The sequence below is a fragment of the Bubalus bubalis genome, chromosome 5 (genome assembly GCF_019923935.1).
Source record: "Bubalus bubalis isolate 160015118507 breed Murrah chromosome 5, NDDB_SH_1, whole genome shotgun sequence".
In the NCBI taxonomy this organism is placed as follows: Eukaryota; Metazoa; Chordata; class Mammalia; order Artiodactyla; family Bovidae; genus Bubalus; species Bubalus bubalis.
The window spans coordinates 32287955-32360043 of record NC_059161.1 but is presented as its reverse complement, the minus strand read 5'-3'; positions in this window follow the sequence as shown (position 1 = coordinate 32360043).

Below are 72089 nucleotides of genomic sequence, written 5' to 3'. Positions count from 1 at the left end.
ACGGAGACCCTTGGATTGCCAGGTTAATTGGGAGGGGGTTCCACAAACACATCTGACTCCCCTTTGCTTGCCCCTGGTCACAAACAAAAACATGCTGACCTTGATTCTCTGGGTTTCTCAGCATTAAGGGTAACATCCACCCGTGACGTGTTTCCATCAGCGGCCAGTGCTCCTGACAGCAGCTGGAGGAGGGGAACAGACGAGGAATCTTGGGGATCAGGTGCATCAGAAATTGGAGGATATGATTTCCTCTGTTTGTTTCAGGATGAAAAAGGAGAGACGAAGAGGGATGAACAGTCTTCTGGAATAAGACAACAGAGCCAAGCGCTGGGTCTGGTTTGTTTCACTCACTGGCTGGGATGGGGGGAGCAGTGGGATGGAGATGGAGGACGTTGCATCTGGGACCCCATACCCCACCCACACACCTGCCTCCACCTTGTTCTTCACCCCCTCCCCTTTTCATCTTTCAGGAGTGACTTGGGTTAGACAGTCACATTTGAACCATGAAAAGGCAAGGGGGTAAAGAACAAGGTGGAGGCAGGTATGTGAATGAGGGGGGCGGTTTCTAGGTCATATGTTAATGCATATACATTGAATCTAAACCACCAGCACATACCAGGAAAAATGGTGCAGATGAACACATATGCAGGGCAGGAATAGAGACACAGACAGGGAGAACAGGCATGTGGACACGGGAGGAAGGGGATGGTGGGATGGATTGGGAGAGTTGGATTGGAATATATATACTACCATATGTAAGACAGACAGCTAGTGGGAACCTGCTGCACAGGGAGCTCAGCCCGGTGCCCTGTGGTGACCTGGAGGGATGAGATTGGGGATGGGTGAGATGGGGATGAGGTGGGAGGGAGGCCCAAGAGGGAAGGGCTATATGTATGCAGATAGCTGATTCAGGCTTCCTGGTGGCTCAAAAGATAAGAGTCTGCCTGCAATACAGGAGACCCAGGTTTGATCCCTCAATGGGGAAGATCCCCTGGAGTAGGAAATGGCAACTCACTCCAGTATTCTTGCCTGGAGAATTCCATGGACAGAGGACTCTGGCGGGCCAGCGTCCATGGGATGGCAAAGAATTGGGCATGACTGAGTGACTAACACACTTTACATAGCTGATTCATTTCATTGTACAACAGAAACTAACACAACTTTGTAAAGCAATTTTATTCCAATAATAATAATAAGTGACTTGGGAACCTGGCAGTTGTGTGCTGCTGCACAGAAAATATGGATTGGGCAACACAATAGCCAAAGAGGAGTGTTTTTTATTCTTTGCCCTCCTGCAAGGTGTTCTGATCAACAGAGGAGCTGGCAGTGATGATGAAACAGGGGTCCCGGGAGGAGCTGTCCCACTTCACACCATGCCTTGAGTTTGCCCTGAGACAGGCCAGGGAAGATCACAGTCCCTGTCTCTGAGGGGCCACAGACTCCCTGCCCAGGACAGTGGGTGTCCAGGTGCACAGGCTGGAACCTCAGGCTGGAAACCTCCTGGAGCCCAGCTGGAAGGGGTGGAGGGGTAGACAGCAGGCATGTGGCCTGGGGAGGGGGGCAGAGGAGCAGAGAGCAGGTGGCCAGGGCTCTTGGGGAAGAGGGCTTGGAGGGGCAGAGTTGTTGGTCCATCCTCTTGGGTAGAGCCTGCGGTATTGGCACAAGGGGTTTGGAGGCCATGGAATCAGAAGGACCTGGATTTGATGTGCTTGCTGTGTTTTCCTCGGTGCAAGACTTAACCTCTCTGGGCCTTAGTTAATGTGTATGCAGGACCTGTGAGTCTGGCACCAAGCCCATTCTCAATAAACACCCTGTGTGCTTTCCAGGCTGAGGCTGGGGCTCTGGGTCAGTGTTTCCAAGCAGAACCTTAGGCTGAAAGATCCCAGGATGGGCCACAGTGCTTCAGGCTAGGTCAAGCCCACAGGGGCCGAGGAGATGTTTTCTTTTCTCTCTGGGCATATCTGTGAGTGATATCCACCTCACCATAGACATTCTTTCCGTTGACTTCCTTCACTCACCAGCACAGAAGTAGTGGTGCCTGTTCTGAGCCAGGCTTTGTGTGGGTTCTGGGTGGAACTGGATTGTTCCAGACTCTGGTGTAGGGGGATCATCATTGACCAAGTGCCCCAGGCCTGGCCACAGCTCCTCCCGGGACCCCTGTTTCATCATCACTATGCCTGGGGGCCTGTCTCAGCCACTGGAGACACTTCCAGGATCTGGCTCTGGAAATGGGAGCTGGAGGAGGGGGCAGGGCCCAGATCCTGTCCCCCAGCTCCCAGGTCTGAGTGGGGGGTTGCCTCCCGCCTTCTCCAGGCTGCTCCTAAAGCCCGCTGTGGGCAGACCCACCGGCTTTCAGTGACAGTGCCGGTCACCTTCATCTTTCCTCTTGTGCTCAGTTGCTCTGACTCTTTGCTGCCCACAAAGTCCATATGAACTGTAGCTCACCAGTCTCCTCTGTCCATGGGATCCTCCAGGCAGGCACACTGGAGTGGGTAGTTATTTCCTTCTCCAGGGGATCTTGACAACCCAGGGATTGAACCTGAGAATCCTGTGTCTCCTGCATTGGCAGATGGGTTCTTTACCACTAGCACCACCTGGGAAGCCCTCATCAGCAAGCTCCAAGAAAACTGCAGATGCTCAGAAAGAGGCATCTTTAGTTCACTGACAGAATTAATCACTCAAACCCAGAGGCTGGTCTTGGGAGTCTCAGGCCAATCCTGGATGCAGAAGCCCAGACTCACTGAACAGATCCAAACGGATCCACCTGAAGTCCTGACCAAGTGTCTCAACCCGCTCCTGCCCACCCTCAGAACAGCTCTACTCTCAGCTGGGATGAGCGTGAGTGGGTTCTGGGTCTAAATTCACACATCACTCTGTACACCCAACTCTGGCAGCTGGGCCAAGGGAAATGTCACACCTGCTGGCAACCTTCCAAGGGCACCTTGAGAATCTAGTGAGATGCTGGTGAGCTCTGTACATGAAGAGTATCAGGTGTGAGTGACCGCAGACGCAGCTCTCTACCCCGATGCCCCCACCCCATCCGAGCTCTTTTCAGACCATCAAGAAAGCATCTTAATAATAGGGGATGGAGCATTGGCTGCAAGTTTGCTCTGTCCCTTTATGGTTCTCATTTTACAGATGGAGAAACTGAGGCTCAGAGAAGTCAAGCCATTAGTCCAGGGCACACAGCAGGCTATAAATGATGCTCAGGGTGGAATCCCTGTCTATCCAGCTGCAGAGCCTCCCTGCTGTCTTCTCCCAGCTACACTTGAGCCAAACTCATCCTGCTCCACCAGAGCTCGGACCGCGGATGGGGTGATTCTCCCATCTCATCCTTTCTGAAGCTGCTTCCAGTGGAGGACCAAGCGTCTTCCTTGGTTCCAAGGCCCTGCTTGTAGCACACAGCTCTGACTCCCTCTCCACACTTCCTCCTTCACTGCAGCCTGACCATTCCCCTCTCCACCAGGACCTTCCCATCCTCCTTTGGTCTCCTCCCATCTAGCAATACCTGACCACATCTCCAGTCCCAAAGCTGTCCTTGACAGACCCTGGTCCAGCTCAGTAACCTCCTCTCCTCTGTGATCAGCATAGCAAGATACAGATAACAGGAAAAACAGCAACAAAACAAAACAAGGCACAGTTGACTTGGCTCTACAGTGATCACTGAAATTTTGTTAGGATTTGGATTTAAGGTATGCGGCTCAGACAGTAAAGAGACTGTCTGCAATGCAGGAGACCCGGGTTCAATCCTTGGGTTGGGAAGATGCCCTGGAGAAGGAAATGGCATCCCACTCCAGTATTCTTGCCTGGAAAATCCCATGGACCCGGAGCCTGGTAGGCTACTGTCCATGGAGTCGCAAAGAGTAGGACACAACTGAGCGACTTCACTTTATGCACAGTGAGGTGGGTGTGGGACAGTGAGTTACTTAGCTAAGAAGTGAGTCTAGCAGAACACCAAGCACCCACCTGGGTCCTGCTCTTCATAGACTACCTAGCAATGTGGCACATGCTAGGTGATGCTCGGTTTACTATGGAACAGGTAAGTAAACACCTGGTTCAGTTCAGTCAGTTCAGTAGCTCAGTCGTGTCCGACTCTTTGCGACCCCATGAATCAAAGCACGCCAGGCCTCCCTGTCCACAACCAACTCCAGGAGTTCACTCAAACTCATGTCCATCGAGTCAGTGATGCCATCCAGCCATCTCATCCTCTGTCGTCCCCTTCTCCTCCTGCCCCCAATCCCTCCCAGCATCAGAGTCTTTTCCAATAAGTCAACTCTTCGCATGAGGTGGCCAAAGTACTGGAGTTTCAGCTTCAGCATCAGTCCTTCCAATGAACACCCAGGACTGATCTCCTTCAGAATGGACTGGCTGGATCTCCTTGCAGTCCAAGGGACTCTCCAAAGTCTTCTCTAACAACACAGTTCAAAAGCCTCAATTCTTCGGTGCTCAGCTTTCTTCACAGTCCAACTCTCACATCCATACATGACCACTGGAAAAACCATAGCCTTGACTAGATGGACCTTTGTTGGCAAAGTAATGTCTCTGCTTTTGAATATGCTATCTAGGTTGGTCATAACTTTTCTTCCAAGGAGTAAGCGTCTTTTAATTTCATGGCTGCAGTCACCATTTGCAGTGATTTTGAAGCCCCAAAAAATAAAGTCTGACACCATTTCCACTGTTTCCCCATCTATTTCCCATGAAGTGATGGGACCAGATGCCATGATCTTAGTTTTCTGAATGTTGAGCTTTAAGCCAACTTTTTCATTGTCCACTTTCACTTTCATCAAGAGGCTTTTTAGTTCCTCTTCACTTTCTGCCATAAGGGTGAAGTCATCTGCATATAAGCAAAGGAGAAGAGGAAAGATATAAGCATCTGAATGCAGAGTTCCAAAGAATAGCAAGAAGAGATAAGAAAGCCGTCCTCAGCAATCAATGCAAAGAAATAGAGGAAAACAACAGAATGGGAAAGACTAGAGATCTTTCAAGAAAATTAGAGATACAAAGGGAACATTTCATGCAAAGATGGGCTCGATAAAGGACAGAAATGGTATGAACCTAACAGAAGCGGAAGATATTAAGAAGAGGTGGCAAGAATACACAGAAGAACTGTACAAAAAATATCTTTACGACCAAGATAATCACGATGGTATGATCACTCACCTAGAGCCAGACATCCTGGAATGTGAAGTCAAGTGGGCCTTAGAAAGCATCACTACAAACAAAGCTAGTGGAGGTAATGGAATTCCAGTTGAGCTATTTCAAATCCTGAAAGATGATGCTGTGAAAGTGCTGCACTCAATATGCCAGCAAATGTGGAAAACTCAGCAGTGGCCACAGGACTGGAAAAGGTCAGTTTTCATTCCAATCCCAAAGAAAGGCAATGCCAAAGAATGTTCAAACTACCACACAATTGCACTCATCTCACACGCTAGTAAATAATGCTCAAAATTCTCCAAGCCAAGCTTCAGCAATATGTGAACCATGACATTCCAGATGTTCAAGCTGGTTTTAGAAAAGGCAGAGGAACCAGAGATCAAATTGCCAGCATCCGCTGGATCATGGAAAAAGCAAGAGAGTTCCAGAGAAACATCTATTTCTGCTTTATTGACTGTGCCAAAGCCTTTGACTGTGTGGATCACAACAAACACCCGGAGGCACCATGTAAACACTAGGTGTTTACATAACAGGTATTTAAATACGAGGTGTTTGGGTCTTCTCTGGTGGTTCAGTGGTAAAAAATCCACCTGCCATTGTAGGAGAAGGGGTTCATGGGTTTGATCTCTGGGTAGGAAAGATCCCCTGGAGAAGGAAATGGCAACCCACTCCAGTATCCTTGCCTGGAGAATCCCATGGACGGAAGAGCCTGGTGGGCTACAGTCCTTGGGGTCACACAGAGTCGGACACAACTGAAGCAACTTAGCACGTGTAAGTGCGTACATATACATAATACTTTTTCAGATTCTTTCCCTTATAGGTTATCATGAAATATTGACTACAGTTTCCTGTTGTGTAGAGTAGGCCCTTGTTGTTTATCTGTTTTATGTAGTGTATATTTTAATCCCAAACTCCTAATTTATCTCTTCTTCCCTTTTCCCTTCAGTAACCATATGTTTGTTTTCTATGTCTGTGGATCTTAAATAGCAGATATTTAAATACTTAGTACTTAATAAGAAAGTAAATACTCAGTAATTTACTAGGTGTTGCCTAGAAAACCTGATGACATGATCAAATGTTATTTCTTGGTGAAAAGTGACTCTGGAATGAGAGCCAGCTGCTGGTGTCAGGATGCTAGGTGGGTGGGGAACCTATGCCGTCTGACATCAGTTCCTCGGGTGGCTGTGTGCAGACATGAGCCCTCTGTCCCAAGGGTCCATGGACTCTGTGAAGGTGGGGTGGGGGTTGACCTCTGTGGGCTGTGGCCTGGCCCAAGGCTGGAGACTTTTATATCATGATTGAATCGGTAAAAAATTCCTGCAAAGTTCCTTTAAATAATATGACTCCTGGGACAACCAAAATGTGGTTTTATTTATAAACACTGTGGTTGAACTGAGCAGTCCTGGGCTTCATTAGCTGAAGCGAGGGTCTCCAGAGACACGGGTTGGATTGCTCAGGAGCATGGCCAGTTCTGACATGGGACACTCAATGTCCACCCAGCCATGTAGAAGGAACAGGTTTGTGGGGCCTGGATACCTCCTGTGTTCATGTGAGCCCACTGTAGGACCTGCCTTCACACGCAGTCACATGGCTCTCAGCACCCAGCTGGGCTTTCCTCTGGGACCACCGATGGGGAGGCATATATGAACCTTGGGGAAGAGGCCTGGTAACATGAATGTGCTGTGGTTCTGCCCCCAGGAGCCTGCAGAGACCCATCGGTCCTCCAATGCTTGGGACCAGCTCTGGGCCCATCTGGCTTGTTTGAGGCAGGGTCTGACACCCCCAAGAGAAGAGGGGAGCCCAAGGGATGCCCACTGATTCCCTGTCCTGGGACTCGGCATCATGCGCTGGGTGATGAAAGGCCAGGATCAGTTGAGGGGCTGCAGAGGGACTGCAGTGTCTTGCAAGGGGCAGGCTTCTGTGGCTATGAGTGCAAGTGCTGGGCTCAGTTGCTTCAGTCATGTCTGATTCTTTGCAATCTATGGACTGTAGCTCACCAGGCTCCTCTATCCATGGGATTCTCCAGGCAAGAATACTGGAGTGGGTTGCCATGCCCTCCTCCAGGGGATCTTCCCAATGCAGGAATTGAACCCATACCCACAGTGTCTCCTGCATTGCAGGCAGGTTCTTTACCCACTGAGTCACCTGGGAAGCCCAGGGTGCAAAGACCACCACAATAACGCTCTTAATGCCTCTGCGTGTGACCTTTTTAACACAAATCTGAGTGATTCAAGGTTTGCCTGTGACCATGTCTGTTGGACTCTAAGCCTGGGACTCTGACCAAGACACACGCTCCACAGCCGACCTGGCTTGGCTCTGTCTGGGACGGCCCTTGAGATCACAGTCATAGGAATGATTGGCTGGCTACGCATCACTTATCACAGGTGGGAGGAAGCCCCAGACCCCTGCTGTAGGTGGTGGGGCCTCAGAAATGGATGAAGCATTGAGGGGGATCCAGGAGGGTCCTCAAGACCAGTAAGGATGACCCTGGGCCCTGATTATAACACAGCCTCCAACACTCCTGGGACTTGGGGTTCTAGTCAACCACACGGAGGAAGGGAGGAAGCACCTCTGTGCTCCTGATGGAACCACTTCTGCTGGCGAGGGGCATCCTTGCCAGCTCCTCCGGGCAGTGGGTGAGATTCTGGAGGGCAGAGCCCTGCCTTGCTATCTCTGTGTGGCCAGTGCTGTGGATGCTTCAAAAATGTTTGCTGAGAACAAGTGTGGTCAGTAGCCACCAGGGCTCCCCTTGGGCCATAAACTAAGATTCCAGTCATCTCATCCTCTGTCATCTCCTTCTCCTTCTGCCCTCAATCTTTCCCAGATTCAGAGTGTTTTCCAATGAGTTGGCTCTTCACAACAGGTGGCCAAAGTATTGGAGCTTCAGCTTCCATCCTTCCAGTGAATTTTCAGAGTTGATTGCCTTTAAAATTGACTGATTTGATCTTCTTGCTGTCCAAAGGACTCTCAAGAGTCTTCTCCAGCACCACAATTTGAAAGCATCGATTCTTTGGTGCCATCACTTCATGGAAAATATCTCCTAGGAGATAGTGAAGGACAGAGGAACCTGGCATGCTGTAGTCCATGCGGTCCAACTCTCTTTATGGTTCAACTCTCACATCCATACAAGACTACTGCAGGAAACCATAGCTTTGACTATATGGACTCTTGTCAGCAAAGAGATGTTTCTGCTTTTTAATATGCTGTCTAAGTTTGTCATAGTTTTTCTTCCAAGGAGCAAGTGTCTTTTAATTTCATGGCTGCAGTCACCATCTGCAGTGATTTTGGAGCCCAAGAAAATAAAATCTGCCACTGCCTCCACAGCTTGGAGGAGGATGGGACTTCTCTGATGGGGTGCTGCCCTGCAGAGCTTCAGAGTTTAGAGGACCCTGTGTCTGTCCTTGCCTTCAAAGCACCTCTTGGGGCCACAGCTCCATCTGACCCCCTAGTACAGGTTTGGGGTTCTGTGAGTGCTGCTCTGGGCAGGGGCCACACTGAGGCCCTGGCACATGGTAGCTTCAACAAAGTGACTCAGAATTCACTCTGAAACTGCACTATTATGCTCAGTCCAACCAGGTGGCCCAGTGGAGCCTTCCTGTTGTATTTGCAGGATGTTGGAGAATAGGGAGAGTCAGGGAGAGGACAGAGTTACTGTCACTGGACAGTGATGACCTCTTTCTAAACTATAGGATCAAAGGCCAGGCCCCTTGGATAATATTACCTGGTGGGTGTGGTCAGAGCCCTTGGGGTGGGTGGGGAGATTGGTGTCTCAGATGGCTGGTCGCACACCAGGGACTACATGGGCACTTCTTACTGGAGTGTGGGCATCCCAAGCTGCCCTGAATAAGAAGAGTCACTAATAAAGATCATCCTGGAACATCTACAATAGCCCTAAAGCCCAGAATCTGTAGCTTTGCACCTGCCCACCAAGTAGCTATCAGGGGCTTCCGTGATAGTTCAGTTGGTAAAGAATCTGCCTTCAATGAAGGAGACCCTGGTTCGATTCCTGGGTCAGGAAGATCCCCTGGAGAAGGGATAGGCTACCTACTCCAGTATTCTTTGGCTTCCCTGGTGGCTCAGCTGGTAAAGAATCTGTCTGCAATGCTTGAGATCTGGGTTCAATCCCTGGGTTGGGAAGATCCCCTGGAGAAGGGAAAGGCTACCCACTCCAGTATTCTGGCCTGGAGAATTCCAAGGGCTGTATAGTATAGTCCATGGGGTCACAGTGAGTCAGACATGACCAAACGACTTCCACTTTCACCAAGTGGATGGCATGCACTTGAGGACCATGATGTGTTTTGGTTAGTTGCTCAGTCATGTCCAACTCTTTTTGCTTCCCCATGACTGTGTAGCCTGCCAGGCTCCTCTATCCATGAGATTCTCCAGGCAAGAATACTAGAGTGGATTGCCATTTCTTCCTCCAGGGGATCTTCTCGACCCAGGGATTGAACCTAAGTCTCCTGAGTCTTGGGTGAAGAAGGTGGGTTCTTCACCACTGAGCCACCTGGGAAGCCAAATAGAAACCTTAGAACAAGTGAGTCTCACTAACTGGGTGAGATAGGAGATGCTGGTGTAGGGGGCATGGCTGGAGAAGGCAGCAGGTCCAAGCTCCCAGGCCCTGGAACCCATACTCTTTGGTGGGGGTGTGGACAGGGTCCACTTTACCACTAAAAGTACATTCCTCCATCAGGCAGGCACCCTCTCTCTCTTTCTCCCACTCTCTCTGAGCACATTTATTTGGAGTCCTTGAAGGTAAAGAAACATAGATCATACCAACAATGAATCAATGAATGGGTGAAGGAAAGAGTGAAGTCGTGTACTCCCTCTGAGGCTCCTCCATCTGTGGCAGGTGGCTCCTGGCTTGAAGCATCTTCATCCATCACCTTTTGCTGGGAAGACAGGGATTTGCTTATGTGTCAATGGGCCCTGTACCCAGGACAGGTCACTTACTGGGCACAAATTCAGCCCAGTATTTGGAGCTGCCCAAACCATTGCCCAAAGGTGGACATCCACCTTTGCTACAGTGTCTTAGCGGACCACTTGAGGGTTTCACTTCCACCTCTCAATTACTTTACCCCTTCATCTCCCACGGATCCCTTTGAAGCTCCTTAATCAGCATCAGTCAGCGCACAACCTTCCCGCCTCCTCCGTGAAGCTTTACCAGCCAGCCCTCAACCCCGCCCCCAGATCCCTGTTTTTCCCCACCATTCTTTTGGCATCCAGTCCTAACTTCACTTTGCTATAAAGCCTTCCTTGAAGCCCTCTTGCAAATGTGCCCTCGCCCCGTGCTTCACACACAATATATTTTTCCTTTTCTGTTTTACAAATGACAACACAACATGCATCTAGTTTCTTCGCAAGGCCTTGCTCTCCTTGAAAAGAGGGACATTATTATCCTCACACGGGCTTCCCTTGTGGCTCAGACAGTAAAGAATCCCCCTGCAATGCGGGAGACCTGGGTTCGACCCCTGGGTTAGGAAGACCTCCTGGAGGAGGGCGTGCAACCCACTCCAGTATTCTTGCCTGGAGAATTTCATGGACAGAGAAGCCTGGTGGGCTACAGTCCACGGGGTCTCAAAGAGTAGGACACGACTGAGCCGCTAAGCACAAGCACAAGGCTGGTACCTACATCATGTCGGATTCACAGTAGGTATTTGAGTCTCTTGCTGGTTTAATTGGATGGTTAGGCTTCCTGGATAACAACACCCCCAAAGACTGTGTGAAGTGGAAGGCATCCCTTCTCTGGACCCCAGAAAGGGGAGGGAGGGAGGTGTGGGTGGGAATGTGTGAGGAGCAGCTGACTTTTTCTCAGAGAACCACTTTGCCATAAATTACTTGTTCCCAAAGGGCAGCAATCCACAATACTCTCATCCATATATTTAATTTTTTCATTAAAACAATCTGATCGTATGTTTCTGTGATAATAGGAAAATCAGTCTCAGGTTTTTTTTCCCCTAGAAAAAGAATCTTAGTAATCTTACAATATCTGTAAGTAACTCACACAGCCAATCCTCGCCTTGTCCCAGTGCCCCCACCCAGGCAAACACTCATCCAGCCAGTCTCCGTAGCTGTCCCTGATCTAGCCAGAGCCTTTGTTGGAAAATTTCCCAGAGGAATCCCAGATGACAGAGAAAGAAGGAGATGAAGCTCTGACTTCTGTGATGAAGAAGCTGGGCCACGCAGGACAGGAGGCAGAGGCATTCCTGATTCATACCACCTTTGACCATCACCAAAGGCAGAAGGCCAGGGACATCACCAAGACACAAATTTAAAACATAGAGTAGCTATTTGTGTGCGAATCTTCAGATTCTGTTCTCTTCATGCATTCACACTTTGGGTCCTCACACGGAGTGACCACAGCTTGTCCGCCCATCTCCCTGCCTTCAGCTCTTTCTCCTTCCCTCCTGGACAGCTCCAAACACCCATTACCAACCAGGGTTCTAAGACTCCTTAAACAAGAGAAATTGATAAGAAGCCAGACAAGGAAACCAGGCAAGTCTTTACTGGGGGCCGTGGTGCAGCAGGGAGAGCGAAAACAGGTAACGGATGCCCTTGCTGGCTCCCTGGGGCTGGGGGGACACAGTAAGCTGGTTCCTTATATATGGGCTGAGGGGAGGGGTGGGTCCAGGGGTTGGGCTAGAGGGACGGCTTAGGTGGTTTGCCCACCCCTTCAGTGGTGCTAAGTGCAGGGGGCACGTACAATGGCCTGAACCCCTGCTTTTGCTCCTGGCTCTTCAGAAGTAACAGTTGGTCATTTTGGTCTTTTTATATCTTGCCCATAATTTGCTCCAACTGTGCATACAAGTGCAGTTATTTTTGTCCCTTATAGTTTCTTTGTTGCCCAAGGAGAGGTGAGTCTAGGTACAAGCATTGCAGGTCCCAGATCCCAGCCTGTCTCATGTCCACTTGGGAAGAGGTCTATGTCTGTCCTCCAAAGCCTCCTGTAAGCATTTGAGAGAATGCCCTCCTCCTCCCTGAAATGAAGAGCTGCATCTTCACCTATTTCTTCAAAACTGGTAATTACATTTTAAACCCATTTTCATGATCTGATCATGGCTTTTCAAAGATATCTTGGGAGAGCGGAGAGGATGGGGGCAGGTTCAAGGGTGACATTTGTTTCAGTCCAGATTGGAGAATTGGTGAAAGCAAAATATTTACATTATTTGTAACCAGCGTGTTTTTCTTCTCTTCCTTCAAAACAAGAGGTCAGAGCACCCGTGAATGAACAGATTGTTGACTTCTATGTCTGAAAGCACCCAAAATAGCCCCTGTGAAGGCCCCCTGTTCCACTTCCATTGTTCTGCTTGGGCGGAAAACGCTGTCTGCGTTCCAGAAACAGAATTTCAAATTAGATTATTTGAATGAAATCAGCAGCTGTTGATTCAGAAGAACTGAAGGGCCGGTGTCATCAAATCCTTGATCAAGAAAAGGTCTCAAGAGAACATCTGGCCCTGTCTCCTGCACAAACCTGTGGGGCCCCGGCTGAGCACAGCAGGACAGATGATTTGCTTCCTCTCAGGAAGGTCCATGGGGACAGATGCCACACCTTCCCAGGCCACCTACTGCTGCCTGGGCAGTTAGTTTGTTTTAGTTGAGGTCCTGGACAGAGGAGCCTGGTGAGCTACAGTCCATGGGGTCACAAAGAGTTGGACACAACCAAACGACTAACACTTTCTTTTGTAGAGAATAAGAGCTTTCAGGGCATAGCATTTGGGTGGAGAGAGTTCCTGGAAGTGATCCATTGTTGTTGCTGTTCAGGCTCTCAGTCATATGCTCCTCTTTGTGACCCCATGGATTGCAGCATGCCTGGCTTCCCTATCCGTCAGAATCTCCTGGAGTCTGCTCAAACTCTTGGCCATTGAGTCAATGATGCCATGAGCCATGGCAAAGCCCTAACACAGGGTGAACCAAGGAGCCTGCAGGGCTTAGCTCTCAGAGGCATCTGCATTTAAGGTAAGGTTCACTTTATGTGTCAACATGCTTGGGCCATGGTGCCCAGGAACGTGGCCAAATATTATTGTGTGTGGGAATGTTTTGGGATGGGGTAACACTTATTTTTCTTTTCTATTAATGAGTGAGTGATAGTCCCTCAGTTGTGTCCAACTCTTTGAGGCGCAGTGGACTGTAGCCTGCCAGGCTCCTCTGTCCATGGAATTCTCCAGGCAAGAATACTGGAGTGTGTTGCCATTTCCTTCTCCAGGGGATCTTCCTGACCCAGGGATTGAACTCAGGTCTCCCACATTGCAGGCAGATTCCTTACCTGAGCCACCAGGGAATCCTACTAATTAGAGACTTTTCTAAATATAAAGACAGATCGGCTTACAAAGTATCAGCAGATACATGCTTGCCTTTATCTTAATATCTATAGACAATGCATCAGAATATATAAAGAATCCATCATTCTATTTATTTATTGGCTGCACTGGGTTTTCTATAGTCGCACAGAACTGGGTTTATTCTATAGTTGTGATGCTCAGGTTTCTCATTGTGGTGGCTTCTCTTGTCGCAGATCAGGGTCTCTAGAGCATAGGTCCAATAGTTGTGGTTCATGGGTTTAGTCACTCTGTGGCATATGGAATCTTCCCAGACCAGGGATTGAACCTGTGTCTCCTGCACTGGCAGGCAGATTCTTTACCACTGAGTTACAAAGGAAGCCCAGATAAGGATAACATTTAAATCGATGGACGAGTAAAGCAGATGATCCTCTGTAATCTGGGCCTCATGCAATTAGCTGAAGATCTTAACAGAATAAAAGGCTGACTTTCCTCTAAGCAAGAGGGAATTCTGCAGCAAACTTGTCATCAGACTTTGTCTGCGACTTTAACTCCTCCAGGTTCACCAGCAGACAGTGTTGGACTTGAACTCCAACTCCTTCCTGAGTCCCTAGTCGGTCAAGCTACCCAAGAGCCTCCACAATCAGGTACCCCAATTCCTTTCCATCTTTTTCTCTTTATATACACCTCCCCTGGAGATGGAAATGGCAACCCACTCCAGTATTCTTACCTGCGAAACTCCATGGACAGAGTCTGGCAGGCAACAGTCCATGAGGTGGCAAAAGGCTGAACATGACTGAGCAACTAAACAATGACAACAAATACACTTCCGATGGGTTCTGCTTCTCTGGAGAATCCTGACTAATATAAGTCCCAAGAAGTGGATCTGAAAAATGTGTGTTGGGGAGGATGGTTCCAGAAAACAAAACTGGAGTATCTTATGCTGTGATAAGTCACTCGGTCGTGTCCAACTCTTTGCGACTCCATGAACTGTAGCCCACCAGGCTCCTCTGTTCATAAGATTCTCCGGGCAAGAGTACTGGAATGGGCTTATGTGCCCTCCTCCAGGGGATCTCCCAGACCCAGGGACTGAATCTGCATCTCTTGCCGTGACAGGCGGATGCTTTACTGTCTGAGCCACTGGGGAAGTCCATATCTTCAGTACTAGAGAACAATCTAGTGGGTCTGGGACTATTTCTGGGTTAACTATACTGGGTTCAGCAGAATACATGCCTTGTAGGTAATGCTCAATAAATAAGTACTTAGGAGGATTAACCATATGAACCTTGAACTCTCTAAGGGCCTCATCACCATCATGATCAAATAAGTTAGGATCTTCCCAATACATTTTAATTTTTACTCTTTTTAAATTAAAATTTTTGGGAGCTTGCTGGTGCTCTGATGGTTAGGACTCAGTGTTTTCACTTCCAGAGACTGGGTTTGATCCCCAGTTGGGGAACTAAGATCTCCCAAGCTGCACAGTGCCACCAAAAATAAATAAATAGGTAAACAGATAAAAGGGCTTCCCTGATAGCTCAGTTGGTAAAGAATCCACCTGCAATGCAGGAGACCCTGGTTCAGTTCCTGAGTCATGAAGATCCCCTGGAAAAGGGATAGGCTACCCATTCCAGTATTCTTGGGCTTCCCTTGTGGCTCAGCTGGTAAAGAATCTGCCTGCAATTAGGGAGACCTGGGTTCAATCCCTGGGTTGGGAAGATCCTCTGGAGAAGGGAAAGGCTACCCACTCCAGTACAAATAAACAAATAATAAAAAATCTGAAAGCTGATTTTCACTAACAAGAGAAGGAAACAAACTCAAGTTTTCCAGGAAGTGGTTGGCATTTGTCATTTTTTGGCTACCTGGCCACTTAAACCCTTTCCCATGTGTGGAGAACCCTCCACCTTTCTGGGTCTTGAAGGGAAGACGAGTTAATTCCCATTAGAAAAGCTGAACATGCCAGGTATTCATGTCTCCTGGGCTCCATCATCAGATGCACTCACATGACCAAACCTGGGAGCCAGTGATGCCCAGAGAGGACGGTATGCAGGTGGTGTGGTGGGGTGACTGTAGGAAACCTGAGTCCCTGGAGCAGGTCTAGTAACGTTCATGGGACAAACAGCAGCGTGACTGTTTGGCAGCAGTGTCCTCCCTGGAGACAAGACCTGGAACAGAGACGTTTGGGAGAAGTCTGACGAACCCCGGGAGCCTGAGTCACTGCACCACACTGACTCTCCTTGCCAGCTGAAGCAGCTCTACTTCCCTCTCTGACAGAGTGGTCCCCACTTGCCTGAAGACGCCCTAACGACCCTGCCTGAGGACCACGGTGAGCAGAAGCCATGCCTACATGGACCTTTCTTTCCTCCAGACCTAGCAGGACCAATGATAAACTGAAACACCAAAGAGCTTTCAGGATTTGGTTTCTTTACATCAGGAAAAAAATATGTTGCAACTCTAACCTTGACTAATAAAACCAACGTTCACAAAAAAGACATAAAGCATAAGACTAAGTTTGTGTCAGGTTGAAGGCATGCAGATATTCAATATATTGTTTGGTGATCTTTAATATAGTGTTTGGTGATTTTCTTTTGTTTCTTAAATTTTTTTCTTTTTTTATGTTTGGTGATTTTAAAACATGGTAAATATCTAAAGAACAATAAGAAATTGATAGCCAGAAAATTAATGATAGGAATTATGTCTGGAAGGAAGGGAAGGGGACACTAAGATTTCATAGTGGTGGTCCTAGCAGGGAAGCACATAATACTGACCAGACTATTTTTTTCCTAATATGGGTGCATATGTCAGAAATTTGTATTGCAATATGGTAAGTCAAACCTCTGAAAATTGTTCTATTTCCTGAGTTGATTGAACAAAACCTGGATTCAGCATTTCACCAGAGGCTCCCACTAAATGAAATTGGGATGCCAGCCTTCTTTTGTTTACCATAGAGGAAGGATTCCATGAGGAAGAAGATTAAAATACTGGAGCAGATTCATTACCTGCTCTCCAGTTCCTTAATTATGGCCTACCAGAAGGCTCAGAGCACTCCCTTCACCAATGCATTAATAAATGCTTTGATGATGGAAGGACCTGAAACTTAAAAAGAACTGTAGAGGCAGTTGTCTTTAGGCAGGCAATGCAGAGATGCTGCAGTTGAATTGGGCTTCCTGATTTAAATAGGAATTCCAAGAGCCTGGCCAGGCAAAGGACATGGTGACACTTTACCATCCAGGCAAAGTGGATGTGGTTACATTCTAAGACCCAAAATAGTGTAATTAGAAGGATCTGCTGTTCATAAATTACTAGAAGAAGCTCATGCATGTTGAGTCCTGTAGAAATGAAACACAGCACTTAAGATCCTATTTGATTTCAATAAGCCAGATGAACAGAGCCTAAATAGAGCCATAATGATATAGAGTCTTGGCCCTTCACCTAAGGCCCTGACTGGAGTCAGTTCACAAGCCTAGGACCTCTTGAATGATGAGCTGGCTACACACACTTGAGGTGGGATCTGGGAATAATCTTACAAAAAAGAATTATGAATTTTTCTCCTAATCCTCTCCAAAAAAGACCAGCAGCTTTTTGACTATTTAGCTATTCACTAGAAAAAAGGACATGCTCAGACCTTCAGGGATTTGTCAGAAACGGGCCATGCTAAGTTGCTTCAGTCATATCCAGATCTTTGCAACCCCATGGATTGTAGCCTGCCAGGCTCCTCTGTCCATGGGATTCTCCAGGCAAGAATATTGAAGTGGGTAGTCATTCCCTTCTCCAGGAGATCTTCCTGATCCAGGGATTGAACCAGGTTTCCTGCATTACAGACAGATTCTTTACTATCTGAGCCACCAGGAAAGCCCAGAAATGGGCCAGTCTCATCCTAATTGTGGGTGAAGTATTAAGAGAATCAGGTGATACACAGAGAGTGACTCTAATCCCCATTCTGTATGTCCAGTTTCTGAGCATATACTTGCAAGAAATCCATCAGTAAGAGGAGAAATTCCCGAATTGCGTATTGACCCATGAAGGAAGAGCTATAGTTGTAGGACTGAGTGGTAGCAAATAACCGTTTATGAGGACTTTCTGTGATCTTAAAGCCAATAGGTAAGAAACAAACAAACAAGAAATGATATGATATTGGCTCAAAGATGAATCTTGACCAAATGAGGAAGGGGAAGTAGGTTGTTGATAAACATTGCAAGATGGAGGGGTAGGGAATTCTGGGTCCATGGGGGCCCAGTGTTGGCATCTAATGAAACATTAGAGCTACTGTTTGCAGGCAGCTCCACCAAGGGCTCAGATGCCTCAGGAATGAAGGATTTAAGTCAGGAAGATATACATATGTATAATGGAATATTACTCAGCCATAAAAAGACCAAAATTGGGTCTTTTGTAAAGACATGGACGGACCTAGAGACTGTCATATAGAGTGAAGTAAGTCAGAAAGAGAAAACAAATATCATATATTAACTCTTATATGTGGAATCTGGGAAAATGGTACAGATGAGCCTATTTGCAAAGCAGAAATAGAGACACAGATGTAGATAACAAACATATGGACTCCAATGGGGAAGGGGAGTGGGATGAATTGGCAAATCAGGATTGACATGTATAAACTATTGAGACTATTGTATAAAACAGATAACTAATGAGAATCTACTGCATGGCACAGGGAACTCTGCTTAATGCTCTGTGGGGATCTGAATGGGAAGGAGATCAAAAAAGGGGATATATGTATATGTCTAGCTGATCCAGTTTGTTATACAATAGAAAATAGTAGCATTGTAAAGCAAATATACTCCAAGAAAAATTAATTTAAAAAGAATGTGACCAGCCAAAATGTTGGCTGAAGGCAAATGGGATGAACAGTAGGGGAGAGGAGTCATAATTAGAAGTCATTGTCTCTTCATCAATTATAGACAGGAGAACTGTAGCTTATTTCTGTATTTTCTTGCTTCCTGAGTCCTGTATGTATTTTATATATATATATATATATATATATATATTTTTTTTTTTTTTACTAATTTTCTCCTTCTTTTCTTTCTGTTGATTCCACCATTATCTATAAGATATGTTACTGGTGGGCTTCCCTGGTGGCTCAGTGGTAACAATCTGCCTTCCAATGCAGGAGATGTGGGTTTGATCCCTGGGTCAGAAAGATCCCTTACAGAAGGAAATGGCAACCCACCCCAGTATTCTTGCCTAGAGAATTCCATGGACAGAGGAGCCTGGCAGCCTATAGTCCATGGGATCACAAAAGAATCATATATGACGTTAGTGACTAAACAACAGCAACAAACAATTGCCATGGTTGTTGGTTGTTTCTGTGGTTTGGACGATGGGTTACAGAATATCAAGATTAGATCACGATTGTATATGGAGGTAGACACAATGATGAATAGAACTTGAAGTCATGCTTTTGTTTTCAATTACAAGGAGTACATTTGTAGTGATGTCAGAGGAATAAATGTTAGATGGGAGCACTGAATTAGAAATCTAAGAATGGGATGAGAGTACATGCTGATGCTGAGAAGCCAGGTGGGCAGGCTTCACAAGTTGTTGTCATTTGTTTTTCTGTTACCAAGCTTTTTATCTTCCTTCCTGCTTGCGGCCATTTTCCCTTAGGGATCTTAGAGATAGAGACATCTTTTACATAGAAGCAGAGAAAGGCAAATATTCACAATTTTGGCCATCCTGGGACACCACTTTGTGACCACCAACCAGAGGCATTTGGTCAGACTTGAGTCAGGATCTGCTGATGTAGGGAAGGGGGTGTTACTGAACCAAACTTGGGTCCACTTGCCCGAGCACAGTAAAGTCAATCTATTGACATGAGGTGGCAAAAAAAGTGCAGCATTTATTGCAGGCTTCAAGCAAGGAATCTAGGCAGCTAGTATCTAAAAGTCCTAAACTTCCTGAAAGTTTTCAGGGAAAGATTTTTTATGTTTTAATTTACTATTATTGTTTTTTTAATTGAAGGATAATTGCTTTACAGAATTTTGTTGTTTTCTGTCAAACCTCAACATGAATCAGCCATAGGTATACACATATCCCCTCCCTTTTGAACCTCCTTCCCATCTCCCTCTACATCCCACCCCTCTAGGTTGACATAGAGCCCCTGTTTGAGTTTCCTGAGCCATACAGCAAATTCCCGTTGGCTATCTATTTTACATATGGTAATATAAGTTTCCATGTTACTCTTTCCATACATCTCACCTTCTCCTCCCCTCTAAAGGCAGGGTGAAGGAGGGGAATTGTGAGGTATACGATCAGTTTGTAGACATTCTTCTGATTGGTTGGTGGTGAGGTAATCAGGAGTCAACATCATCAACATTCTGGGGTCTATGTGATTATGGGCAGCATAAAGTTAACTTCTTCGACCTGCTGGGAATTTCAGTATCTGCAAAACAGCTCGAAGAACATTGCTCAGAATATTATCTCCGTAGCCCTCGCAGCAGTAATAAAGGTCCTTGACATTTTTTCAAACAGATTTATTTACTTATTTTATTTTTTGGCTGCAGTGGGTCTTCACTGCTGCTTCATTGCTTTCTCCTGTTTTGGGGCACAGGCTCTAGGCATGTGGGTTCAGTAGTTGCAGCTCCTGGACCCTAGAGTATGTGGGATCTTCCCAGATCAGGGATCAAACTAGTGTCCGTTGTATTGCAATTCAGATTCTTAATCACCGGATCACTAGAGAAGCCCCCTCCTTGACTCTTTTTTAATGGCTGAACTATTATTATTTTACCTAGCTTGACTGTTTTCCTTTTTGCATTTTGTCACTTCTCTGATTAAATATTCTTTGGAATTCAGGGAAGGCCTAGGAGGCTGCTGTTATTCTATAGAGGGGCAGGTGGAAGACACTGGGGGGAGGTGGTCTGTTCCCAGAAGGCCACATGGGGTCCTGCTCAGTTCCAGGGGTACAGATGTCTATGGGAGGAAAATATTCCTAGGGCACCAGCGCTGCAGGCTTGTGGCTCCTGTGTCCAAGATCTAACCCTAGTGGACACTTGGCAGTGCAAATTTTGAGAGCTAAGAGCCAATGCCGACTCAGTAAAGTCTCCCGGGTTGTTCTGCAGCATGAACATGTGTGCTGTCCTTGGCTCTCATGCCTTGAGTTTATCTTGCCAATCTCAACAATTCCATGAGCCGCTCCACCTCTGCTGAACAAACTCCTTTTCTACTTAAGCAGTGATGATGCTGTTTTCTGTTGCTTGCACCTGAGTCTGGGCTAATTCCAGAAGTGAGAAGCAGGTGAAATCCCTTTCTGGAAATGGAAATTTCCAGTCCTTAATGACATAACTGTAGGTCAAAGACATCTGTACCATTAATAATAAAATCAGCATGAGGACCTTGAGGTCACTATGAATTTTTTTTCTGGTCAAAATGTAATATTTCTGGGAATCAAGCACAGACTCGGAGGTGATATTCAAACTGTTTTTATTTTTTCCCCAATCATTTTTTTTTTACAACAAATACTTGCCAGTATATAGAATTAGATGGTGGAATGAATGGTGAAAACCTTAAATCACTATGTGTGTTTGAGAATTTACTAAGAATGCCTCTTTCCAGGTGGGGTAGGCTCATTGGCATGGTGTCTTACCCCAATTGGAGAAGGAAATGGCAACCCACTCCAGTATCCTTGCCTGGAAAATCCCATGGACAAAGGAGCCTGGCAGGCTGCAGTCTATGGATCGCAAAGAGTCGGGCACGACTGAGCGACTAACACTGGGGCGTGTGTTTGCTCAATCTCTACTGCCATTGCCACTTACCCCAATGATACAGCTGATCATCCCACACTCAAACCCATCAATTGTCTGGAAGCGTGATATTGGATATCTAGGTCACTACATTCAGTATGAAAGGCATTGTTCCTTACCAGGAAACCCCATCATAATGTAAATACAGAACCTAAAGAGATTAATAACATCCCACTAGCAGAAATCAATGGATAATTCATCAGATAGAATCCCCAGATGGAGCACAGAGAAAGCTGGAAAGCAGTGTGGGGTTTGTTTGTTGTGTGATTAATTCCCTGATTATTTGAAAAAAGATACACACTGAGTTTTGAGTCTTTAAGCCAGAATTTCACAGACTGATATTCACAGAATACTGTATCAGGGAAATATTAATAATTACTCCAAGAATAAAGGCTTTGTGATCAAACATGTTCAAATATCTTCTCTGGAGAAACAAAATAATGCTCGGATTCCACCTGCTTCTCTAGTTCTATCTTGTTCACAAAGAATCAGCTCAAAGAATCATCTATGCTCTGTTTCTTTTTTTAATCTCTTATGGTTAATTTTATGCATCAACTTAGCTTGGCCATGGCTCACAGATATTTTATCAAACACCATTCTAGATGTTTCCATGAGGGTGTTTTTGGATTAAGATTCAAATCGGCAAACACTGAGTGAAGCAGATTACCCTCCGTGGTGTAGGTGGGCCTCACTGATTCAGTTGAAGGCCTTAAGCAAAAGACTGAGGTTCCCTCAAGGGAGAGGAAACTGTGTCTCCAAATGGCCTTGACCTTGAGCTGCCATGTCAGCTTTTCCTGGGTCTCCAGTTGGCTGGCCTGCCTTGGAAATTTTAGATTTGTCAGCCCCCACCATTGTACAAATCAATGCCCTAAAATAAATCCATCTCTCTCTCCCATACACACAGACACAAACACACACTTACACATCGTAGTGGTTCTCTGTCCCTGGAGAACCCCGACTAATACAACTTATAACATATTGTCTTTAACTCTCTGCCTTGGGCATCCATCCCTACTATTCTACTGAACCTGCTCTTGTTAGGCTCACCAGTGGCCACCATATAGCCAAAATCAAAGGAGGTTTTTATGCTTTTATCTTATTTGAACTTTCAGCAGTTTTTGGCTCATTTGATACTACCTCCTTCTTTTATTTATTTACTTATTTGGGCTTCTCAGATGACTCAGTGGTAAAGAATCCACCTGCCAAGTGAGATGCTGGTTCAAACCCTGAGTCAGGAAAATTTCGGGAGAAGGAAATTGCAACCCATTCCAAATCCCTGTCTCCTGAATTGCAAGCCAGATTCTTAACCATTGAACCACCAGGGAAGTCCCAATGCTAACTCACTCTTGAAATCAGTCTCTTCATGATTTTTTGACACTGCTAGATTTTGTTCTGTTTAATGGGAAGTTCTTACTCAGCCTCTTTATCAGCTCCTTATTATTTGACTGACCTAAAACTTTGGGAGAGTTCCAGAAATTGCTACACATTCTTCCTGTTGAGGCCATCTTTGTCAAGATTCATGATAACTCTTTCTTCACTGGTAGTTCTCTTTTCTTGGTTTCCAACACAACATGTACTATTTGGCTTTTATCCTGTCTCAGCAGTGGTTCCTTCTTATCTCATCTTCTCCACAGCTTCTTAAAGTTGTGCCAAAGAGCTCAGATCTTGGTTCTCTTCTCTTTACAGGTACATTCATTCCCTAGGTGTTTGATCAATTCTGTGGTTTAATATAGCATCAATGTATGTGCCAATGACTCTGTAGTCACATCTTCAGGAAGAATGTTTCCAAAAGTTCATTATCCACTTCCCACTCAATAACTGTGTTTGCTTGTCCAGCCTGAATCTTTCCCTTAAACTCCAGATTGATGTATCCAAGTGCTCAATCAACTTCTCTACATGGATATCTAAGATCTCAAATTCAACAGGTCAAAACTTAACTCTTCATCTCTCTCCAACTTCCTCCAGAGGATGTAAGTTCCCTTCTTCAGTTTCTCCACCACAGACCTTAAAATTATGCTTGAGGAAGACTCTCTTTCTCTCACACCCACAATCTCTCAGGTCATCTTGTTGACTTCCCTTCAAAATACCTCCAGGTGTTTCACATCTGGATATGACAGATGAGTTTGTTTTGGATAGTTACAAATTTTGTATAGAGAATTTCTTGTGTGTAGAAAATTCAGGAAAAATCTTTAAGAAAAACATCTGTTTGAAGGGAACTGAGTGCCACCACGGTAGCAGGGATGTGTGAAACCACAATCCCTTAGAGAAGGCCAGTAAGGGCAGGAGAGTCAAGGATTTGGTTTGACTTTTCTACTTGAAGCATCAGCTGATTCAATGAAAGGAGGCTGAGTGCCTAAGAAGCTGAGAAGAGTCCCACAGGGCTGGGCGGGTGAGGGATGCTCAAGCTGTCATTGAGGATGTGTTCCAGTAGATATGCGGCATCAAGGTAGGACCCAGGAAGGGCTGTGACCGAGAATGAGAGCAGATCAGAAATAGACTAGCTTATCCCCCTCTAAAAAAGGAAAAATAAAAAAGAAAAAGAAGAAAAAGAAGAGGGAGAAAGAAGAAAGAGCCACAACAGAACCATAAACTTGAACTACAAACAACCTGCATATGGCCTGGACTAGGCGATCTGCACATATTCCAGGGAGAAGAGAGGCAAACGGAGAAGGACGCTGCTCTTCCTGAGAAGGGATTTGCTGATTTATTAAGCAAAATTCTCAAGGCTGAAAAAACTAGGGAGAAAAGGTTGTTGAAGAAGATATGCCTAGCTTTTGGCAACTTCACAGTGCTTGGGAGATAAAACCGAAGTTCAGGACCCTCCAAACTTGAGAGGCCCTCTTAAACACATGTGGCTTCTGATATCCTATTGCTTTTTAAAAATGCAAGAATTAGGTGAAAACCAAGAGAAAAACAGACAATGGAACAAACCCACAGTGACTCACAGCTGTTGAGGTTTCACACACAGGCCTTGAAGTAGCTGTGCTTAGTATGTTCAGGAAATTTAAGAAAAGATAAAGAATTTGGGCAGAGAACTGGAAACCACAAAAATAAATCAAGGCAGATGAGGGTGAAGTGGATTGGGAGTTGGGGATTAGCAGACAAACAGCTATAAATAGAATGGATAAACGACAAGGTCCTACTATATAGCACAGAAAACTATATTCAATACCCTGGGATAAACCATAGCTATAGCTCTTCCAGTAGTCATTTGTGGATGTGAGAGTTGGACCATAAATAGAAGGCTGAGCACTGAAGAATTGATGCTTTCAAATTGTGGTGCTGGAGAAGACTCTTGAGAGTCCATTGGACAGAGAGGAGATCAAACCAGTCAATCCTAAAGGAAATCAACTCTGAATATTCATTGGAAGAACTGGTGCTGAAGCTCCAATACTTTGGCCACCTGATATGAAGAGCTGACTCTTGGGAAAGACTCTTATGCTGGGAAAGATTGAGGGTAAGATGAGAAGAGGGAGGGAGAGGATGAGATGGTTAGATAGCATCACTGGCTCAATGGACATGAACTTGAGCATTCTCTGGGAGATAGTTAAGGGCAAGGAAGCCTGGCATGCTGCAGTCCAAGGAGTCATAAAGAGTTGGACGTGACTTAGCAACTGAACAATAACACAAAGCATAATGGACAAGAATATGAAAAATAATATATATGTGTATAACTGAATCACTTTTCTGCATAGTAGAAATTAACACAACATTGTAAATCAACTATACCTCAAAAAATAAATTAAAAAATAATAATGCTACATGAAAAGAACAAAGAAGAAAAAGTGGAAGAATGTTCTTCCCCCTCAGAGTAAGAGTTATATGCAAATACAATGGTGTCACCATTAAAAAAATAAAAAGAAAAAATAAATCAAAAGGCAATTCTAGAACTGAAAAATAAACATCCTCAAATTAAGCACTTAGACAAATGTAATGGTGAGTGGTAAAATGCTTAAAGCAGTACTTTACAAACAAGAATATCCAAGTTAGCCTATTAAATGGGAGACGATGTTCAAACTCACTAATCATCAAGGGAGTGAACATTATAGTTACAAGAAGTACCAGGACAGACCCACAAGAACAGTGAAAATTAAAAAACCTGACAACACCAACTGGGGAGAAATTAAAGCTCTCTAACCCTGATAATGGGAGAAAAAAATAGTACAGCCTCTTTGGAAAAGTATTCTATAAAATCTACTGAAAGTGAAAAGTGTTAGTTGCTCAGTCATGTCTGACAATTTGAGACTGCATGGATTGTAGCCCACCAGGCTCCTCTGTTGATGGGATTCTCCAGGCAAGAGTATTGGAGTGGGTCACCATTCCCTTCTCCAGGGACTCTTCCTGACCCAGGGATCGAACCCAGGTCTCTGACACTGCAGGTAGATTCTTTACCATCTGAACTAGCAGGGAAGCCCAGTATCTACTGAAGTTACTATTAATACATGCATATGACCCAGATAATAGGCTAACTTGGATATTCTTGTTTGTAAAGTACCTCTTTAAACATTTTCCCACTTTCCATTACATCTAAGTGCTTAATTTATAAATGTTTATTTTTCAGTTCTAAAATTGTCTTTTGATTTATTTTTTCTTTTTTTAATGGTGACACCGCTGAATTTGCAGTGATGCTTGGGAAGCATCACTATGAGCAAAGCTAGTGGAGGTGATGAAATTCCAGTTGAGCTATTTCAAAGCCTAAAAGATGATGCTGTGAAAGTGATGCACTCAATATGCCCGCATGTTTGGAAAACTCAGCAGTGGCCGCAGGACTGGAAAAGGTCAGTTTTCATTCCAATCCCAAAGAAGGGCAATGCCAAAGAATGGTCAATCTACCACACAATTGCACTCATCTCACACGCTAGCAAAATAATGCTCAAAATTCTCCAAGCCAGGCTTCAACAGTACGTGAACCGTGAAATTCCAGATGTTTAAGCTGGATTTAGAAAAGGCAGAGGAACCAGAGATTAAAAAAACTGCCAACATCCAATGGGTCATCCAAAAAGCAAGAGAGTTCCAGAAAAACATCTACTTCTGCTTTATTGACTACACCAAAGCCTTTGACTATGTGGATCACAATAAACTGTGGAAAGTTCTGAAAGAGATGGGAATACCAGACCACCTTACCTGCCTCCTGAGAAATTTGAATGCAGGTCAAGAAGCAACAGTTAGAACTGGACACTGGAACAATAGACTGGTTCCAAATAGGGAAAGAAGTACATCAAGGCTGTATATTGTCACCCTGCTTATTTAACTTATATGCAGAGTACATCATGTGAAATTCTAGGCTAGATGAAGCACAAGCTGGAATCAATATTGCTGGAAGAAATATTAATTATCTCAGATATGCAGATGACACCACCCTTGTGTCAGAAAGTGAAGAAGAACTAAAGAGCCTCTTGATGAAAGTGAAAGAGGGGATGAAAAAGTTGGCTTAAAATTCAACATTCAGAAAACTAAGATCATGGCATCCAGTCCCATCATTTCATGGCAAATAGATGGGGAAACAATGGACACAGTGAGAGACTTTATTTGGGGGGGAGGGCTCCAAAATCACTGCAGATGGTGACTGCAGCCATGAAATTAAAAGACACTTGCTCCTTGGAAGAAAATCTATGACCAATCTAGACAGCATATTAAAAAGCAGAGACATTACTTTGCCAACAAATGTCCCTATAGTCAAAGTTATGGTTTTTTTCAATAGTCATGTATGAATGTGAGAGTTGAACTATAAAGAAAGCTGAGCGCAGAAGAATTGATGCTTTTGAACTGTGGAGTTGGAGAAGACTCTTTCAAGTCCCTAGGACTGCAATGAAATCCAGCCAGTCAATCCTAAAAGAAATCAGTCCTGAATATTCATTGGAAGGACTGATGCTGAAGCTGAAACTCCAATACTTCTGCCACCTGATGCGAAGAACTGACTCATTTGAAAAGATCCTGATGCTGGGAAAGGTTGAAGGCAGGAGGAGAAGGGGACAACAGAGGATGAGATGGCTGGATGACATCACTGACTCGATGGACATGAATTTGAGCAAGCTCCAGGAGTTGCTAATGGACAGGAAAGCCTGGCGTGCTGTAGTCCATGGCATCACAAAAAGCTGGACATGACTGAGTGACTAAACTGAACTGAACTGATGACCCAGAAACTCCACTACTAAGTGTACACACAAAAATTCACACCAAAAGTATTTTAATGGGCTTCCCTGGTGGCCTAAATGGTGAAGAATCTGCCTGCAATGCCTAAGACCTGGGTTCAATCCCCGTGTCAGAAAGATCCCCTGGAGAAAGGAGTGGATACCCACTCCAGTATTCTTGCCTGGAAAATCCCATAGACAGAGAAATCTGGTGGGCTAGAGTCCATGGAACTGCAAAGAGTCAGACATGACTCAGTGACTAACACACATACTACAGAATGTTTTAACAGCATTATTCATAAGAGCTAAAAAGGGAAATCTGCCCAAATGACCATCCCAGGTGGAAGGCACATGTGTCCTGCTGTAGTGGAACAGTGCAGTTCTATACAGCAGTCAAAAGGCAACACTTGCGATGCTTAACAGCTGGGTGGACCTTTCCTGATGTTGAACCAAAGGAGCTAACCAGAGGTGCCTCCATAGTGTATGAGTCCAGTGTACACATTCAAAACCTCCTCTTTGGCTTTAGACCCTGAGTATGGCTTCCCCTTGGAAAGTGGGTGTGAGGTTGGTTTTGAGGGGAGTGGTAGGGGGACCCTCCAGACCCAGAGGTGGGGGTCATTCCATGGACACATTCTGTTTGTAATCATGCATTGAGCTGCTTACTGTGGCTTGTGATGTGGGAATTCTGTATGAATGAACATGTAAGTACACAATATTTATGGGTCTAGAGTACCTCCACCTCTCATCGACCCTATCATTGCTCTGTGTCAGCCCTGTCATCTCCAAGGCTTTCCGCGATAGCCTCTCTACTTCTCACCTTGCCTCCTGCTATATCAGTCACAGCAGTGAAGCCAGAGTGATCCTTCAAAACATAAATCTCATACGAATGGGGTCCTTCCTGCCTTTCTGACCCCATTTCCCATCTCTCTGACCTTCATCAACTTCATTCTTGTTTCAGGGCTTGGGCTTTGGCACTTTCTGTCCCCTTTATGTGGAATGTCTTTTATACCCTGATTGTCCCTGGCTTGTGTCCCTGTCACTGAACCCTCAACTTAATCTTCCTGGAGCCCTGCCTTGACTGCACCCCCCACCCCACCCCATCTGAAGTAACCAACCATCCCTCTCAGCCATTTGAATTCTACTTTTCTCCTTCTTCCTTTCACATATTTCCCTGAGATGAAGCTGACACTGTCTTGTTCCTGCATGATACTGAATACCTTGAATAGTGTTTTGCATATATATGAACATAATAATTAGGTGTGAAATGAATACAGCAAGTTTGGAAAATGCTGCCCACTATTTATCTCTCTTGGAGAGCCCCAATTTGCATTACATATTAATACTGCTGAGGAGTCCTAGTGTAAAAAAAGAAACGTACTTAACTTCGTACTTCCCAGCCTGTTTTGAATACAAGACACCGTTTTTGCATTACACCCTATTAACGCCCACAGTAGGATATGCTACCTCTGGGTGTTTGCAGCCATTCTTCCTAAGAGCTACCTCATGGCAAACACTGAGCTAAGCATTGTGCACACATTATCTCTGTCTCCATGACAACCTGAGAAGCTGGGCATCACTACACCAGTTTTTAATATAAGGAAACTGGGTAGGCCAGGAAGAAGTGGTTCCCCATTGATATGGATAACATGTGATGAAGCTGGAATAAGAACTCCACATCTGCCTCAGTCAAAGCCCTGTTCTTGGTCTCTGAGCTGAGTGAACCCAGTGGAAAAGCCCACCCAGTGCAGAGCCTGACTTCCCACCTCAGGCTCTACCTGCCTGGGAGTGGAGGGGATGGGTGGACAGAGAAGACCAGGGCTTCCTAGAGGTGACAAAAATCCATGCAAATTCATGGCCATGGGACAATTTCCCATCAAATTTTCACAGCCTCAAATTGCATTTTATGAAACTCTTGGCCAAACAGACAGGAAGTGATGGCAAGATGACCAATTCCCCATCTATCCAAGGGAATAATTTACTAAACTGGCAGGGTCACCATAGGAGTCTGTTTCATGCCACTCATGAGGGGGCCACCAGAACATTCTCTCACTTGAGCTTCAATCCTTGCATGGCGCCAGCTCTCACTCAGCCTCTCTTGCACCCCAGGGTTTGCTCAAAAGTGGGAGGCAAATGCCTGTCATTCCCAAGTACCATTCCCCTGGGGAAACTCTCCCAGGGCACAAATGAGGTGTCTCACCTGACACACGAATTCACTAATGGTGAAGGTTGTCCCTTTCCTTCTCTATCCAAGCCTGTTCACATATAAAATAAAAGAGATGAATAAGTAAGCTTACCGTCTTACAGGTCCTCTTGAGTCTGAGAGGGTAGACAGGAAGCAGAAATGTCAAAATCCTTCAAAAGGCACAACGAAAATCACAGATGTCCTAACACAGAGTCTCAGAGTTCAAGTTCCCTGACCCAGAAGAACTGAGAGGAAGGCCCCTCTCGGTCAAGGTCACCAGCATTGTTGACACTGGGGAGCAGATAACATTTTGCTGTGTGTGTGTGTGAGGGGGAGGGGATGTGCAGGGAGGGAGAGGGGCGGCGGTGGCCAGTAGCACCAACCCACCTTTCCCAATTTACAACAGCCAGAAATATCTCCAGGTATAGCCAGATATCTTCTGGAAAACAAAATTACTCCTGGTTGAGATCCATTGATCTAAAATGAGTGAAAATTCTGAACTATAGAATGTCTTTAAAGAAAATGGAGATAAATTAGTCAAATAATGTATTGACTCACCAAAACTAAGTATTTTCCCTTGGGTCTTTATTTTGATTAAAATATTCATTTCTTCAATAGGCAAATAACTGTAAGTCTGAAGCATTGTGCTGATCCCAGCCTACTCAGGTTCCTGCCTCCCAGTCTAGTAGAAAACAAGATAGATGCGTCATGGGCAAATCAATTATAGATAAAATAAATGGTGTGTCCCCTCAGTTCCTGCAAACAGGCAGCCAACTAGAGGCAGTTAGACCTCCCTTCTGCAGGCTTGTTCGCATTATAAATTTGTCTAAACTTTCCATCACCACAGCTCCTTTCTAACTAAATTATCATAAATTTCAATTGTTGTTTTTCACTAAGTCCTATTCTACTCTTTTACAATCCCATGAACTGTAGCCCACCAGGCTCCTCTGTCCATGGGATTTCCTAGGCAAGAATACTGGAGTGGATTGCCATTTCCCTCTTCAGGGGATCTTCCCAGCCCAGGGATTGAAACTGAGTCTCCTGCGTTGTCAGGCAGATTTTATTTTTTACCACCGAGGCACTACTGCTGCTAAGTCACTTCAGTCGTGTCCGACTCTGTGCGACCCCATAGACTGCAGCCCACCAGGCTCCCCCATCCCTAGAATTCTCCAGGCAAGAACACTGGAGTGGGTTGCCATTTCCTTCTCCAATGCATGAAAGTGAAAAGTGAAAGTGAAGTCGTTCAATCGTGTCCAACTCTTAGCGACCCCATGGACTGCAGCCTACCAGGCTTCTCCGTCCATGGGATTTTCCAGGCAAGAGTACTGGAGTGGGGTGCCATTGCCTTTTCCAACTGAGGCACTGGGGAAGCCCAAATTTCATATTAGTGACATCCATACAAAGAAGTCTTTCACTTAGTTTTTGTTTTCTAGCAAAACAAGCTAAGACTTGCCTCTGAGGAGATGGGAGCTCAGCTCACGTCCAGTGTGGCCTCAGAGGGTTCTCTCCCCTCCTGGCAGATGCAGATAGGCAGGAGAAAGCAGCCCAGCCCTCCAGTCCCCGAAAGTCTACAATAAAATGGTTGAGAGACTTCGACGTTTCTGCCTTTCCTGCAATCTCTTCTCAAGGTGGGTTGTCCTACTCTGGAAAACAAATTTCAAAAGGATTTCAACAACTTGTCTGCTAGGATAGGGCATGTAAGGGAAAGAGGGGAGCTGTTTTTCTGATAAAATCTGTCTCAGAAGAAAATGCAGATAATTTAGTTGTAAACACTGAAAGGGAAAGAAAAAGAAAGAACTAAGTCCAGTAAATCTGAAAAGCAGTGTCAAATCCCACCTCCAAATGGAAACGGGGTCATGCATCAGAAGGAGGTTTCTCTCCATGTTTCTGGTTCAGAGGTGTCAGCCCTTGACAGAATGCATCTCTGAGGCAACCCTGTCAACAGTCACTCCCTGAGCTGACTGTGATTATCGCAGGGACCACCTCCCTGCCCCCATTCAAACTTTTCCCAGCGCTGGGTCAGATCTAAAAGCATCAAACAACAACACAAACAAAAATCGATGTTGTTGGTCAAACGTGAAAAGTGGCCAGTGTGCCAGGATGTTTTCTTCTTGTACTTTTTGTCACTTCTTAGGAAACATCCTTGTGATGCCCTTCACTGGAGACACTTGGCATCCAGACATGAAAGTTTAGAAAAGGTGGAAAGAGAATATTCTGGAATTCTTGCCTGCCCACCTTTGCAAGTGAGTCTCCTCTTATGGAAGGCACCATGGATCTTCATCATCTCCTGCCAACCTGGAGGCAAAACAGAATTTCACAAGATCAAGTCCCCACAGAAAAGGGGGGAGGAAGGGAAAAAGGAAAATGCCACCATCCTATAGATTTTTCCATTGTCAGGTATCAGGCAGTGATGGGGCCGGAGGTCCTCAAATCTCCACAAGGTGATGGGGATGAGAGAATGTTCTTTACCACAGTCCTCCCACCCTGAATCCTGAAATGGCCAGACACGGAAGACCACCTTTTCCATCACCCGCATGAGAATCGCCGGAGGACGAGGGCAATTATTATAGCCCAAGGCAACTCGTGCTGACAGCCGGGAGGGAGCCAGAAAGGAGGATGGAAAATGTCCTCGGATTCTCTCCTTTCCTGAAAGGCCCTGCCGGTGTCCTCCAAACCCACCTGTAACCTCCTTCCTGTGCTGACATGTTTTCTTTGTCCTTTTCACTTGTCCACTTAGGGTTCCTTTGGAGCATACACTGGACATGCGCAAAGGGTGTAAAAAAATCAACGCTTTGAATGCACCAAAGTTATTTTCGCAATGGAGCAAAATAAGGATAACTAACACCTGCCTGCCTGAAAAGCACCAAGCAGTGTTAAGTGCTCGTTAGATATTATAAATGAATGATACTCAGTTCATCCTATTAGCCACATTTTTCCCCAAACAGAGCCCTGTTGATGGAGCAGAGTCAAGTGGATGATTTAAGATGGTAAAGGAGAATGCATCTCGGCAGAAATTCATAGGAGGGGAAAGGTGAACATTTACAGGGTTTGAGGTCTGGGTTTGAGGGTATTCACTGCATAGATCTGACCAGAATGTCCATGATATAATAGTGTAGGACTGGCCGACATGGCCAGGCCAGGGTCTTGGACCAAATTTTTGATGAATTAGTGTGTTTGCCCAGTTGAACAATCTATTGTTCAGCGAAACAGATTTTTAGGATGTTGCTGAGACTGGTGATTCTGTGAGTTATGTATTTGCAGCCTTATCTTCCTGGGCAAGAGTTTCATGGAACAAATAGAAAAGGGATGTCGGGGCAAATGCCTGAGTTTGGATGCTGCTAAATAAGCTGCAAGCATCTCACTTCTCAACTATCACAATAAATCTTTTGTGGTAGTGTTACTGAAAGGTAGAGTCCAGCTGCTCACTGCTCAAAAGCTAATAAACAGGCCAGGTTGGTAGAAAGGAAAGTTTGTTTTATTTCAGATGCCAACAAGGGGGGGAAAGGGTGGACACCTGTCCAAAGGCTGACTCCCCCTCCCTCCCAGACAATCAGTGGGCAACAGCTTTGGTAGACAGAGGTACATGCAGAAGCAGCACAGTCAACTCTGACAGTCATCTTGAAATTGGTCACATAGTGGTCTGACCAGCATCATCTTGAATGTTTTAGGTAGCGTTAATCTTCAGCTCCAAGGTCCATTTGTTACCATTTCTTTATGGTCAGTTCTCATAATTGTGGCTGCTCATGTCCTTGGTACAGTCTGGTCCTCATGTAGTTAACTTCTCCACCTGGGATTGCAGTATCTATAAGAGAGCTCTCAGGATATGGCTCAGAATAGTATCTATAGTCCTTGAGAAGGAACTAAAGGTCCTTGACTATGCTTAATGACTACATTATTATTATTTGGTCTCCTTAGACTGTTTTCCTTTGTTTCTGCATCTTCTCACTTCTCTGATTAAACTTATTCTTCAACTAAAGTTTTTCCACAGATAAAAGGCAGACAGAGAACATGAAGTGGGGGCAAAGACTGCAGGGACTCACACCATTTTAGTAGGAGCTATTGTAGATACTGTGGTGTTGGAGAAGATTTGAGAGTCCTTTGGACAGCAAGGAGATCACACCAGTCAATCCCAGAGAAAATCAATCCTAAACATACATTGGAAGGACTGAGGCTGAAGCTCCAATACTTTGGCCAGCTGATGTGAAGAGCCGATTCATTAGAAAACACCCTGATACTGGGAAAGACTGAAAGCAAAAGGAGAAAGGGATGACAGAGGATGAGATGGTTGGATGGCATCACTAACTCAATGGACGTGAGTTTGATCAAGCTCCAGGAGATGGTGAAGGACAGAAAAGCCTGTTGTGCTGAAGTTCATGGGGTCACAAATAGTCGGATACAACTGAGCAACTGAACAATTATAGGTACTATGATTATCTCCCACTTAACCACTGAAGAAAATAAAGCACAAAGATATTAAGTAACTTGTCCAAAGCCACCAGCTAGTTAGTGGCAGAGCTGGGATTTGAACCCAGGCTGCTTGGCTCTAGACCCACACTCTTGTTTGTATTGTTGTTTAATCGTTCAGTTGTGTTCGATTCTTTGTGACCCCAAAGACTGTAGCCCACCAGGCTCTACTGTCCATGGGATTCTCCAGGCAAGAATACTGGAATGGGTTGACATTTACTTCTCCAGGGGAAATTCCTAACCCACAGACTGAACCCACGCCTCCTATATTGGCCAGCATGTTCTTGATCTGTACATTATTCTGCCATTTGCAAAAACAAGGACAAATAAAGGAGAAACAAAAGCCAGAGCACTATGTAGAGAAAGGACAGCTTTCCAGGAAGCCCACGGTTTAATTAGAAATGACAGGGACATCATTCAGCAAGTGGGGTGACGGGGGCCCTGTCCTTTCTACGCCAGTGCTGAGCACCCTGCCTGGGTGGGGGCATACAGCAGAGAGAGGAGACAGTGATTGCCTCTGTGTGCTTTTATTTCTGGGAGCTGTGGTGAGTCACCTGGAAGTAAAGCCTGAAGATTAAAATATTTGGGGAGTTCCAATAAATAAGTAATGCTTTTATTTCTAAAACTCCAATTGCCAAAATGGAAAACAACACTATGGCCAGAAAACACGTTCTCTCTGCCCAAGCCCGGCCCTTCGTAATCACTCAGAAAGATTAGAGCCACTTCTTCACTCTCCTCTGCCTTCCACAACTTCGGAGAAATGAGGTAAATATTCAGGAAACAAACACACTCCAGGTAACACTTTTTGTCCTCTGAATTTCCAGGTCAGAGCACCAGCAACTGGGAAATGCAGGTGTCTAGAGGGCAGTTAGTGGCTGGTAGGAGTCTGGGTAGCCAGGAGTCAGTCTGTTCAGAGAAGAAAGCTTTGATCTGCAAGTAGGAGAGAGCAGCCGGGTGCTTGGGGAGGGGCAGGGGCAATGGGGGACCATTGACATTTCTAGAACCAGGAGGGTGCTCACCCAGGAAGACTGAGATGCATGACATCAGAAAGCCGTGAGGCAAATGAGCTTGAGTCTGCTGATGGGCTTGATTTATGTGACATGCCAAATAGTGTTTCCTGGAGAGGCAGCAAATCCTTGGTGAACAATCAGGGAGATAAAATTTTTGCTCAGACCCATCGGGGCAAGAGCTAAGCATTCTGTCTGCACTGCACTTACCTGCATATGGAAGCGAGTTTATAGGAGATCTCCCAGAAGGAGGAATTCGCTGAGCAAGGGGCTTTCTTATCACATGCAACCTCACATGAGAGGAGGTATACCTCTCCCATCTATAAAACTGGTTCTGTTCTATATTCAAAGGCCTTAAACTTGAGAGGAGCAATCTGTTTTTGTTTATGGCCATAGAGGGTGAAAAGGAAGCTGCTGTATTAAATAAGCCAGTGGCCAGGAGGTGAAGGTCGTTACTATAAGGTGCATAACCTTCCCAAACCAAGTCTGCAGCAGCCGACAGCCTGCAGAGAGGACAGAAAAGGCAGCTGGTCACAGAGAGATGGCGGCTTTCTGCAGGCCCAGCCCTGCTGACCCCAAGGCAGGATTCTATATTGGCTTTTGGTGGTGTTATGGGCTGAATCATGACAACCCCCTCCCAAAATTCATGCCGAATTCTAACCCTGGCAGCTCAAGATGTGACTACATTTGCAGAGAGAGTCTTTATAAAGATCATTAAGCTGCATGAGGTTGTTGAGGGGTGGGTCCTGATCCCATGGGACTGGTGTCTTAAGAAGAAGATCAGGACACAGACCACAGACACACAAAGGGATGACCACAGGAGGCCACGGGGGGAAGGTGATGTCCACATGCCAAGGAAAGAGTCCTCAGGAGGAGCCAACCCTGCTCACCCATTGATCTAGGACCTGCAGCCTCCAGGACCACAAGAAAATAAATGCCTATTGTTTAAGCCACCCAGTCTGTAGGGCTCTGCTCCAGTCATCCCAGGACACTAATACAGATGGGACACATGTGCACTCACGTCCCACGGCTAAGGCCATCGGAAGGTCACACAGCCGGTTACAAATCCGTTGCTCACAGCATGGACAGTCAAAGTTAATAAAACCTCGTATTATCAAAAATGAATTATTCATTAAGAGATAAAATAAATTCATGAGGCTTTGTATGAAACAGAGTCCACCATGCACATGGCTATCAACTTTGAAAGATGTTAGCAGGTTCTCCCCCCGGTGTCTCGAGGTGCCTGTTCTCATCATACCTTCTTCCCTGGGGTCCTCTTCACCCTTTAAGCTGGTTCCGGGCGGGAACCGGAACCACGAGGATGGAGTCCTCGCAGGACTATTTTATTTCCCAAGAGGCTGAAGACAGACGGGGAACGCACAGAGAAAAGTAAAGCTCGAGGAAGAAGCGCCCTAATTCCTGCCTCCTTCTCTTCCTAATACATCAACTATTCAGTCATGTCAGATGATCAAGGCGTTCATGGACAGTTGAGTCATTTCGTTTAGGTTAACTGACTCTCCCAAACCGTGCTCCCACCTGAAAACTGCTATTTTTGGGGAGTCAGAACATTTAACGGGTTATGCATTTTCTCTTTAGAAACTGATCACAGCACTCCACTCCCTGTCCACTTTCCAGCTCCTGCAACCTGCAGAATCCACTCTTACCCCGTTTTTCTGTCCAGAGCCTTCCCACTCCTGGATGGCTGTGGTGGGCAGGGAAGGGCGGGTATCGTGTAGGAGGGAAAGCTGGAGAGGTTAGAAGAAATTCTCCTTGCTTGGGCAGAGAAAGCTTTAATTGGTTCCTGGCAGCTTATGAAGGGGGTGCTAATTCACCCTAGAGGTGCCAGCTTCCGAAACTCTAACCGATAAGAGAGAGCAACTGGCCACAACCCCAATTACCCAAGAATAATAAGACTCAGCAGATACCTTCAAGGTGTGGGTGATATTTGTACCTTCTCAGCACTTTCCTCCAAAAAAGCCAGCTATTTATATCCATCACCACCATTCCAGACTTGATGGAAACCAAATGTGGTTGTTCTCTTTAATAGGGGTCTCATGTCACCATTTTATTTTTATGAATATGACTGCTAAATCTTGAGAGAAGGAAAGTTTGCTCAAGCAGTCACTGAAGGAGATGGGGTGATGGGGAGACGCCCACCTTGGCGTGACTTTGTCAGCACCTTCCATTTGCTTTGGGCACCAGAGAGGCCAGGGGGCAGGGCATCACCCAGTGATCATAAACAGTGGCCCCTTGGGTTTCTGCACAGTTCGCATCCTCTTGGAGCCCTCATCACTAGCCTACTGCTTTCTTGCCTGTCTCCTCCTTCCTGTCCAGGAATTCCTAGAATTGGGTATCTAATTGTTGTTATTCTGTCACTAAGTCATGTAGCATGCCAGACTCCTCTGTCCTTCACTATCTCCCAGATTTGCTCAAGTTCCTATTCACTGAGTCAATGATGCCATCCAACCATCTCATCCTCTGCCATCCCCTTCTCCTTTTGCCTTCAACCTTTCCCAGCATCAGGGTCTCTTCCAATGACCACCTGTTATCAAAGGCATTTTGCAGAGTCCCAATCTCTTGGAGCCCAGTTTTGGCTCCCTGGGGCTGACTCTGACACCCTGTACTGGCAGATTGTGGGGTAGGTCAACTTGTCACCTGTCCTGGTAACATGTCTGCAAGTGCACACAGAAATCTTGGAACTTCAGCACCCACCCTTTCACTGCAGACATGAAAATGACTAGGGGGAGGGGCTTAGATACATAAGGGGCCCATATCAAACAGCCAGGATAGAAGCTCTAGGGGAGGACAAGAGCTGGCTTTCATGAAGGTTTCCCGTGAGTTTCTAATGTGCATCCAGGGCTGAGAATGGCCACCTTAATCTAAAATCTAGAAGGACAGATTTTCCCATAATTGCCAGCTAAGGAGGAAAAATGAGGGACATCCTGTCTCAGGACCCTGGTGCCGGTGAGAACCTCAGTTTTAAGACATCTGGAAAGGATGAGGGTGAAAAGAGAAGGAATGGGTGTTTATTGACTGCATAACTATGTCAGGCACTCAGAAAGATTCTTTCCCTCCATTATCATTATTTTGTGTGTGTGTGGTGTGCATGTGTATGCTAAGTCATTTCAGTTGTGTCTGACTCTTTGTGGCCCCATGGACTGGAGCTCACCAGGCTCCTTTGTCCATAGGATTTTCCAGGCAAGAATACTGGAGTGGCCTTTCCCTTCTCCAGGGGATCTTCCTGACCCAGGGCTTTTCAGTGGTACTTGGGGTAAATAGAATTTTCTCAATGTAGAAGAGGATTAAAGATGGTTGCAAGGATTTTCTGCCATCCTCCAGTGGAGAGATGGTGTCCTCACTCCTCCACTTGAATCTGAATAGACTCAGTGACTGCTTGCCTACTGCTCTACCGAAGAATTGATTCTGTGACTATCTGGACCAGGGCCACTGGAGACTGGCAGCTTTGGTTTCTCCATCTTGGAATGCTCAGTCTTTGGAAAGTTGACTTCCATGTGAGAACTCAGCTAATCTGAAGCACCCATACTTCGAGGATGTTCAAACCAGTCATGGAGAGAAAGATGTTCCACCCCACCCACCCCCATTCTTTCCAGCCAGCCCAGCTTAGGTGCTAAGACATAAGTGAAGTGGGCAGTCTTGACCTTCCAGCCTAGCCAAACCTTTGGATGACTCTAAGCACAGCCACAGTCTGAATGTAACCGTGAGAGTTCCCAAATGAACATACAATGCTGAGTTCTGTCAACCCACAGAACTACAAAAGATATGATTAAGCTGTCTTAGGGTGGTTTACTGTGTAGCGAAAGATATAAGAAATTATGCTCAATTGTACTGGTGGTACTGATAAAGAAAGTGAAGGCCAGAAAGAGGAAATGATTTATCTGAGGTCATAAGATTATTAAAAAGATAAACTGAGGTTGGATCCAGAATTTTACTGACTTAAAGGCCACTTTTCCTCCCAAACTTTAATGCCATTAAATACAATAGCCACATTAGAGTCAGAATTTACAGCTCAATCTAAACTGGAGAGGAAGGCTTTAAATTATGTCTAACCCATCCTTCCTCCACCACTGTATAACTCCAATCAGACCCACCAAGCCCCTCTCACACCTCATTTGCACCTGCACACCCAGAAATGGTCCCCACCCCCTATCCCTGAGAACAGAGCTCTCAGCACCCCTTCAGATTCCAGAGCTGCCTGACTTCAGTCCCTGACGGCCTGTACATCAGCCAGAACCTCATTGATGAGGAATATACATCAAGCTGTTGCTGCAAGAGGCTTCTGCCTGCTGCTTGCAGGAGCATCTACTTTCAGAAATGCCATTACACCCTAATGAGCCTCTTGGAAGCATCAACTTTTCAGCCTGCCCAGCTGCTGCAAGGGCTGTTATGGCTTCACTGCAAAGATAAAAAACACCCAGAAAATTCCTGAAACTGATCTTAAACTATGCTTTACTAGGAGGCAATCTGGTTCTCTGCTACCAACTGATTAAACTGTGAAGGTCACTTTCACAAGGAGAGCAGAGCAATGGGTGCTGGACAACCACTGGGTCCAGCCCCTTTTCCCTTTTAACCTGGAATGGATGGATGATTCTGACTACAGTCAAGGGTCCAGGCATGTGTAGAGGCACAGTGGTTGTTTTATTTTTTTCCGAAACTGTCCGTCCTCAGGACCATAATAAATGCCCTGATCTTCCAAACTAATTTATCACCTTCTCTGCTACCTAAGTCACAGACCCAAGGGAATCTGAAATGTCAACAGAAATAGCAACACTCTGCAACATGGTGCCAGACCTCAAGCCAACAGGGCAGAACAAGGATGAATTGGCCAATGTTTTGTTTTGGCCAAAGAAAATGCATCAAGTTCAGTGGGTCAAATGCATCTTAAATATAGAGATGACTCCTCTTTGACCCTAGTGAGGATGATGGTGATGATAGTGGTGGTGGTGAGGCTGGTGATGGTGGTGAGGATGTTAACCGTGCGGCTGGTGATGGTGAAGAAAGTGATGTGATGGTAGTGATAATGATGATGGTGCGGATGACGGTGATGATGGTGGTGGTCATGATGATAGAGATGATGGTGATGATACTGATTCTGACCATGCTGATGGTGATGATGAGGATGGTGATAGCTTTGATGGTATGGATGATAATTAAGGATGATGAAAATGACAATAACAATGACAATAATAAAAATAATCAGGAGGTGCAATGTGTCTTGAAGGCATTTACCTGTACCAGGTACTTACCTATCAGGAATACCTCCACTTAGACCTCACATTTTCCAAAATGGGAGGTGCCAAGACTTACCCAGGGTAAGGTAAGAGAATTTCCTGAGGCTGAGCAGCCAGGAGAGATGTCTCTGGAACACAGGCACCAGTCTATTCCTGAGGACAATCAGTGGAAGCACCTGAAACTTTCTCTGTGTTCCTGCCTGCCTCACTCAGATTCTTATTCTGAGGTTTGCAAGAGTTTAGAGGGACCAAGATAAGAATCAGTGTGATTTAAAAAAAATAAATAAAAAATTGTCCTCTTTAAGGTAAATAATTCACATCTTGCTTTTTTTCCTCAAGTTTGGCAGAAGTGTCTTTGAACTTGTGAAGGTTGTTAAGCATCATGGAACAATCACAGTACTCCAAAAGGAAGGCTTTCCTTGGCCCTGCTATAACTAATGATCTGGGAAACAAGCTTGCTTCTCCACTTAAGTGTACCCATTTTTATTAATATTAAATACCTCTAATATTCAAGGGCTTCCCTGGTGGCTCAGACAGTAAAGAATCTGCCTGTAATGCAGGAGACCTGGGTTTGATCCCTGGTTTGGGAAGATTCCTTAGAGAAGGGAACAGCAACCCATTCCAGTATTCTTGCCTGAAGAATTCCATGGACAGAGGAGCCACTAGGCTGCCTGTGGGTATGAACAAGCAGGACAATTCAATGTCACCTGATGAGTACAATGTTAAAAATCTTTCCCCACAAATACAGCATGATGCATTATTAACATATTGTTAAATACACTTGTATGATTGTAGAAAAATGAGCTCTATCTACATGTAAAATTATTTTATTATTATGTGCATACATTAGAAGATTAAACAGTCAAATAACCAAATACAGCAACAAAAACTTGCTAGGGTTTTCCAAATAATTTTGCTTATGATATGTTGATTAAACTCAAGTTCATTATTCCAGACAATATTGACCTACTTTGCTTCCATTTAATATCATCCAAACAGCACTTTCATATATCCTCATAACCATCAAAACTGTCCTGCCCTTGATAGATGGGTCTCTTGCATGAAACTGCAACTTTCAGGCCAACTGCTGGTGTAGCAAAGAATGGAAATGCCAATTTGCCAAACTGGAACAACAACAACAACAAAAACCCTCCCTTCCTTAAAGACAGAGTCACAAGTTCAAATCTCCATCTTGGTCACACCTGTGACCATATATTGTCTTGTTCAGCAATTTTCCCTGATTTGGGGAAGACAGGAGGAGACAGGTTGTAAAATGTTCTGCTCAGGGGAGGTTGGTCAGGACAGTCCGTGGAGGTGAGAGGGTTTTATTTCATTCCTCTGCACCATTCCTATCTTGTTGTATTATTTCAGAGACCAGATAAATGCCAGCAGGGCTGCTGAGGTGGCTGTCTGCCAAACTGGACAGGAAGCCCAACACTCCAGCCAAACTGTGTCCTTGAACATGGACTTTGCTTGCCTCTTAGCCTTGCACAAGCAGTTTGCACCTCCCAGAACAACCTCACGCCTCCATCTCACTCTGGCCACGTTCTCCTCACTCATTCGGACACATCCTTCCAGTTTCTGCTGATGTCTCCACCTGTGGGATGTCTCCCCAGTGCTGGGTTAGCTGTTCCCCTCTGTGGTTCCATCAGCCCCTCATCCCATTAAGTTGTCACTGCCTTCTCTTCTTCCCAGCGATACTCTGAGATCGGGACCTTGCCTGGTTTGTTGTATTCCCGTATCTGGTAGAGGATTTGGCCTACTGTGGATACCCACCAAATACTGTTGAATATACTAAATTCAGAGCACAAAATCAGGGAACATACAACCTGAAAGAATCTTTGGTTGATTCCAATTCCTCATGTCTTCAAGCAGTGAAAATATAAACCCCTAAGGGCAATCTACCCTGTTCTGTAATTTTCAAAAGAGTTGACAAAACTATGGAGTATGCCATGGTTTTTTTCAGTAGTCATGTGCGGATGTGAGAGTTGGATTATGGGAAGGCTGAGCACCAAAAATTGATGCTTTTGAACTGTGGTGCTGGAGAAGACTCTTGAGAGCCCCTTGGACAGGAGATCAAACCAGTCAATCCTAAAGGAAATAAACCCTAAATATTTGGCAGGACTGATGCTGAAGCTGAAGCTCCAGTGATTTGGTCATCTGATGCAAACAGATGACTCATTGGAAAACTCCCTGATTCTGGGAAAGATTGAGGGCAGAAGGAGAAGAGGGCATCAGAGGATGAAATGGCTGGATGGCATCACCGATGAAATGAACATGAACTTGGGCAAACTCTGGAAGATGGTGAAGGACAGGGAGAACTGGTGTGCTGCAGTCCATGGGGTTGCAAAGAGTCAAACATGACTGGGCAACTGAACAAAAACAACAAAGACAGCCAAATGCTTTAATCACACTGCCCTTTCCTGTCTAAATAAAAAACGGCTCCTATCAATCATCAGGTTATGTGTTTATGCATTCATTCATTCACTCATTCATTCAACAAACAGGCATGAAGTAGCAGATGTGTGCTAAGGAATCTATACCAGATGCTGGAAAACAATAATGACCAAAGACACAGACTAAGGACCTCCTAGACCAATATGAGAACAGGGGATTAAACACGTAACTCTGATGCCGGGTCCATTGCCTGGGTGGAAGGTTTACCAGGCAGAGGACACAGTCTATGAGTGTGGAGAGTTCCTTGCTGGACCCCTCTATCCAAGTGACATGTACCTATCTTGTCACTGGACACTTGCCAAAGCAGGGTTGGAACCCCAGGGTTTTCTAAAGAACCCAAAACAGGCATCCAAAGCAGTGGTGGGTGTTGACCTTGGCCTGGGTGCTCTCCTCCTGTGGATCCTGTCTATCTCCTAGTAAAATGATTGGACCAAGCTAATAACAGAGGACCCTGCAGGCACTGAAGTTCTTCAAAAGAGAATAAGCTTGACCACAAATAAGAGACTTATTTTGGGTTTTTTGAGCTACTTAAAATCCAACACTATTATAGTACTCCCCACAGCCTCCCCCCTCAGAAGTTAGGGAGCGGCTGGTAAAGAGAGGCCACATGGCTGTGTCTTTGCCAAGGCCAAACCATGACCTTGGTTCTGTGGTTCTGTGGCACACATGGGCTTTGCCCCAAAAAGTGTTGATTTTCATCAGAAGCTCACAAATTGATTACTTGATCCTTTTCAGGCAGAAAGAACAAAATAAATACTGAGTCCTGATTACTTACCTGATCAATGGTGGAGAAAACAATAAAGAAATTTCCAACTATGGGTCTCTGTTCTAGGCTGGGATTTCCTGGTCTTGGATGTGTCTTCACAAGAGCTCACAATAGTTTTTAAGAGAAAAAAAGAAGTTCTTCAGATTTTCCTGAGTTCTGAGATACATAAGCCATACAAAAGGATGGCTTCATCTCTTCACTTCCCTGTGACACCAGGCTCCAAAGTTTATTTTTAGTTGACTGTTAGCTGAACTAGTCCTCTGGAGTGCATAGAAATGGAAGTCCAAAGGGGACACAGATTTTATCTAGTTAAATTAGGGTCTACACCAGTGGTTCTCAAACTTGGTCTCTGGAACACTTTACATTCTTAAAAACATGTAGGAACCCCCTCTTCCCCAAGAGCTTTTATTTACATCTATTCAGATTTATCATACTGGAAATGAAAACTGAGAAAAAATTTAAATATTCCTTATTTCACTAAAAAGAAGAAGTTTACCACATATTAACATAAATATTTTTGCAAAGTGAAATATGTTTCATCAAACAAAAAGTTAATGAGAAGAGTGGCATCATTTCACAATTTTTGCGAATCCCTTTGAGTTCTGGTTAACAGCTGAACTCCCCTTGCTGCTTCTCCATTCAACTGTGATGCTACATGTCATATAGCTTCTGGAAAACCCTGCTGTTCATCCATGAGAGAATGAGAGTGAAGACAGAAAATGATATCTTAGTGCCCTGATGAAAATAGTTTTGACCCTGAAGTCACTCTGGTAGGGTCTGGGGAATTCCCAGGAGTCCTGGGCCATTTTCTGAAGACCATGATTCTGCACAATTTTCAAGTATAAACATTTGAGCTTTTGAAATGGTTACGGCTTTAAAACCCTGCATTTAGATCTCCATCCTATCAGTAACTGGGGCTTCCCAGGTGGCGCAGTGGTAAAGAATCTGCCTGCCAGTGCAGGAGACACAGGAGATGCAGGTTTGATCCCTGGGTGGGGAAGATCCCCTGGAGGAGGAAATGGCAACCCACTCCAATATTCTTGCCTGGAGATCCCCATGGACAGAGGAGCCTGGTGGGTTACAGTCCATAGAGCTGCAGAGTCAGACGTGACTGAGTGACTGAACACACACATTACTAACTAGCTGATCTTGGGCAAGTCATCTGACTCTCTGACCACATCAATCTCTTCATCTCTGCGATGGGACTCCTAATGCGTGTTTCTGTGAAGACTAGACTGCCTGTAGGTACAATGCTACACCTGGCTAATCCCTGGCTTCTATAAAATCTCCTCCAGGATGCTTTCTCCCACACTGAGTGTCTTTATCACCCACCTCTTTACTGTCTTCTCCAGTGCCCACTGGAAAAGCTGTACAACCTAAAAGTCGAGACGGTGTCCCAGGTGGTGCTGGTGGTAAAGAACCCCCCTCCCCATGCAGGAGACATTTGATATCTGGGTCAGGAAGATCCCCTAGAGGAGGTCATGGCAACTCACTGCAGTATTTTTGCCTGGACAGAGGAGCCTGGTGAGCTACGGCCTATAGAGTCATAGAGAGTCAGACATGGCTGAAGCAACTTAGCACACAGGCATGCAGAAGTTGAGAATTATGTTTTATTTGATGGACATTCTGAAGATTTCAAGCCCAGGAGACAAGATTCTTGGATCTCTCTGAGAATCTGCTCCTAAGAGGCGAGCGGGGAGCCAGGATTTATAGGAGTTTTTGCAGTAAAGACTATGGTATCAGAACACCAAAAGATTACTGTTCATTACAGAAAACCAGACATCTCAAGTTAAGGAATTTAGTGCTTTTCTATATATGGGAAGATGCAAGAGTCTAGGCTCATTGAAATCACTCCTTTGACCTTAACTCTCTGGGGCCAGTATCCTGTTTTTTTGCCATCCTGAGTCCCCCGAGGGCGCACCGTTGGTGATGGTTACAGAGGCTGAGGGCTTGGCAGTGGGCACCCTGTTTGCCTCCACCCCGAGTTCCCTCGGGGCTCACAGTCAGGGCACCTGTAAAGTGGTGGCTTGATGGCTGCAGCATCCCTTATTTACTGATACAGCAGGACCACTTTTCATTCACACCAGGAAGACAGGTGACTTATCTGTATGGCAAGTTTGGGAGGAAAAACCTAGAATGCTCCTGGAAGAGCACACATTTGTCTCTGCTCCTCTTGGGTCCAGCATGGGGCTCCCTGAGCTGGGTGGGCCATTCTGCCCACCACTGTCAGTTTGCAATGCTAACAGCTAGAGTGGGATCTTCCAATCTGGCCTCCACTAATAAGAGAGCTCACAGGTGAGTTCATCAGCTACTTTTGTTTTGTTTCTCCATTTAGTCAGAACTTGGGTGGGTGGGTGGGGGTGAGGGAGTCCTAGTGGGGTATCTGAAGATCCCAATAGCTGCTGATATCATCATCATTCATGCCACTCAAGACATTTAATTTTGTAAAAATAGTGACTGCGGTCATTGAGAAGCAGGCACACGCATGAACACACGCCACCCCTAAAGTCTATACGTGTGCACGCCTGACTCTTGGTGATCCTGTGGACCATAGCCTGCCAGGCTCCTCTGTCCATGGCATTCTCCAGGCTAGAATACTGGAGTGGGCTGCTATTCCCTCCCACAGGGCATCTTCTAGACCCAGGGATCGAACCGACGTCTCCTGCATCTCCTGCATCGGCAGGAGGATTCTTAACCCCTGAGTCACCAGGGAAGTTCTATATAACAACAGGCTTCTAAGACTGTTTCCAATGGCACAAAAATAAAATGCTTTCGTGATGTAGGCCTTATCCACTGGACTTGGGATTAAGAATACACTGAAATTTAGGATTTTAATAACTAATTATAAAACAGAATAGCTAACAGCAGTTCGTTATTTCAGTGGGCAACACGCAGCCATGCCTAGAAAGAAACGAATTCTTTCCTGGATATGAGACATTTGGGAGCCGCTGCTTGATTCTCTGCACTATCTTTTATTCCTGTTGTGTGGTCATTGTGTTCGTTTAAAGGCTCACGGGTGGTTCTTCACTAGCACAGCTGAAAGGAAAATAATCACGATGGCACGGCTCAGTACTCGCCCTGGAGCATGGCCAAGCTCACGAACGCCTGCAAAGCTCGGCTCCGGACTGAAATCCTGGGCCTGCCATCCGTGCACCACCAGGGTTTGATAGCCTCATTTCTTCTGTAGCCCTTTGCCTTCTTCTGTCTCTAAGAACAATTTGCACTGGTTTATGCTGTTGGATAAAGTTCCAAATCCATTTCCAATTCAGGCATGGGGGTATTTGAAGTTCTTAATCTAGGCAGTTGGCTCCCAAGGCCCCAGTTCTGTGAAACCTCTTCCTTCCTGGCCCCCAGGGCCCCTTAGTCATTTCTACATTAACTCATCCAGGCCACCGGGGTGCCAACTGGGTCCCCGAGGCAGGGGACAGCTAAGAGCACCCTCATTAGTAACTCTCACCACAACCTTTGCTGGGGCTTAAATAATTAGATCCACTTAATGAAATGGAGCCAATTAACTTCCAGTTTATGACCAAGAAATGATTTTGCCATGTGGTCAGACTTTGCTTTCAGAGACTCACATTGTTTGGATCCCAGAAACAGGGAGAAGTTACTGTGGTTTGTGTTTGGGTTCTTCCTGGGAACCCTTTAGAACTCCTTTTCAATAGCACTAAGTCAGGTGACTCAGGTGGTAAAGAATCTGCCTGCAATGCATGAGAACAGGTTTGATCCCTGGGTTGGGAAGATGCCCTGGAGAAGGGAATGACAATGCACCTCAATATTCTTGCCTGGAGAATTCCATGGACAGAGGAGCCTGATTGGCCATAGTCCATGGAATCACAAAGAGTTGCACATGACTGAGCAACTAACAAACCAGATGCTTGACAACCCCACCCTCCAAAGGATCCACTGTTCACAGATTGTTGTAGAAACCATTTCTGGTGTAGGACCCCTCCCCAAGTGCACCCTGCAGGAGAGAAGCTATTGGAAATGCCCATTTGGGAAGACAAAGGGACCCTGTGGTTATACTGCGTGTGGACAATCTGGGCCACAGATCCCTGAATGAGACAAGAGGAAGGAAGGCAGCCGCAATGTGAACCACACTTTGTCTCTGTGGCTCTAATACTCCTGGCTGCAGTCTTTCCACCCTTCATTACCAGCCCAACCCACAGAGCCACCTGCCTGAGGGTTCATTTCCAAGAGTATTGCTCTCACTTGGTCAGTCCCCAACCAGAGTTCACCTTGGTAGAGGCTCTGGAGAGTTATGGGATGATCTCTGGTGACATCAAGCCTGATTATGCTCCAGAGTAATTTCTCCATGATGGTAGATTCTTCTGGTGTTAAGAAAGACTGGAGAGATTTGGGCCCTGAGCCTTCAGCTTTCCTTGCACCCTCTAATCCTCGTTTGCAGAGTTGGTTGTAGCAACAAACGAGAACTCCCCAGAAATGTCCAGCTCCCCACTAAGTCTCTCTTGAGAATGATGAGGCAGCTGGCACCTGTTTCCTCCTCCAAACTGTCTTCAAATTCTGGTCTTAGCTGAGTGTTGCTTTTGTTCATTTAACAGTCATAGACCAGGGGCAATTCTAAGAGAAGGGAGTACAGAGATGAAAAGCCCTGATCCTTCTCAAGAATAAGTAGGTGGGTCAACACAGGTGCCCAAATAACCTTTATGTAGGGCAGGCAAGGATGTGTGCTATAAGACAGAAAGAGGTGACAGGTTTAAAGGAAGGAATGATTATGGTGATGGGGGTTAGGAGTGAAGATTTCAGGGAAGGCTTCATGGAGGAGGTGCCATCTGTGAAAGTGTTGAATGACTGAGAGATAAGCAATGTAACAACAAGCAGGGGACAGAAAGCAAAGATAATAGTTTGCAGTAGTCCTGCAGGTGGTGGTAGCATGGAAGGAGTCAAATGTAGGAAAGACTCAGGGCATAACTATGGTCTTGTTTGTGACCAGTTGGATATGCTGAATGAATGAGAGGAAGAAGACATGGGTGATGCCCGGGCTTCTGGTTTGGACAGCTGGGTAGATGGTGGTCATACATTAAGTTGGGCATGTTTAGTCTGTAAAGAGAGGAGGGTGTGCAAGTGGAGATGTCACTTAAAAAATTCTAGAGACATCCCTGAAGTTTGAGAGAAGAGTTGGACCAGTGTTACAGATTTGGCAGTCAGTCTAGAATTGATGGTGAAATTAACAAATAAACCTCAGAGGTGAAGGAGATTGTTCACCTACATAGCACCAGGACCACATATGCAGATCTCGACTTTCCTCTTTGCCGCAGGGCTGTGGCTCTGTGCTGTGGGCCACGTGGGAGGGAAGAGGTAATGCAGAGAGTTCAGCCCACATGGTAGAGAGATGCCAGCCCCCAGAGGACCAAGATGTCCTCTGGGTTCTCACCCTGCAGTAACTTCTAATAATCCAACGGCCCACATTTTCTTCTCTTTATTATCAGATGACATTTCCTATTAAAATGCAAATTCCCACAAGAAAAGTTTACCTTTTTTTAAAAACTTCTCATCCATCGCTGGCACCTTAATGTGTGTAGTGTTAGTCGCTGAGCTGTGCCCGACTCTTTGCAACTCCATGGACTCTATCCTGCCAGGCTCCTCTATTCATGGGATTCCGCAGGCAAGAATACTGGAGTGGGTTGCCATTCCCTTCTCCTGGGGATCTTCTCAACCAGGGATCAAACCAGGGATCAAATCAATCCACCTGCACTGAAGGTGGATTCTTTACCATCTGAGCCAGCAGGAAAGCCCCATGTGCATAGAGAGTCTAAGAAAAAGAAAAAAAGAAGACCAGAAAGAGACCTAGGCGTGCACTAGGTGTCTTATGAAAAGAAAAGAATTGCATCAGGTAAGGAAAAAACCAAATGACACCAAGACTTAAGACTAAAGCATGGAAACACGGATCCCTCATTCTCACATCTTGCCTAAGAGTTTTGGTAGAAAAACCAAATGGGATTTACAGATGTTAGATAGAGCTTTGCTTGCTTAGTGTCCCCACCAAGTCTGGACTCATAGGTTACCCTGATAAATGCCATGGAAAAGGCAGTCTGACGTACTTTAAGATCCTGTTTGGATTTTTCTAAGCTCTGAACAATAATTGAATCCCCAGATACTCAGCAGAGTCTGACCACACATGGTGAAATTATTTCTTGGTCATAAACTGAAAAGTTAATTGGCTTCATGTCTTTAAATAGATTCAATTATTTAAGCAACAATGAATCTTGCAGAGGTACTTACAAGTCGGGGATGACAATAGGAGATGAAGGTTTAAAGTGTGCTACCCCAAAGGCCTCTGCAAACTGCCACCAAGGAGCTTGTGAATTGGGAAGGGATTTATCTTTGCTTATAAAATATAAAAACTGCCCTCCATGGCATGATTAGATTTGATGCAACTCACTTATTAAAAATTAATGCAGCCAAGAAATGATGCCTGTTTCTACCCATAATGGAGTTCAGTATTGTTGATAACTGTAGGGAGTTTGGGTCTGGAGTCTGCCACTTCTTCAGTCCCTCAGAGAAATCAGCTAAACCACATTCCCAGGCCGTCTTCACCTCCACTCGCTGTTCAGTGGCATTCTTGCCCTTCAGTAAGGCTCATTTGGGGGCTCTAAGTGAAAAGGTTAATTTCTAAACTCACAAAGGAAGCACAAAGTCATGGCTAGGCTCATCCCAAGGATAAATCTTCCTTCTACACAGTAGAAATATATGGGTTTAGTTTAAACACTTCTTATCATGTCCTTTCTCCCTTTCAGGTCTGGCCCTGCCTCTGAATGTTAATCAGTCCCAGAATACAGTGTCTGTAATTAGCTGAGGATCTGACCCAACCTCCAGCCCTCTTCTGTTGCCTTAATAAAAGTCACTTCAAATCGCCCTGACCCTGAGCACAGCCATGGTATGCCCTGACATGCTTCCTCTAGTACAAGTGAATTACCTTCTCAAAGAACATGCTTAGAAGCAGAGTTGAATCATTAACCTTAATCCAGAGTTTCACAAAAGCAAAGATATTTAAAACTGCAGGGTTAGGTGGGTTAATTAGGAGCCAATATCTATCTTTTACTTCAAGTAAATGAAGACAAGAGATGAGAGCAACGAGCTGGTGATCACAAGGGTTCTTCACAGAATGGAGGGTACGTGTGTCCATTACTCAGGTTAGATTTTTCTCTGATGAAACCAGGAGAAGAAAGACAGCACCCTACCATCAGGTCCATGTAGCTTTGGGGGCTGGGTGTTATCTATCTCCAGAGAGGAAAGAGCATCTATGGGACTGGGGAGCTGTCCAAAGATCTCAGAGCTGAAAGCATTTCAGCGAAATGATACTAGGTACACCCTCCTGGTGGCTCAGATGGTAAAGAATCTGCCTGCAATGCAGGAGACCTGGGTTCAATTCCTGGGTCAGGAAGATGCCCTGGAGAAGGGAATGGCTACTCATTCCAGTATTCCGTAGACAGAGGAGCCTAGTGGGCTACAGTCCATGGGTTGCAAAGAGTCAGACATGACTGAGCGATGAACATTTTCACTTCTTCACACCTTAAAATACCAGTCTCATGGCACTTGTTCTCCCTTCAGGCTCCAGAATTGGACATTTTGAAGAGCAGATAGTTTGAGAGTGTATATTGAATGTCTTTTTGAGAAAAGAACTAAGGTTTCATTTTAAATTTTTACATCAAATACCATGAATCACTGTTTGGCCACCAGCTCCAACTTCTATATACAGCACATCTATGGGCATATGGAAAAAGCATCAGGAGACACTTTATAGAATGATGCATTTCCCAGTATTTTACAAGAACCTCGGGGATGGAAAATCACTGATACCAAGTTTTTCCATCCTGGGGCCCCTCCCTTGCTCAAGTGTGACCTGCAATTGTCAGAATCATGGACTGAGAGCTGCATTTCTTCAGCCTCATCCTCTAACACAGAGCTCCTCTTCCAAATAATTTCAGGATGGTGTTGTTATTTCACCACTTATGCAACATGTCTGCACACTCCTTGACTTTTCAAGAAATCATTTGAAGTTAAAAGAGCAAAAGCTATTGCAAATATGGAATTAATTAAATCTATCTATGCTTAAATCTTTTCAGAATTAACTTATGAAATGTTTGCCAGTAAAATTATTAACATGTAACTCTGAAGATAATGAGTCAGTTTAAGGTTATTTAATTATCGGCAGAATTACAGTATTTACATTGAAGTCTTTTCTGCAGCTCTATTCTCTTGTGTGATACATCGCTGAAGGATTTCCAAGTATAGTCCCTTCTGGTATTTCATTTGGATCATTATTTTTGCCTGAATTAATACAATTTTTGAGCAAATGGAGTCATTGGCTCTCAAGTGATAGGCATGTTTGGAATCTATGTCTGTGATGATAGAAAAGTCACTAATGAGGGCCACGGGCTTCCTTGATGGGTCAGTAGTTAAGAATCTGCGTGCCAATGTTAAGGACATGGGTTTGATTCCTGGTCCAGCGCGATACCATGAGGCAACTAAGCCCATGTGTTACAACTACTGTGCCTGCCCTCCTTAGGGCAAGCCCTGCAACGGGAGTAGCCACTGCAATGAGAAGCCCACGCAGTGTAACTAAGAGCGGCCCGGCTCGCCAGAACTGTGTGCCTGCACACGAAGACCCAGCACCGCCAACAATAAACAAACAAAAATAATGAGTCAATTGGTCACCATTCCTATGCGCTCTGAAGTTGAGACGGATCAGAATAAGTCTTGAAAGTTTAGTCCCCAGCTCCCTTCCTGTGGAAGGCAACCTAGGGTGGGGGTTCAATTAGCACCAAGTCCCAGTCCTTTGTGGATCCAGTAAGAGCTCCGTTACAAGCAGAAACTCCTACTGCTCTTTGAGCTCTTTTCTGGTTGACAGTGGGCTTTGCCGTATTTTTATTCAGCCATTTAGTCTTCGTGCGGGCTGAGATAGCTGCCCGTCTATGGGTCACTGCTGAGCAGCGAATACTCCTCCAACTTTCTCCCAAACAAGCTCCACTTTCCTGCAAGAAACCAGACAGTTTAGAGCAGTTGCCTGGAGCAAAACCCCTTCATGTTGTGATCTATCAAAGAGACTGTATGCATCAAACATGCAGCCCCCGTCCACTGGGCTCTTTGATAATGCTGCTTCTCCAGCCAGATTGTCGATAACTGACCTTTATCTAAAGATGCGGCAAGTCAGAAGGTTGCCATGAGCAGTAGGGAAGACCCTGAGGGGAGGCAGAGGCTCTGGGGAGACTCTTCTAGAATGGAAGCAAGGCTAGATTGTTCTAAAGAGAGTTGAACGTCCCAGAATAAAATGTGTTGATTTCATGATGAGCATCCGTGAGCTCCTGTGGTGTTCCCAGCCAAGACTAGCCATGGTGGTGGTGGTGTATATCTGGAGGGGTGGGGGGTAGGAGGTGAAGGTGTAAGGTATAGTTTCTGAATCCCTAAAGCATACTTCTTGCGGAAAATTTGCCTCCATCATCAACTAGAAAAGAATGTGAGACAGAGTATGTGCTCAGTTACCCAGTCATGTTCAACTCTTTGTAACCACATGACTGTAACCCATCAGGCCCCTCTGTCCCTGGGATTCTCCAGGCAAGAGTACTAGAGTGGGTTGCCATTTCTTCCTCCAGGGGATCTTCCTGATCCAGGGATCAGATTTGGGTCTCTTGCATCTCCTGCATTGGCAGGCTGATTCTTTACTTCTGAGTCACCTGGGAAGGCCCAAGACAGAATACAGGGCAAAGCTAAGTGGTCCATGCTCAGGACATTATGATCCAGAGAAGGTCCTCACCACACGCTCTTCTTTTGCAATAACATGGAGAGGACTCTGGGAGTCCTGAGGGAAGGAATCGATCCAGTCAGAGACAATGGGAGAAGGAAGCCTGGAATACTGGGGGAACACTTCCACTGGGAGTTAAGGTCTAAGATTCCAGGTCCAGCAGAGATGCTCTGTGGGAAGCAGAGATGCTCATAACCATGGAGTGGACCTTCTCAGACCCCTGGGCAGTGTGGTTTGTGCAGGTTTCACCTCTGATGGGACAAATGTCCTTTGGTTCTCTCTGGATGCTGTCCTCAGATGAAGGATGCTGACAGTACACAACCCTCCCAATTCTAACCTTTCAAGGTCCTCTCAGGAGATCTCGTAGTTCTGCCCCTCTTCTGTGGGCTAAGGTGGAGCTGTGCAATGACTGCTTCCCACCAAGACATCCCTGTCTGTCAGTAGAGCACCCTATGCAGCTTCAGAGAGAAACTCTTGAGTTTTGGTGCCTGGCTCTCATGGAAGTGAGGTGACCGTGTGGTCCCTCAGTACAGGTGAAATCTCGTATAAGTTAATCCAGGTATAGGTGATGCCAGCATCCTGATAATGCCTGGACGTACTCAACAAAGTTGAACAAAGTTCCTTTTTTTACATTCCTATCTTGAACTATCTTGAATTGATGCTTTTGAACTGTGGTGCTGGAGAAGACTCTTCAGAGTCCCTTGGACTGCAAGGAGATCAAGCCAGTCAATCCTAAAGGAAATCAACCCTGAATATTCATTGGAATGACTGATACTGAAGCTGAAGCTTTAATACTTTGGCCACCTAGTGGGAAGACCCAACTCATTGGAAAAGACCCTGATGCTGGGAAAGACTGAAGGCAAGAAAAGAGGGTGACAGAGGATGGGATGGTTGGATGGCATCACCAACTCAATGGACATGAGTTTGCACAAACTGAAGGAGATAATGAAGGACAGGGAAGCCTGGCAAACCGCAGTCCATGGGGTCACAAAGAGTCAGACATGACTGAGTGACTGAACAACAATGACAATCTTGACTGCAGCCAATCTTGGGTCTCAGAAAGAGACAGTTGGTTCTCCTGCACCTTCTACATCACAGCTGGGGCATGGAGACAGAGCAGCCTCTAGCTCGTTTACCCTACCCAGGTCTCCATCCTATGGAAGAATCTACCTGTGGCACCGCCTCTGTCTCCATTTCCAGCAGACTCTCTGAGAAGCTCCAGGCTCTCCAAGACAAGGAGGAACTGAGACAAAGCTATGAAAGAGAATGACTGTAATTTTTTTTTTTAAGTGAGAAATACAGCTCCATGGCCCTGAGAGCATGGAGAACATGGGCCATGAAGTTCCCAAATCTAAGGCAAAATGATGCAATTTGCAATACAATGGTTATTCCCCAGGAAGGTCTACAGTTCTTCATGTTCAGAAACAAGGAAGCCAATTTCATGCTTCAGGGAACTGGGGATGGTCCATGGGGTCAGGAAGGACTCTTTCACTCAGGTGGGCTAGCTGCTCTGCAGGTTTTGAACCGCAGAAAATGCAGACTTACCATCTCCGGAGACCTGAGGAGTGGCCATAAACAGACTCTGGAAAGACAGGGACAATGGGGAAATGCAATGATTCAAACAAAATCCAGGGAAGAATGGGGGAGGGGGAGATTGATGGTTTTAATACACCACCTTCCTTCTTATTTTTAATAACAATGTTGCATTTGCAATATTAGCTCTGTTAATTCTCACCCCCATTCCACTGGCTTTTGTTTTCACCCGCTTGTGCTGTAATTTTCGATTTAATTAGTTGCAGTTCTGTTAGATGGCAACAGGTCTTGGTTTATCTTCGCAGCTAATACTGCTAATTGTTTATTCAGCCTTCAGTAATATCTCATTAACTTTATAGGCTATCGTTTCCACATCATCTACAGAATTAATTTTCTGCAAATCTAGAGATGTTGGTGCATGTGGACGTTTTCTTTCAGAAACACAACAAAACCAAATAGAAAAAAAAAAAAAAAGCAGCTGGCAAAGTTGGAGAAGCCAGTTCTCATTTTCTGCTGTGGCATCCCTCAAGGAAATAATGTGTGAAAATGATATTTCCTTTATTTTTTTTTTAAGGAACTCACCAAAGCAATTCATTATTTTTATAGCAGTCATTATCCATAAGGCATTTATGGATACACAGATAAAAGATGAGATATGCATGCAAAATATTTGGAGGTAACGTAATGTGGGCCCTTCAATTACTTGCTTTAATATAATGAAGCTGTTATACAGATGATTTTTATGGCATCTATCCTTATTTCTCAGAACATTTAATAAGCACCCCCACCACTTCCTTTAGAGGATGGTAAATTTAGACAGCAAGAGTGTATGATCTAGCTATTCAGTTCAGTCACTCAGTTGTGTCCAACTCTTTGGGACCTCATGAAGTGCAGCACACCAGGCTTCCCTGTCCATGACCAACTCGTGGAGCTTGCTCAAACTCATGTCCATTGAGTCGCTGATGCCATCCAACCATCTCATCCTCTGTCATCCCCTTCTCCTCCTGCCTTGAATCTTTCCCAACATCAGCATCTTTTCTAATGAGTCAGTTCTTTGCATCAGGTGGCCAAAGCACTGGAGTTTCAGCTTCAGCATCAGTCCTTCCAATTTAGCTATAACCCACTATAACTGCATTTAAGGGCTTAACACCCAGTTTGCCCTTCTTCCTCATCCCTCTCCTGCCATCTTTGAACTAACAAGGTCAAAATGTTTGCCTTTCACATGACTCCTCTCCCTTGCTCCAGATCTGGCCTCTTTATAGACAATTTAGTCCCTGGTGTTCAAGACAAAAGGATGCTTTCTACCCTCTACCTGCTCCTCTCATCACCCTTGGACCACATGAATTGACTACCCCCCTTTTCTGATTTGTAGAGAGCAAGAAGTGACTTCCATTCTTTGTCACATGCACAAGTTTTGCTAATAGGATATCCCTAAAGACTGAGCCTTCTTGGTGATAGCAGTTGTAACTTCCTTTGCCTGGCCTCTGGGCACAGCTTACAGCTTGCAGCTTGCAGCTCTGAGGGTGTCTTTTCTGCAAGTGACCATGCTGCTGTGCTGTGTGCTAAGTCGCTTCAGTCACATCCAACTCTGTGCAGCCTCATAGACTGTAGCCCGCCAGGCTCCTCTGTCCATGGGATTCTCCAGGCAAGAATACTGGAGTGGGTTTCTGTGCCCTCCTCCAGGAGATCTTCCCGACTCAGGGATTGAGCCCTTGTCTCTTACATCCCCTGCCTTGCTAAGTGGTTTCTGTACTACATGCACCACCTGGGAAGCCCCTGAGTGACCACAGGGTCTGTCTTTTCCATTTGGAGAAATGTGTGGATCTTCTCCACAGTGTGGATCACCACCTGGAACATGCTTTACAGTGGTTGTGGTTTGCTCCCACACAACTGGGAGCTGCTATTCATCTATGGGCTGAACTGGGCAGGATATAGTCACCAACCAGCAAAAGGTGGGGAGACTGGATCACCTGGGCTGAAGACAGCAGGAAGACCTGGCCTGGCTGCTTAACTGTGTCTGTGGCAGAGACGAGGGCAATGGGAGATGCATCTGAGGAGGAGCATATGGCAGTTTTGCTCTGATTTACATGTAACCTTCTCTCTCAAATCCTTGCCTTTCCAAAATAGTACCTCCTGATGACTGAAAGGTTTTGCTTTTTCAACTTCATGTATTTGACAATATTTTTTTTATCATTAGCCATTATTGACAGTAGTTTTTGCATGCTTATCTTGCTTAAGAGTGTGGCAGAGGATAAGTTGGTTAAATAGCATCACTGACTCAATGGAAATGAATTTGAGCAAACTCTGGGAGACAGTGAAGGACAGAGGAGCCTGACATGCTGCTATCCATGGGGTTGCAAAGAGTCAACATGACTCAGCACTCAAATGAACAATAGCTTGCTTAAGAATACAACCCTATTTGGAAAGTTTAAAGATGTTTTTAAAATTGAAATTCTTTTGCTTTTCTGATTTGACCTTTATGCAGCTGAGATTAAATATTGGCTGTGACATGAGATAATGAGATAAGGAGCTAATTTTTATATCCCATGGGGATAGTCAGTTGTCCCAGCACTGTTTATTAAATAAGGTACTGTTTTACCACTGGTCTAAAAAAGCATCCTTTTCCTGTTTTAATTTTCTATACATGCATGGATCTGTATTCTGGGCATTGTATTCCATCCCACTAGCTTTTTACTAATATCACATTGCTTACCCACCATAACTTCATGATGTATTTTGGTATCTTATATGGCAACTCCCCCAACATATTTCCTAGTGAGAGGGTCAATTCCTAGGCAGGTTGATAAGAAGTCCGGTTTCCCCAAGAAGGAGAGAGGGGTCTGGGGCTCTTGAAGAGAAGATAGGGGTCTGGAGTTCTCAAGGAGGAGAAAAGACAAACTTTTTTTCTACATTCCTTAGTCTTAGTCACATAAAACGTTTTTTTCTTTAAGCCTGGAGCTGATGATTACACAACAAAACAATTCAACTTAAACTCTGTTCAGTTCAGTTCAGTCGCTCAGTCTTATCTGGCTCTTTGCTACCCCATGGACTACAGCACAGAAGGCTTCTCTGTCCATCACCAACTCCTGGAACTTGCTCAAACTCATGTCCATCAAGTCGGTGATGCCTTCCAACCATCTCATCCTCTGTTGTAACCTTCTCCTCCTGCCTTCAATCGTTTCCAGCATCAGGGTCTTTTCCAATAAGTCAGCTCTTCACATCAGGTGGCCAAAGTATTGGAGTTTCTTTCAGCTTCAGCATCAGTCCTTCCAATGAACATTCAGGACTGATTTCTTTTAGGATGGACTGGTTCAATCTAAGGATTATATAGCAAAAATGTATCCTTCTTGCGAACAGTTTCTCCTTCTTGAAAATCTTTTGACTAATCCTGTTATCTTAGAATACATATTATGGGAGTGAATCTGGAAAGATCTTTCTACTGTTAGTTCTAATCTTGTTAATTTAAGATGTATGTTGTGGGAGTGGGTCTAATAAATGTATATAAGACCTTGATAAGACTAGCAAGGGGGACATTCTCTGTCCCCTTTCTGATTTCTATGTCAGAATCTTTCTCTGTCCCTTTTTATACTTTAATAAAACTCTGCTACACAAAAGCTCTTGAGTGATCAAGCGTGGTACCTGGTACCAAAGCTAAATCTTCTTCGGAGATCATTACTGTTCACTGTAAGCTATCACTAGGACCTTGTTTCATTTCTTCAAAATTTCCCTGGCCATTTTTATCATTGTGCTTTTACATTTAAGTTGTAGAATCAGCTCATCGATTTTCTCATTACAAAAGATTGGAATGTTCATTGAAATTGTGTGACATCATGAGTTAATTTGCAGATAACTTTTATTTTTATAGAACATGATGCATTAGTTATGCTTTTGTAGTGTTTTAAAACAAATCTTTTGTAATTTTCTCCACAAAATTACTTCATATCTTCTATTAGTATTCTTATTGGTGTTTTTTTTTTTTCAGTTTCCATTTACAAAAGCAACAAAAACATAATTTGTATTTCATTTCAGAGCTGATATATGTTATTGTTGTTGTCATTGTTCAATCACTAAGTCAAGTTTGACTCTTTTCGATCCCATGGACTGCAGAACACCAGGCTCCTCTGTCTTTCTTCTCTCTCCTATCTTCCAGAGTTTGCTCAAATTCATCTCCCTTCAGTTGGTGATGCCAACTAACCATCTCATCCTCTACCACCCCCTTCTCTTTTTGCCTTCAGTTTTCCCCAGTATCAAGGTCCTTTCCAATGAGCCAGTTATAGACATCAGGTGGCCAAAGTATTAGAGTTTAGGCTTCAAGCAGCAGTCTTCCAATGAATAGTCAAAGTTGATTTCTTTTAGAATTGACTGGTTTGATATCCTTGCAATCCAAGAGACTCTCAAGAGTCTTCTTTAGCACCACAATTAAAAGTTTCTACAATATTCTTGTATGTGTTTATTTGTCCAAGAAACATGTTTTGAGTACTCACTTTAAGACAGATACCATTCCAGAGGCTGGGAGTACACATGTGTCCAAAACAGACTCAATCCCTGGTTTCCTGGAGCTGCTATGTCAGATGATGACAAATGCTATGGAGAAAATAAAGCCAAGTAAGGGGAAGAGGAAATGAGCTCTCAAGTAATTCCAGCACGAAGGCTGCTCTGATGATGTGGCCTTTAAGAAGATGGAAACAGTGAGAGACTTTATTTTCTTGGGCTCCAAAATCACTGCGGATGGTGACTGCAGCCATGAAATTAAAACATGCTTGCTCCTTGGAAGAAAAGCTATGACAAACCTAGACATCATATTAAAAACAGAGACATTATTTTGCTGACAAAGGTCCATCTAGTCAAAGCTATGGTTTTTCCAGGAGTTGTGTATGGATGTGAGAGTTGGACCATAAAGCTGAGCACTGAAGAACTAATGCTTTCAAATTGTGGTGTTGGAGAAGACTCTTGAAAGTCCCCTAACTGCAAGGAGAGCAAACCCATCAATCCTAAAGGAAATTAATTCTAACTATTCATTGGAAGGACTGGTGCTGATGCTAAAGCTGAAGCTCCAATACTTTGGCCACCTGATGCAAATAGCCAACTCATTAGAAAAGACACTGATGCTGGGAAAGACTGAAGGCAAGAAAAGAGGGTGACAGAGGATAAGATGGTTGGATGACATCACCGACTTGATGAACATGAGTCTGAGCAAGCTCCAGGAGTTGGTGATGGACAAGGAAGCCTGGCATGCTACAGTCCATGGGGTTGCAAAGAGTCGGACATGACTGAATGACTGAACTGATTTGGACTTAGGAAGAGAATGGGTCTTTCAGGTAGATGGCTAAGGGTGCTGCGGGGAAGAGGAGAGCAGGTGAAGAGCCCTGGAGCCCTGTTCATGCCAGAAGTGTTTAAGGGCCTCTTGGAAGGCAATCAGCATGGCTGGAGCCCAGGAAACCAGGAGGAGCCTGAAGGAGCTGGACCAGAGGAGGCAGAGCCCTTCCTCAGATCTCTGCAAGGCTGGTCCTTTCTTGTGTTTGCTCTGAGTTCAAGAATTCCTTTCTCGGTGAGACCTTCCAGGACCATGGACACCTCCATGCCTGTGTCAGAGCTATGATCGTGGCCCCACGTATGGCTAGCTGGACATCTTGTTTATTCGCATCACGTGCACAGCCTTTGTCCTCCCCACTGTGTAAGCTCTATGACAGCAGGTTCTTGCACTGCTGCTTGGCCAGCCCCCCCTGGACTCTGCATGTTTGTTAACAATAGTCATGATTGACCGTACCACCCACACCCTGAGCTCCTGCATCCACCCTGGGCCAGGCTTTTGCCCATCTACTGCTGTGCAGCCATGTGATGGGGGAAGAGGGGATGAGGACCTAGCAAAGGGTCCTCATGGCTCATTTTGCTTGACAACATAATTGAAAGTTTCCACAAGTTTGCTTCAGAAGCCGACAATTCAGGATATGTAGAACAAGTTTCCATGCCTCAAATGTGGCTTAAATATATGTAATCAGTAAGGTAGATTGGTACATAAAATCCTTTTATTATGGAAAATGGCAAGCAAGTACAAAATGAGAAAGCCTTGTATAATGAACATCCAGCTACAATGATCCCTGCCTCCCTTGGATTATTTTGAGGCAAATATTAGGCATTATATTGCTTCTTATGTAAATGCTTTATCTTGTATCTTTAAAAGATAAGGGTTCTTTTAAAATACATAAACTTCAGTATCATCACCATACCTCAGATTTAATAGTAATTCCATAATATCTTAAAATATCGTCTCATTCTTCAAATTATCCAGTTGTCTCCATTTTTTCCCCTTTTATAAGTTGCTTGAGTCAGCATCCCAATTTTCATAATACTAACATTTTATTCTTTAGGCTATAATATAATATCATTACTATTATTTTGTTGCTCATATGGTACCAGCTTTGTCACCTTTCAGGTTGATTCCCTTTCCTTTTGGCAAACAAATAAATTGTTTAAGGAAGAAAAATATACTGTTTTGTTTTCACTTTCTACCCTGCTATTTTCACTTATCTCTATACTCTAGAATTGCTTCAAACCTACCCAAAGAAATAGTCCTCATTTCTTTTCACAGCTGCAAAATAACCCATTGTATGGATACACACCGGTTTCCTCTGTCATTTCCTAGTGATGGGCGTTTGAACTGTGACTGTCTTCTGCTCCTTCGAGTAGTGCTACATTGGATAGGACCAAGCACCTGTCTTTTCATATTTTCCAAGTGCATCTTTGAAAATAGACCCAAGAAGTAGATTCCTTGGACAAAAGGTACAAGAATATAAGATCTTGCTAGATTTTGTCAAATTCTCCATCATAGGGGTTCTGTTATTTTGAATTTCTACCAGCAGTATTTCTCCACAGACAAACACATCAACTTTTTATATTCAACGTTTTATATTTCTGCCAATCTGCCGGGGGAAGGTAGACACCTGTGCAGAGCTGGGGACACCTGTGTGAGCTTGAGAGGCTGCCAAGTGGGCGCAAGAGGTGCCCTCAAGTGAAACCTCTCATAAAAGACAGATGACAAGGGCTTCCCTGGGGGTAGAGTGGTTAAAAAATCCATCTGCCAATGCAGGGGACCCAAGTTTGAGCCCTGGTCTGGGGAAATCCCACATGCCACCTAGCAGCTAAGCCTGAGCATCACAACTACTGAAGCCCATTAGAGCCTGTGCTCCACAGCAAGAGAAGCCATCTCAATGAGAACCCTGTGCACCGCAATCAAGAGTAGACCCTGCTCGCCACAACTAGAGGAAGCCCATGCAGCAGTGAAGACCCAGCATAACCATAAATAAAGCTATCTTTAAGAAAAGACAGATGGCAGGTTAACAGTGAGCTCCTAGAGAGCTAATTCATTGGAGGGGAGGGCTTCCACAGCCCCCTACCTCAGGCAATCCTTGAATAAACCTCAGGGCAGCACAGAGCAGGGCTCAAAACCCCAAGATTTGAAAATTAGATCACCAGTTTGGTTGATATTACTGTGCAATGGAGTTTTCTACATGGCAGGCTGCACCAGGTGTTTCCCTTGGGCTCCTTCCTGATGAGTCTCCTCAACAATCTGATTGGCTAAGTGATCATTTCTGCTGATTTCTCCCAGAAGAGAAAACTGAGGCTCAGAGAAGCCAAGTGATGCACATATAACTGGTATCTGCATGCATCAAGGTTTAATCTCAAGGTTTTCTAGCTTTTGAGAACATTATTCTTGAGCTGGCAGATGAGACCACTATGAGAAGCATCCATCTTTGAGTCTTAGTGCAGGCTGCTATAATGATAATACCATAGGCTGGGCAGCTTATGAACAACAGACATTTACTGCTCACAGCTCTGGAGGCTTGAAGTCCAAGATGAAGGCACCGGCAGATTTAGAACTTGCTTCCTGACTCAGCGAGAAGATGACTGAGCTGGGTCCACACATGGTGGGGACGGCAGGTGAGGCCTCTGTGGTCCTCTTCAAAAGGGCACTAATCCCATTCATGAAGCTCTGCTTTCATGACCTTACAGAAGCCCTAGCTCTATTGCACTGGCAGTTAGGGTTTCAACATATGGATTTTAGAGGGACCAACATTCAGTCTGTGACACGTTGCTTGGGATGTCGCCTTTTGGACCCCAAATCTACTTACTGTTAGTCACTCAGTCATGTCCAACTCTGTGACCCCATGGACTGTAGCCCATCAAGCTCCTCTATCCATGGGATTCTCCAGACAAGAATATCAAAGTGGGTTGCCATTTCCTCCTCCACCAAATCTACTTAAATGTCCTTTTAACGTTGCCCTTGTTCCTGGCCTCTGATTCTGGGCAACCTCTGGCTGACATGCACACTCTACTCCCAAGAGCACTCTCTGTGTCATCCTCCACCCCGACCCAGCCTGTGTTCTCTAAGTCCCTTCCCTTTTCTTCACGGTCAGTTGAGCAGAAGGGAAGAGGCGCTAGATTCTTCCGTCTGTCTTGCAACTTCAGGCCAAGATAGGAGTTAAAGATAGCTCGAACACACCCTGCATTTCAAGCCCTGCTCATCACTGCGCTAATGAGTTTGTGTTCGCAGATGAGACTGCTGGCTCAAGCAGGAGTGAATACAATTTGCAGCAGCTTCTGTGGGTTTCTTTCCGCAGCCCATCACGTGACAGCTCTGGCTGCGACATGTTGGAGTTGAAAGTTGTGGGTTTGATTTTGCACTTCAAGATTGGATCGCTCATAGCTGTCTCTAAGCTTCTCCACCTTCCTCTCTCACATTCTTTTTTTTACTTTCCCAGTTTGGTGTTTATCGCAGATGCCTTTGGCATCTCCATTATGGAGACTGGGGAAGCTTGCAAAGAGGGTGTTTTTAAATGAGTGCCTTCTTCAGGGACTGGACTCACTTAACACCCATGATCTGGGCACAAGCAGCCAGCCCCTCTGGCATCCTTAATAGCCAGGCTGCCCCTGAATACACCCTGCAGAGGAGTTAATCTAAAAGGACCTCATTTTTATTTTAAACAGAACTGAAATGATATATTTTATTCAACTTAATTAGATGTCAGCAAGGTAATTTGATAATACCCAGCAGAAATAAGGATACCACCAGCACCGGTTACAAAATGCTTGCTATGCTCAGTATCTTGGGTGAATATCCTGGGGCTCCTGAAGGAAGCCTCATCATCTCTTTACTACCGATGAGGCGATCAAGGCTGAGTGAGGTCGAGCTCCTTGTCCAGGAACAGCCAGTCAGTGGAAAATCCTCATGTGGACTCCAGAGTCCTTGCTCTGAGATGAAGCACGCCAATGGGGTCCCTCATGGATGTCACAGATCACAGCTCTCAATGTGTCCCCTTGTATGTGATCCACAGGAAGGAGGACATTTCAGGACCTGTGTTCTCCTGAGAGGTTTGTTTCCACAGTTCAAAGTGCTATAAGCCTTAGGATACTGTTGATCAGGATTGTCCAGAGAAACAAAACTGATAGGATGTGTATGAGTGTGTGTAATACACACACATACACACGCACGTGGGGGGCAGTGCTTCCCTGGTGACTCAGTGGTAAAGAATGCACCTGCCAATGCAGGAGACGCAGGTTCAATCCCTGGATTGGGAGGATCCCCTGGAGGAGATCATGGCAACTCACTCCAGTATTCTTACTTGGGAAATCCCATGGACAGAGGAACCTGGAGGGCTACAGTCCATGGGGAGGCAAAAGAATAGGACATGACTTAGCAACTAAGCAACAACAACAAGTATATAGAGACAGACAGACAGAGGGAGACAAAGACAGACACACAGAGAGAAAGAATCTTATTTTAAGGAATTGACTCATGCCGTTAAGGAATTGGCTCATGGCATTGTGGATCCTGACACATATATAGATTATAGTCTATAATCTATGGAGCAGGCCAGGATGCTGGAGACCCAGGGAAGAGTTGCAATTCAAGTCTAAAAACTTCCTGGAGGCTGAAGTCCTTCTTCCTCAGGCAGGGGATCTCAGTCTATTTGTTAAAGGCCATCATTAGATTAGATGAGAACCCCTACATTACAGAGTGGGCTTTCCTCATAGTTCAGTTGGTAAAGAATCTGCCTGCAATGCAGGCGACTTGGGTTTGATTCCTGGGTTAGGAAGATCCCCTGGAGAAGGAAATAGCAAGCCACTCCAGTATTCTTGCCTGAAGAATCCCATGGGCAGAGGAGCCTGGCAGGCTACTGTCTACGGGGTTGCAAGAGTCGGACAGGACTTAGTGACTAAACCACCACATTACAGAGTATAATCTGCTCTACTTAGTGTCTAATGAGTTGAAGTTAATTAATCTCACCACCCAAAATACTTTAACAAAACATCGAAAATAGTGTTTGGTCAAAAACCTGGATACTGTGGTCCAGCCCAGTTGACACACAAAATTAACCATCATAGGGATTTTCTCACCACTGTTCTTGTGTGTGCTCAGTCAACTGACTGTTTGCAACCCCGCAGACTATAGCCCACCAGGCTCCTCTGTCCATGGGATTCTCCAGGCAGGAATACTGGAGTTGGTTTCCATTTCCTCCTCCAGAGGACCTTCGCAACCCAGGGATCGAACCCACATCTCCTGCATTGGCAGGTGGATTCTTTACACTGAGCCACCTGGGAAGCATCACTGTCTTTACCCTCAACCTAGAGGCATATGATTCCTGGGAGTGTGGACAGGAAGGCTTGTGCAGCATCTTAGAGCAGCCTTCTTACAAAATCACAGGGCTGCTCCATGCCCAGCCCAACCAATGTTGGTCTCTAATTGATCCATCTCAGATGAATAACATATCAGCTTGAAACGTGCCTGCCATACTATTGGGTGGTCACATCAGACCTCTTGCAACTTCTTGGAGCTGAGACCTGTAGCCAGTTTCTGTTTCCTAATGTTTATCTTCTGCTGGGATTTTGCCAGAGGACCCCAGGAGTGGCTCTAGATGTTTCTATTATATGAAGATGCCATCAGGAGGCTAGAGGCTTTCCAGTTGGCTCAGTGGTAAAGAATCCTCCAGCAATGCAGGAGAGGCTGATTTGATCCCTGGTCATGAAGATGCCCTGGAGTGGCAACCCCCTCCAGTATTCTCACCGGGATAATTCCATGGACCAAGGAGCCTGGCAGGTTATAGTCACGAGGTTACAGAGAGTCGCACATGACTGAGCAACTGAACATGCAGGCACTCAGGATGCTAGAAGTTTATGAGATTGCTCCAAGTACTGCTTTAAATGTCATCCAGTTTCCTCACACACGTCTGTTTTTAGTGAACAAATCCAAACACACACACACACACACAAAATTCCTTTCTATTCATCAGTATCATCTTTCCCCTCAATTTACCCAGTCAAAATGAAATATTGGCTTTATGAGGAGGGTATTTTACTAACTTCCTACTGAATCTGGGGTTGATCATAATCTTTGGACTAAAGACTGGCTTCTGCTAGCCAACAAACTTAGAAGCTTTAAGGTTATTTTAAAAAATCACTTCCAGATATGCAGGGTGCTAATAAAAGCCTGAGAATGTCTGGTTAAGCTGGGTCATTTATATTCAGTGTTACCCCACAATCCTCATCTGAAAAACACTTACACATGCCTGTTTTCAACTGTTGCTTACAAACTTCACAGCAATTGCTCAGAACTGCCGTTGGTTTTCTACTCGGGGTTTAAATCCTCAACCTTCTCACCTGTCTTTGACGACTCTCGCTGTGTGCGCACAGCTTTCCAAAGCAGCTCTCCCGGGGAGAAATCAATAGCAGACACAATTGCCTTCTGGTCTCCAAACCACCAGAAGCACAGACACTTGTCTGGGTTTCAACAAGGCTGTGCATCACACAGAGCCTTCCCCACACCTCTTTGAGAACTGTATTTTCTCAAATAATGGGAGAATGATCTGCATCTTCTTTATACACTTCACAGGTGCAAGCCTAACAAGACTGGACCACAGCTAGGAGTTTTGCAGACGTTCTTTGTGATCTGTCCTGAGCTCTCGACTGTGCCCTTGAGGATGGATCAGGAGCCCAGAGCTCCACATCCGATATTGCTGGGCTGCAGGATGTGACAAGTGTGCCATCTGGCTGGAGGAGGGAAGGCCAGCCTGTGCCGTGTCCCAACACCATGCAAACCACACAGCAGTCAAGGGGTCCTGTGGGCATCAGAGCCTCAGGGTATCTTTGGTGATCTGACTACATGATCCAAGTGTCTTTAAGCAAATTAGGACCATAGACCTTGTCCTGGGAGGGACAGAGCACAGGAGGGCAGGGCCATTTTCCATCTCCCTGTGAGAGGGCATCTGCCCACAAGCTTGGAGGGGCCTTCCTCTCTTTTGCCTTTACCCACAACTGTGGGCACATCTTTCCAAGCTTCTTATTTCTCTAGGAGTCTTTTTATCCTGGGCTCTTCTCTTGGCTTTCCCAGCAAAAGACCCTGGACCTCTCTTTATTTGGGAACACTTGCTGAATTCAGGGTTCAGGAATGTTCCTTTGGGGACTTCCTGAGGCCAAGGAATGAGGTCTCCTATGAGAATGAACCCTGGAGGAGCTGAGGGACACAAACCCTGGAGGGTCTGGGAGCACAACTCTGGAGGGGCTGAGGTCACAAGCAGGCCAACATATGCAACAGGCTCAGGTACAAGGGTAGAAGTCACTTCCAGGCCCACGGCATTCCATGACTCTACTAAGAGGAAAAGTGAATCATAGTGGCATCTTCCTTGAAGACCTCTAATGGGAAGGGTCCATCACCTCAGAGACCCAGGTGAGGGCTCTGATGCCCAGGACCCTCTTGAGGATCCCCCTCTGCATCTGTTCTGTCCATCATGCCCTCTGTTGGTATCACCTCACCCCCAGGCCCTTGTACTCTGCCTGGCCTGGATCTCCTGCTGTACTGCCTGCCTGAGGCTAGCTGCCCCTTAGGCTCCCCACAACCTTGCTCTTTACCAGGTAAGGAAGAAGGGGATTCCTTCTTCCTTGGATTTCTTCCTTCCTAACTCTGGATTCTCCACCTCCCTTGCACCCCATTCCCCACACTTCACCCCCAAAGGGTTTCTTTCCTCCAATTTGAGACAACTTTACAACAGGAAAGAAAAAGGCAGGAACCTCCTTCCAGCTGCCAGCCGCCCTCTGCTATGGAGTTATTTCTGATCAATGCACAAGGCAGAGAGGAAACCATTGTTGCTGCTCAGCTGCTAAGTCATGTCTGACTCTCTGCCACCCCATGGACTGCAGCATGCCAGGCTTCTCTGTCCTTCACAATCTCCCAGAGTTTGCTCAAATTCATGTCCATTGAGTTGGTGATTCTATCCACCCATCTCATCTTCTGTCATCCCCTTCTCTTCTTGCTTTCAATCTTTCCCAGCATCAGGGTCTTTTCTAATGAGTCAGCTCTTCACATCAGGTGGCCAAAGAATTGGAGCTTCAGCTTCAGCATCAGTTCTTCCAATGAATATTCAGGGTTGATTTCCTTTAGGGTTGACTGGTTTGATCTCTTTGCGTTCCAAGGCACTCTGAAGAGTCTTTTCCAGCATCACATTTCGAAAGCATCAGTTCTTTGACATTCAACCTTCTTTATGGTTCAACTCTCACCTCTGGACATGACTACTGGAAAAATCATAGTCCTTCATAGGAAGGTGTGCTGGCAGAGAATGAGTTCTAAGTGTGTGACACCAACAGATGCAGGAGGAGTGCAGACCCCTTGGGCTGGAGGCCTCGCCTTTAAAGGATCCGCTGGGGTGGGAGGGGCCCACAGGGACAGGTGTCTGCCACCACGTTTCTGCGCAGACCTATCAATCAGGGAACAGCTGGCTCCAGGCTTGGGAAATAGTAAGAGGAGGTGTTTACAGAGAGCTGGCCAACAGCAGTAAACTAGACACTTGTTTATTATACAAGAAAAATGAGGCTCTCTGCTCTCTGAGGTGGCAGCCGAAAGGGCACAGGAGTTTTAATTAATTTTTCAGCTTTCCGACTTTGCTGTAAGCCTGCTTCAGAGTCGGAGCCAGAGAAGCCTGAGTCCCAGCTGTGGTAACCATTCACGCTCCCCTGGAGTCAGGTGTGCCCCGGGTGTGGCAGGAGAGACACCTGCGTGACTCCAGAGACGGAAGACCCTGATCCAGCTTTGATTGCCTGCAAACTCAATCTCTTTACCGTGTCACAGTCACGGTGGACCGGCCATGCCTTACGGTATCCACTGTCTCGGGTCAGGAGCAGCTCCTCTGAGAGCCCCGGGAGAGTACAGTCCTCCTAGAGAGGAGCCGCTGACACCTGGGTGTGGCTTTATCATTTCTGGTTACACCCCTGGCTTTAACTGACACAGGTGAGGGGAGCACAATAAACTCTTGCTGAATGCTGGCTCTTTTACGCTAAGCAAGAGATCCCGGAGACCACCCTGTATTCACCCACAGGCAGCCTCTTTATCCTCATTACAGCCGCTGGCCCCTCTGTCCTGCGGGTGCCCCAGAGTTTACCCAGCCTATCCTAAGGGTGAGCATTCAGCTTGTTTCCAGTACTTGGCAGTCACAGCCAGTGCCATCTCAGAGAACTGCCAATATACAAGGCCTACTTGGCATTGGTGCATCCTCAAGGTAAGTTTCTAGGACAGGGACTCCTGGTTCAAAGGGTAACCGCCGAGGTGGTTGTGGTCAGGACTGCCAGATTCCCTTGTGGAGGGAATGAGCCACTTGGGCACAGCTTCATTTTGCTGCTAGAGCTGGTCCCCAGTGGAAGATTCGGGGATAGAATCTGGGCAAAAAAAAGTAACTGAATCATGTGGAAAACTGGGAGCAAGAGCTAGGACTCAGTGGCTGCTCTCCTGAGAGGCAGGTGTTTGGCAACCTTCCAAGCTCTCGGGACCGAGGCGCTAACAACACCGTCTGTGATGCTCTGTGACCTTTACTTCGCAATAACTTTGCCATCACTATTTTTTAAGTCATTGTTTCTAAAAACTGCCACTGGAAAGTAAGCTACAGTGATCAGTGACCTCACTTTACCCCCATTTTATAGGATGAAATGCACTTTAATTGGGGACCCTGGACATTTCTCCAAAGACAGTGAGCACACATTTTTCTAATTTTTAAAACTTGTTATATAATTTTTAAATTAGAGATAGTTACTTTACAATATTGTGATGGTTTCTGTCACACAGCAACATGAATCAGCCGCAGGTATACATATGTTCCCCCCACTCCTTGAACCCCCCTCCCACTTCTCTCCTCATCTCGTCCCTCTAGGTTGACACAGGGAACACAAACCCAGTGCTCTGTGACAACTTTTATGCAATTTTTAAAGGTTAATTTCTATTTACAACTGTTATGAAATATTGGCTTTATTTCTCACTTTGGGGAATTCATTCTTGAGCCTGTCTTACACCCACCATCCCCTCCTTTCTGTCCCTCCCTCTCCGATCCTTATAATGGCAACTGGTAACCACTAGTTTGCTTTCTATATCTGTGAGTCTGCTTCTTTTTTGTTATGTGTGTGTGTGTGTGTGTGTGTGTATGTGTGTGTGTGTAAGTCATTTCAGTTGTGTCTGACTCTTCGTGACCCTATGGACCATAGCCCACCAGGCTCCTCTGTCTATGGGATTCTCCAGGCAAGAATACTGGAGTGGATTTCCATGCCCTCTTCCAGGCAATCTTCAGACCCAGGGATCGAACTCGTGTCTCTTATGTCTCCTGCACTGTCAGGCGGGTTCTTTACCATCAGTTTGTTGTCCTTCTTTTTTTTTTTTTTTTCAATTGGAGTAGAGCTGATTTACAATGTTGTGTTAGTTTCAGATGTACAGCAAAGTGATTCAGTTATACATATATAAATATCTGTTATTTTTCAGATTCTTTTCCCATGTAGGTTATTACATCATATTGAGTAGAGTTCCCTGTGCTATACAGTAGGTCTTTATTGGTTATCTATTTGTATTTGTGCTATGCTTAGTCACTCAGTCATGTCTGACTCTTTGTGACCCTATGGACTGGGGCCCATCAGGCTCCTCTATCCATGGGGATTCTCCAGGCAAGAATACTAGGGTGGGTTGCTATGACCTCCTCAAGGGGATCTTCCCAGCCCAAGGATCAAGCCCACATCTCTTACCTCTCCTGCACTGGCAGGCAGTTTCTTTACCACTAGCGCCACCTGGGAAATCCCTTCTTTCCCCTTTGGTAACCATAAAATTCATTTTCTAAATCTGTGAGTCTGTTGCTACCTTGTAAATAAGTTCACTTGTATCATTTTTTAGACTCCGCATTTAAGTGATGTCGTGCATTTGTCTTTCTCTGTCTGACTTCTTTTACAAAGGCTAATGCCCTCCAAGTCCATCCATGTCACTGCAGATGAAAAATTTCATTCTTTTTATGACTGAGTAATATTCCATTGTATATAAGGACCACATCTCCTTGACCGTCTTTGATAGACACCTAGGCTGTTTCCATGTCAAGGCAGACATTGTCACAAAATCCATGCACGTGTCCAGCTGAGGTGTCCAGAGGGATGTTATGTTTTCTGGTTTCAGCCTTCAGACCCTAAGTAAGCATCCCTTCTGCGGTCTATTCAGCGTCTCATTTTTTTTTTTTGCATTTTTGAGCTTTTCTTGGCAGTTTTGCTATATAAAGTGGCCCCCACATGTAGCCCTGAAGTGCTGCCCAGTGTCCTAAGCACAAGGAGTGTGTGATGTGCCTCAGGAAGAAAGTACATGAGTGAGATGAGCTTTATCAGGCATGAGCTACTGCCCTGCTGTCTATGCAGTGAACCAACAAGATGTAGGAAATGAGGACTTTGGCCACCTAATGCAAAGAGCTGATTTATTGGAAAAGACCTGATGCTGGGAAAGATTGAAGGCAAAAGGAGAAGGGGGCGGCAGAGGATGAGATGGTTGGATGGCATGACCAGCTCAATGGAGATGAGTTTGAGCAAACTCCAGGAAATAGTGAAGGACAGGGAAGCCTGGCACGCTGCAGTTCATGGGGTCACAAAGAGTTGGACATGACTTAGCAACTGAACAACAACAAAGCTTTAAACAGAGGCACACATACAACAGGGTTATATACTGACTGTTGGATTAAATTGTTGCAACCAGAGGCATTGAGGAACCTAACCTTGTATTTCTCCTAGGAGCCATGGTCTGTATTCCTCAATTCATTATTCATGGTGACTTTTTATAAGTACACTCATCTCACACGCTAGTAAAGTAATGCTCAAAATCCTCCAAGCCAGCCTTCAGCAATACGTAAACTGTGAACTTCCAGATGTTCAAGCTGGCTTTAGAAAAGGAAGAGGAACCAGAGATCAAATTGCCAACATCCGCTGAATCATCAAAAAAGCAAGAGAGTTCCAGAAAAACATCTATTTCTACTTTATTGACTATGCCAAAGCTTTTGACTGTGTGGATCACAATAAACTGTGGAAAATT